The sequence below is a fragment of the Photinus pyralis genome, unplaced genomic scaffold (assembly GCF_008802855.1).
Source record: "Photinus pyralis isolate 1611_PpyrPB1 unplaced genomic scaffold, Ppyr1.3 Ppyr1.4_LG3b, whole genome shotgun sequence".
NCBI lineage: Eukaryota > Metazoa > Arthropoda > Insecta > Coleoptera > Lampyridae > Photinus > Photinus pyralis.
In genome coordinates this window covers 19,882,961-19,955,049 of record NW_022170510.1, presented here as the reverse complement: position 1 = coordinate 19,955,049, position 72,089 = coordinate 19,882,961, and the positions used below count along the sequence as shown (strand labels likewise).

The 72,089-nt window shown below is 35.9% G+C and overlaps 1 protein-coding gene and 1 long non-coding RNA gene across 2 annotated transcripts; both read right to left on the bottom strand.

The window, feature by feature from the left end:
- Positions 1 to 20,007: 20,007 nt before the first annotated feature.
- Positions 20,008 to 20,569, bottom strand: LOC116167137. Its single transcript, XR_004144450.1, has 2 exons — positions 20,276 to 20,569; positions 20,008 to 20,227 (listed from the first exon to the last, which is right to left on the bottom strand). It is a non-coding gene; the product is annotated as an uncharacterized LOC116167137 (long non-coding RNA).
- Positions 20,570 to 49,516: 28,947 nt separating this feature from the next.
- Positions 49,517 to 50,728, bottom strand: LOC116166407. Its single transcript, XM_031481360.1, has 2 exons — positions 50,294 to 50,728; positions 49,517 to 50,212 (listed from the first exon to the last, which is right to left on the bottom strand). The coding sequence occupies exons 1-2, from the start codon at positions 50,726 to 50,728 to the stop codon at positions 49,517 to 49,519; spliced, it is 1,131 nt and encodes a 376-aa protein (XP_031337220.1).
- Between the last annotated feature and the right edge of the window lie 21,361 nt (positions 50,729 to 72,089).

Genomic DNA, 72,089 nt, shown 5'->3' with positions numbered 1-72,089 from the left:
ATCTTTTTAGCTGTAAACGGGTCCAACATTCTCAATTTGATGTCTCCTTATTTATACATAGCACTGAGACAACCGAGTCGAATTTTAGAGTAATTAAATGTATTTAGAGGTATTTTAGTGTTAAAGTAAAGAAATCAAAATACCTTTGGTTTATGTTGTTTGTTTTTTTGTTTATGTGATGGTTTTGTTGCCCGTCTGTCTCCATTAGTACTTATGTCCGTCTGTTCCTCGTCTAACGAAAAGCGATAGCGATGTCAAACCGCCACTAATGGATATCTACGAGGCCAAGAATCAGTGCTATTGAATATGAGCCGGATTAAAAGTCTGGTTTCCGAATGCAAGATGAGCGGCACAAATCCCCCCCCCCCCCACTCCTTAAAAATTGTATTATTCGTATCATTCAAGTTTATTAGCAAGTAGAAATGGGAGAACCGTACCTATTTATAAAATAATTCTAGAACATTGTTAGGATACATAATTCATCGCAACCCCGTTTTTATACTGGTAATTCATCCGTATCCAAGGTGTTTGTTTATTTGTAAAAAAGATTATTTCCTAGAATTATTAAGGATAGGGAAATCTGATTTTCGTTATCAATTTGTTTTGTTAATTCATTCATGTGACAGTTCAGACTTCATTTATTGGGTATTTCGGTTATTTTTATAAAAGATTGATGTAATTAGAGATACGGGTTCCTTTTAATCAGAACGCCTTTTGCCCAATTTAGAGGCCGAGATGCTGTTCTTTGAAGCTTTAGAAGACGCGCTTTTCTGCATTAAAGTTTGTTGGTAAAGGTTTTGCGTTTCGTCTTGTAAACAATTTTGCTGATCATCAAAGAGAATTCAGTACGTGGTATTGAAGAGTCCAGCCAAGTTCGAGATAAAGTTTGAAAAAATTGTACAATTGTAACAGTTTGAGATAGCAGTTTTCAGTCCGTTAAACGGACAGCCATCGATTGATCCGTCGTGTGTTTGGGTTCAGCCAGTTAATTCAGATTTAAATACAATCAACGTATCTACAACCTGTCTGGAAAAGAATTTAAGAAGAGCAAGTTTAGTGCGTTACGTCTCGCTTAAGTGCGTTGTTTCCTTCCGCAATTAGTGTTCTTTGTGCTCGGATTTTTATTGGGATTTGTAACCGAATCTGTGAGTAGTCCAAGATTTTTTGATTCTGATTGATTTGTATTTGAACGTGTATGCGGGGTATGTTCAAACAGACGCTGTTGTAGTCCAATTTTGATAATGAAAATCATGCACGTCGTGTGTATATTCGGATCCAGATGGACGTCTCACGCTTAATTATGATTAATTTTGTTGATCCGTACCCAAAGTTCACTTCAGGAGTCTTCAAAATTGAGGTAAGTGATTCTTTCGGAAATTATGGAATTTGATCGTGGTCATTGTTTGCCTTAGAATCTGGTTTGAAGTTAAATTTAAAAAATGTTTATTGTGTCAGGATTCGGATGTGTTCTGGGAGAGATTTAATTAGAGAACTCGTTAGGTTTGATATGTGTGGTGGTATGGTTCATTTTGGTCGGGCCATTGCACTCAGCATGATTATTTGCTCGCCAAACGTGGGGCATTGCATTTATTTTTTTATGTGGCCCGAAGTTAAAGGGTCACAGCAATACTTATGGAAATCAATTGAATCCTGTTCTCCCCTCTAGAAGGATACATTTTACAAAAAGAATAAATAACCACAAAGCAAGACAGTAAAGGCACTCATTCCCAACATAAAACATTCTTTCAAGAAAATGTATTAAATTCAATAGACATAACTTTAGGTAATGAGTAGAGCGATCCAATAAATTGAATAAGCTTCTTAGACGATCAAATACTAAGCAAGCACATACAATGGCCTTTACAAGGAACCGTAGTAAATAAGAAAAAGAAAGAACAGGATCACTTCTTCTAGGATATGAACTGAGTTTTTCAGTAAGAAAATGAAAAATAAAGACACTTAGCAATTAAAGACTATATAGTAACAGAGCTGGGCAGAATACTTTCAAAAAGTATTTGAATACTAAATAGTAAATACTTTAGACAAATCAAAAGTATTTGAATACTAAATACTTTTACGTCCAGCACAACCAAATATTAAATACAAATACTTTGAAAAGTATTCAAATACTTTCAAAAATAAGTATTCAAATACTTTAGAATGTATTCGAATACTTTCCAAAGTATTCGAATACTTTCAGAAGTTATTGAAAACTTTCAAAGGTAAACGAATACTATAAAAAGTATTCGAATACTTTGAAAAGTATTTGAATACTTGTCACTCAAATACATAAAAAATTTAAAATAGTACTAGATAAAAGTCTTAATACTACTTAAAAAAGGTCAAGTTATATTTTGTATGGGGGCTACATGGAAGAATAGCGTTTTGTGCGCTGAATGTAGTCCCTTTCTCTGAAGTTAGATTTTTTTATATTTCTATTGTTATATACAAATTTAAGGGGAGTAACCGCGTATTATTATATTATATAGGATAGGGGGTACCAGGACCTTTCTTATATCAGTTATATCCTTAAGAATACGTGTACCAGTTTTCAAAGCGATCGTACGTCGTGCACATGACACCTGACATGACATGTACACCTTTCTGAAATTATTTTTTTTTATTTTGCCTTTATTGTTGAGTGGGCGGGGTTTCAGCCAAGGCTACTCTACCAACCCAACTCACTATACATTTACAAATATCCATGCCCGAACCCGGATTCGAACCAGGGACCCTTACTACCACAGTCCAGCTTTAACTGCGCCACACGAGCCGGCAAATTAATCCTAGCGATTTTGAAACAGATCCTTTTTTATCCGTCCGTCTGTCCGTGTGCATGATAACTTGTTTAGAAACGTGCGATCGCTTTGAAAATTGGTACACGCATGGTCTTAAGGATATAAGAAAAGAACCTATTGTTTTAAGTTAAGTAGCCTATCGGGTCAAAAAAGTTTCACTCCAGGATCGTTCGGTATTCAGTTGTATGGGATTTTTATATTTGATTTTGTGATAATGGAAACTTCCCCTAAACATTTCTAAATAGTTCTCAAATATTTGAATAACTTAAAAGTATTCAAATACTATGCGAAGTATTCGAATACTTTACGAAGTATTCAAATACTTTGCGAAGTATTCGAATACTAAATATTTGCGAAAGTATTTGAGTTACAAATACAAATACGGCTTCCATAAAAGTATTTAATTACAAAGTATTTGAATACTTTAAAGTATTTGAATACTAAAAAGTATTTACAAAATCGAATACTGCCCAGCTCTGTATAGTAACTGTGAAAGAAGAAATATGAAAAATAAAACAACAAGAAATTATAGTAGCTGGAGATCTAAATGTAGATGATGTCACCGTAGGACAATACGGAGAAGACACGGTGAATGATAACGGGGAGAGAATAATAGAATTATGCGAAATACAATGATAGGTGTTAGTATAATGAAAATACAAAATCTACAAAATGTTTATTTATTGTCCTGATGTAGTTTTATTTTTTTTTAATACTTTTTCAATGGCATAACTCTCTGTAACATAGCGTGGTCTATCAAATTAATTTTTTGGATAATGTTGTCCTTTAAATCTTCTAGTGTGCGGTGTTTATTTACAAACACCCTAAAGTTTCATGCAATTTCGTGCAGTATGACTAGTAGCTCCATCTTGTTGGAACCATACATTGTTATCTTCTATTCCAAGTCGTTCCAGCTCAGAAGGGGACGTCTGGGAACATTGTATTCAAGCATCTGTCTCTGCACTGCTATTACAGATTCGAGCGGAGAAGGAAAACAACAGTGAAATCCTTATTTATATACCTATATAAAAAACACAAAAGAGGGTAATAAATCAACTAATGGCCGTTTGCACCAACAAATTTAACCGGAGTTTAGCTTAAGCGTATAGCTTAAAATCAATGGCAAAGATTGTTGGGACAATGGTTGCCATGGATTTTAAGCAGGGACCCGGACCCAAATTCAATATGGGGTCCGGTTTCGGTTCTAAAAAGAAATAACGGTTCGGTTCTGCGCATTTTGTTCGGTCCATAACGGTCATTTTCGGTTCTAGTTTTTCAGAAACTATGGCATTCAAAAAATATATGAATAAAATGTCATGAATACCAAAAGGTGACGTATCGTCAGTGTACCTAATTTTCAACGACAAGGGGAATAAAGGAGAAAGAGGGAAATATGTATTTACACTTAATTTATTACTAAAGAACAGAAAATTTTATTTTCTAAAACCTCGTCCCTCTTTTTATTCTTTTTAAGTAGTGGCTAAATTAGCGCCACCGCCACCCGTAATGCCTTCAATTTCGACACCTTATTAAAAATTTATAATCCACCGATGGCAATCATAGCGTAATATTTTATCAATTTTCAGGACGTGGTTGCCGGCGCGTCCTTCAACTTCCAATAACCTGTTAAGAACCGTAAAAAACCGAAAAAAGGAATATGGGTTCCGGTTCTCAATACGTTTCCATTTTTGAAGGAATACCGGTTTCGGTTCCGTTTTCGGTTCAGAAAAAATACCGGTTTCGGTCCGGTTGTCGGTTCCTTTTCGCTCCGGTCCGGATCTCTGATTTTAAGCTACGCTTAAGCTAAGCTCGGCTTAAATTTGTCGGTGCAAACGGGCGTAAACCACAAACAGATACTACAAAAAGATCGTCGTACCAGTACCATCAGCTTTAGATGTTCATGATATTTCGTGTCGCTTATAATAAATAAAGCCATTAAATATGTCGATAATGTACTGATCCAGGACACAGAAGGGCGCGGCCGTTAGGGCACGAGACATAAGGGCGCGTGGACATAAGGGCGCGAGAACAAAAGGGCGCGGGACATAAGGGCGCGAGGACATATGGGCGCGGGATGGTGTATTCTCTAAAAAATATATATCGTAGTTAGTTTGTGTTGATATGTTATACCAACAGTCCTTACACAGGGCGTTCAAGATAGCAAAAACATATAATGTGGTATGTCAAAAGATTTGGTCACTCCTTTTGTCACTTTTACCTGTATATTTGTAGCGTCAAGTTACTTTGTCCCAAATCGCAGGCTTGCTCGATTTGTTCACGTCCAACCATTTAAAAAATAACGGCGCAATTGATTACAATGTAATTCTGCAAATAGATTCTTTATCAAATTTGTAGATAGGAGTTTGAGAATTGGCAATATCGACCAAAGAATAAACAGTGCCATTTTGACATCTTCGCTAGTTATGCATCGAATTGCACGAGTTTTCAATATGGATAGCCGGCTCGGCACCAAAATTATAGGCGCACTGCCAAAATTGGGGTTTGATAGATCCAAAATTCACAATGCCTTTTTAACTTCTCGGCTATTTATTTAAGAAAACATTTAAAAAAGAACGGATGAACCGATTACGCTGAAATTTACCTAAATACCTATATTTGTGTATCTTGAACGCCCTGTGTAATGACTGTTGATATAACATATTAACACAAACTAACTACAATATTTTTTTGTTTAGAATACTCTATCCCGCGCCCATATGTCCTTGCGCCCTTATGTCCCCGCGCCCTTAAGTCCCGCGCCCTTTCGGCGGCGCCCTAATGTCCGGCTCCGACAGAAGATATACTTGGTTACATGAATGTATTTGTTTCTATTCAAACTAATTGAAAGTTAAGTTTAACTGAGAGAAATTCGTCACTTACATTGAAATATTTCCATCAACAAAGCTATACTACGAGCACAGACAATAGAAAGTAACTATCTCGAATACCACTTGTAAAGGATAAATGTAATGGAAAAAAATAAAATCCTCTTTTATTTCATAACATGATTGGAAAAAAAGGATCCATCGGAGATCAGCTTAAGAGAAACCGGTCATCCCAAAATGTTACAGCCGTAATTGGCCAATCAAGTTAGAGGATTTGCCGATATCTATATTCCCAGAACTGTAAATACATTTTATCCCCGAACTGCAACCTTTCCTAATATTAGATTCATAGGCACCTCTTTCTATACCTGCCTACGTCGATCTAGTAATAACCTTAACTCACGTTTTCTCGTCCCTTCTAAAAATTCATTCCTATAAGAAGGGCGTAACACGTAACATCTTTCGCCGAAACGGAAAATACGTGCGTAATTTAGTAAATGGATGTTAATGAATCAATGCAATTTGCAGATGCGGCGTGGAAAATCCAAGTCGCTTGGCAGTTGGAAAGGCGAAAGCGATATAATGGGGTGGGTAAGGAACAACTACAATACCATGAAAGAATCATGATGTCTTATAATAATTGACTAAAATTTATTTATAGATATAACATTACATACTTACAACTACAAGATAAATAATAATTAACATAAACGTAAATCACGTAATTAGTGAGTACACTAACATTTATAACGCGTATAGGACACGAGCGCGGATTTTACTATTTATCATTCAGTCATCATTTTCATTTCTTTACTTTCCGCCTATTCTGTACGTCTATAATTTTTTATGTCTTACCATTGAATAATAAATCTGAATATTATTCAATGATCAAACATAATAAATTATTTTGTAAACGAATTTTGACGAAGAAAACTATTTGTAAAACATAAAATTGCGTATGTACCACGGGCATAAACTGATATCTATACTCTCGGGCGACTAAAAAGCTCTCGGGCCATAGGCCCTCGAGCTTTTTAACTCGTCGCCCTCGAGAATATAAACATCACTATTATGCCCTTAATACATAAATAACTATTGTTTAACTACTTTTTGAATTTGTTAACTACATTCCATATTATTTTGTGTTGATTTAATTTTTGGGTCGGCTTCCACCACCTGCTGCTTGGAGTTGCCGTTTCACCTATTTTCGCAGCTTTTCTCACAGTCGAAGTACTGCACCTTTGAACTAATTACATATATACTTATTTAAATAATAGTCCACAGTTCAACATTAGCACAATACAATTAAGAGTTTAGTATTAACGTAGGTATGTAATCTGAAACTCCTATGTACACTTACCTTAGAACATAGAGTAAGATTAAATTGTCATAATAAACTTTACTTGTCTGGGACTAAGTATTTATTGCAACCGGTTATTTGTATTTAGTATGCGTGTTACGAATACACCTAAGTGTAATTACATTTTTATAGGCAAGAGGTTCGAAGAAGAAATTGTAGTAAGCTTTTAATAAAACTTTTCAACAACTACAACGGCCGTACTCTCCAAAGGGTAATGTACCCTTAACGAGGTTTTAATAATTCCCAAGAACGCACTAAAGTGATGAACACAATTAGATAGCTGATCGACCCTGTGTTAGAAACTTCACTGTAAGTGGAAAAGTATCTGCAATTAAACCATGTAGAAAAACGGGAAAATATTGCCTGACTCATCTTTTTTTCTTGTTATATATACATACTTTGTCCCCTAAACTCTTCATTATTCTATACAGAGTATATATAGTAATACATACATTGTTATAGTTTAAGCATCATTGCGAATAATGTACTGTTGTTTTCAATAAATGAACTACCTATAGATACGTTGAAAGAACTAACTAATTATAAGAAAATGATTATAAGCCTGTAAGCCAATAATTGCAGAGTTACTTTTGAGAGCATTTTACGCAGTAATATATTATATTCCTATAATAATTTATATAATTGAAGTTTTGTTAAATAATGACTGTTGGTCAGCTGTTGCTGTATACTTGTTAAAAGCAGACGTAAAGCAATTGTACTGGAACCTTCACGAGATTGTGAAAAAGTAAACACTAATAATTGTAAATTGTATTTAGTGCGAATCTGTAGAAGCATTTGCCGCATCTGATAGGTGATGTATATTATAGAATTTGTATTATTCTCGGCCTAGCTACTATCGACACGAGTCATGACTTTGACTGCTAGGTGGTAGGAGGTTCGTAGGGTCTTCTAGTTTGTTATATGCCCGTGTTACAGTAAAAAAAATGGATTGCGCATGCTCAGATCCAACTTTCTTTATTTATGGACCTATGTTTCTTTTCTTAAGAGAAGGTGATCCCTATAAAATCAAACTGAGATGTGTCAACAAAATGGTGATGAGGCTTCTTATAGAAATGAATTAAAATCACGTATGGGAAAATAGACTGAGCATGCCCAGATAAAACTTATTTATTTGTGGACCAGAACGGAACCATACGTCAAAAAATGGATTTTGTATGCCAATCTTTGGATTTTCCGAAATTGTAACACAAGGTATTAATGTGGAAATTCCTCTTTTGTAAATCGATAACTATTGTAAGTTGTTATTATTTTGATTATCTATATTTATTTCATATTGTCCGCTATTTATTTATTTATTTATTATCCCCTTGTTCTGAGCCCTCAACAGGCTTGCGTCCAATTACAGAGTGACCCTCTTTTTAGAGGTGCCTCTGCAGAAGGTTATTCTACACTACTCCGGTATTTACCTTACGAATTAGGAAAACTGCAGGGAAACCTAATTCGGAGCAGCCGGCAGAATGCTCGAAACTGGTCTAAGGTAATTCCCATCTCTGCCACAGATAAAAAATTGACCTCAACCCAGGTTCGAACACCCGACCTCCGGATTTATACTCCAACGCTCTACCACTGAACCATAATCATTCATTTGAGTCCGGAAAGTGATTTATTACATGACAAGGCCGGAAAGTGTTGCGTAGCAACTGATAATTTTCTAACCAGAAAAAACGTCAAATTTATTTAAGACGATAGCTATTTACATTATCATCCGAAAGCTTAAGACTATTAATTATACAATTAGAATTCTCACTAATTTTAATAGTGGACACACCCCCATCGCTGAGGACTATGGTGGTGGAAACCTCTTGCCACCTCCTCAACCATATTCTTGGGGCGAAAAAAATTAGGTGTCATCTAACCTTTAGTAATCTTTTGTAGGCACTGTCAACTTGACATATTTGGAAATGTTCGCGTTTTCATTTATCATGGTTTTGCACATTGAATATTTGGACCACAATGTAGAACTAGAGAACTTTTTGGCCTAGAAGGTATTCTATTAGTTTAAAAAGAAGGCTTGTTAGCCCTAATTATTTACCTCGCTAGTTTGATTTTGATTGTACAATTTGACATGCTTTTGTATTTATGTTTTTGAATTTGTTTCCTTAATTGGTTTATTTATTGCATCTGTGAATGTATGTTAAGTTTTGTGTTCCTTTTTTCCTTGCTTTCGGTTTTCGCAACGGGCGTAATAAAATGTTATTATTTTTTTATCATTTCGAAAGCACGGAACTACTACTTTCCCGATTGAGTTTCGCATCTCAACATATAAAAGAACCACCAATAGAATTGCACAACTTATTGAGCGGCAGAGCAAAGCGATGCGAGCTTTATAGGGGAGTCGATGGCATCCATCTGTCCGTGAACACGATAACTGTCAAACGCTTGGACCGATTTGGTTCAAACTTTGCACAGTGTTGACCTACATGCCACAAGTAATAAGCCTATTGAAAATGGGTCAAATCCAATGACCCCGTAGGGTCAAGCCTCTCTGCCTCTGCCAAATGCTTGAACCTATTCGGTTCAAAATTTGTACAGTTAACATAAATATACCACATGTAACAAGCCAATTTTATTGAAAATGGGCCAAATTCCATAACTCCGTGGGTTCACACTGGGGTGCTCTGCCGCTTTTTTAGACACTCTTTATGGGTTTATTTGTACTGCCGCATGTTCCAGCCAACTGTTATAGAGGCTTGAATGTGCCCTAAAAATTGACTGTAGCTGCTTTTAATTTTTCCCTGGAGTTGTCCCCTGTTACTAACAGTCAAAAAATATGAACCATGCAACACGAGTTGGAAGTAAGTGCCAATAGAACCAAGAAGAGGCCACGATAAACATATCATATTAATGTGGAAATTGTGAGCAGGGACAATTAATGAGGAAACTGTCAAAGGAAACGCCAGAAGAAGCAAAAAAATGGACCCTTAAACATGAGAAGTCTATGAAAACAGCGATCAAATCAAATTAACGAAGCTATAAGAAAACTATTAGGTGAAAGCGTCAAAAAGTTAACCGAACTCTGTGAGGTTGGTCTAGGATTTCGTTAAATTACTATTACGAAATAATCAAGACCGTTAGCTACCTACGGTTTTGAAAACCTTCCATTAAGTGTCTCTACCAGTAAAAAATCTAGAAGCTGGAAAGCTTTACATCTTAGAAAAATTAGCTGTAAATTGAATTTAAGCAATTTCACAATCACGGCCATTCCTGAAAGCTTTTTCTTCTCGTATTACGCGTTCTCGTCATCATAAAAATTACGGAAGACTGTAAACGATGTCGTTAAATCTAGGCCATCATTTATCAGTTTCCGTACCTTTTTGTCAATACCGTCCCTTCACTTTGATAGGGGTAACAAACACTAGGGGATATAACTCAAAACATATTTAAAGTAGGTATGCACTATTGAATTTACCAATGTTCAGACTAAACCGTGATTAAACTTTATTCAAAGAGACATTAAAACTTAAACAATAGATTTTATTATACAAAAACTGCTACAACAAAGTTTGTGATACGTATAAATTGAACGACCTAATTAAGAAAAAGCAAAAGGATTAAGTGAAAAACACTTTTAATAAACTGTTTTGCTCCAATTCCTTATTTACTTAAGCGTGATAAAATTTACAACATTGTGACTCCAGTTCCGGATGAAGTAAGATTAAAGAGCTTTATTTACAAATATATTGTTCAAAAACGTTTAATTTCACTTTAGTTCTATCGTTGGAAAGTTAAATCGCAATTTGAAAAATAAATTGTTACTCGTAATTTCAAAGTCATTCTAAGTGCAGTTTTCTGTGTATATAAATTTTAATAATATCAAGTTAACTAGTTAAACATGGGTTCCCCCCGTGGGCAATCTACCATGTTGAAAGAGCATACTGATCATGAGTAGGCGGGTTTAATCTGTTTTGTGGCGCTTGGGTGCCCTTCGTCTGAATTACATTAAATTTACACACACCACCAACTTTCACAAGTAAAGATTTTTCTCAACGCTGCTGTGGTGGTATTGTTTAAAAAACCTATTCTCTGCTCCCCTTTCTGCAAACAGAGCTAACAAACAACTTGCAAATTGCTCCGCTTTGTTAGCGTCTCATCGTATACATTTTAGTAAATGTGAGTTCATCAAAAATTTACTTTTTTTGCAGCGTACTATTGCTATGAAGTTGTCGGAAAGCAAACAGAACACGTAGATTTTCGTAAATGTTCAGCGCCAGTAATGCCAGTAATTTGCACGAGCTAGCGAAACTTGTTACCTACCACTGCCTTGCGCCCGCCGTCGTGCTGAATTAAATGAACAGTTCGATATTGGACTACAGAGATTCGCTTAAAATCAACGCCTTTGTCAGTTCCAAATCGAACTAGAGGAATAAAGTTTAATTTAAAATGGAACTAAATTGGATATTTGCTTTTGAAGTTAATACCGTTTCTTTTTCTCTAATTCTCATTTACACATTTGAGGAGGTTTCAACTGACTGAAAATGATAATCACAAGTTGCATGCTTAATATCCAATAAAACAGGGAAATGTTGAAATCGGGAAAAGGGAGCATAAAACGCATCTGGTGAATTTTTACCGAAAATTCTGTGAAATTGTTGCATTTGTATTTATGTGTACCATGTCGAGTTTTAAAATATCGACGTTGATCAAACCAAACGACATAATCGGCAAAAACTGGTAAATGGAGCGTTATATTGATGAAAACGGTATGTACCCCTCGATCATACAGGGTGTCAAACGAAGGGCTAACTTGATTATATAATACTCCAAAAGGTCATAATATACGTTCACCTTTGATATTTATACTGACCTCTACATTTATTTTTACTAACGTAGGTCGTTATTTCCCATTTCGTTCGACATAGTCCTCATTGAATTAAAGAAGTGACTAATCAAACAATTGTAGTAATTACAATTAGATTGACGAAAGCAAAAGAAATGTGAGCTCAGAAGGACGCTTTCTGCTTTTTCTGTAACAGATAACAACACAAACAAACAAACAAGAGGGATAGTGAATATGTCTATTGTCTGACACTAGGGTAAATTGAATACTAAAATAAAACACGAACTATATTAAAATCTCCAGGTATACATTGTGAAGTAGGTCACCAAGTCATGTAGGTAGAATGTAGAACGTAGAACGTTGAACGCAGAACGTAGAACGTAGAAGATAGAATGTACAATGTAGAATGTACAAAGGCGCATCCACAGTACGGCGAATGGTGTTGTTAATCTTCTTCAATTCGATTTTTCTTTTCGTTTTATTCTATTCGTTACCTACTATTCCTCATGACGTCCACACAGCTTTGTTGTGTGGACGAGTTGAAAGTGGTCAATCAATCAATCCATACTTTACTATTTATAGTGCCGCACCTCTATTGGTTGATCATGAGTGATGACGACGATATTATTGTAGCATCAGTTGCTGCCATAATAATTGAAATTGTTGCCAAACGTCAGGGTTGATTTCGTCCTCGGAGATTTGGTATTCGCCCCGGTCTCCCTAATGGAAGAAAAAAATACGGACCGGAGGCATTTATGAACGATCTCTCAATTATTGAACTTCACAGTAACGAAAAGCTAGAAATGAAAATAACAAACGAATGACGTTGTCGCAGTTCGATTCAACACCTCCAGACGAGGCAAACCGTTTCAATTTCGTCTTTCAATGTCGCCCCCTATCCATTTCATTCGTTCTATCTAGGTGCTCTGCCGCTTTTTTAGATGCTCTTTAGAGGTTTTTTGCGCGATCCGTCATTTCTGACTATTTACCATGGGTGTTTCCATGACAGTGGTAGAATTTACCAGTTGCTATGATTACGACGACGCCAAAATTACTTACCAATCTAAAAACAGAACAGCAAAAATACTTACCGACGCCTTTTTAAAAACAATCAGTTCAAAATCAACAGTCTAACATTTAATCTTTAATTATTGTTAGGTACATTAAACGTACAATTTGTGCTGTTGGTTCCTATAGAAAGACGCTCATAAAGTCATAAAGGAAGTGCAAAGCTAGCAAACTACATCAGACACATGCACAATTTTATGAAATTATTAATTTCAATTTTGACAAATAAACTGGTTACCTAGTGATGTACACCATACCACTTCCATCATTTCGATTTATTCTGCTCGTTAATTTCTTAGTGGATATTTATATTGGTTGCATAATTTTAATTTCGATCGCACAAAAAATTTTATAAGCACGTCGAACGTTAAGAGTTACCATTCTCAGACAATAATTGGAGTCGTAGCTTCGCTCCTCCTCCAAACAATTGTCTTCGAACGGTAAAAATCCCTTACCGTTCTCCATACTTAATATACTATATTAGCTTTAGGGTATTTAAAACTTTAATAACTGATTTGTTTCAATCGATCGCATGTGCGTGATAAATTTGGAATTGGTAGGCCCTGAGTGCCCTTCTTTCTTATACCGTGATTGATTGTTGATCTGTAAATAATTAGATTTGTGTTTAATTGTGCCCAGAATTAGGTTAGGTGCTATAAAAATTTGTTAATCAGTTTTTTGGAATTGTGGGAAGTGACCAAGGCTGCTGACTTTCTCATATCAGTATTTGACCTTAATTGAGCTAGATGGGCCTATGTGGGTTGTTTAGTGATCGTTTGCCATATTGCACATAGCATATTTGAAAATAATAATTACACGGCCTCTCTTTTCCTAATTCTGGACTGGACATTTTTATTTATGGGAATTTTGTTCTTACTTTTATGCATTTTCACAAAACCAAAAGCATTGGGAAGAAGATAAGCAAACAGCCAATTAAAATGAACTGTTATGAGACCTTTGTAAGAAGGAATCTTCTCTGCTGGCTGCATTCTCGATTACTACTGCTGTCGTTGCTTGTACATTTACCCATCCTCTGTTGAGGTAGCTGGATCTGGGTAGAATTAGTTAACCCTTAGTTTCTAGCTATCCTTTTCCGATAAAATAGTTTCCTTTAGATTTTGTACGACATTAAATCTTTCACGACTTGTGTCTTATTTGCAGTGGAGATGGAAACTTAGTATTTTAGTTTGTGTACACCTGAGAGGCGACCCTTGCACGCAAACGAGAGTATAATTTTCTTCCCAAATTATTCCTGCGCGTGTGAAATGTACACCTAAACGAAGTAAAGGCGTCCGTCTAATGAAACACATTCTCAGAGTAATAAAACTTGTCATCGTGTACATGATCGTAAACATTCGGTCCCTAAATATCACACAGGATGTGTTGCCATAACTGAATAGTTGCTAAAAACAAAGTTAACTGTATAACGTAGGAATGATTAATGTTTCATTACTGTAAAACTTTATGCATCTACCTAAATTAATAGTGTACATTTCATACGAAATTAGCCTTTCTAAGTAATTTAATATATTACTACATGTTCCTTGGGTGAATTAGGTGGAAAATGTCCTGCGAACATCGATCCACAATTAACCAATGCTTCCTTATGAAGATACAATTTTTTTTTAAATTAATAGTATTAGTGGTATAGCGGAAAGTTCACCTTCGCAAGAATGTTCTTGTATATAAATGTTGATAACAACGCCATTTCAATAAGAACGGAACACACAAGATCCTAGGACTAATCAGGATTATTTTAAAAGTCATATAAACCACAATTGAAAAGCTACATTTGGAGTTGCGTTTGTCAGAGGACGCAATTTTATTTTTTAGATATCAAGGAGGGGTTAGTCTAAAGTTACATCCAAGTTTGTAGGGTCCTTTGTACCGCGGCCACCATTTTGGAAAAAAAGGGGTGCAAATGGATTTTATAGTTTATCTGAAAAACTATTGGTCTCACAAAAAATGCATTTTTTAAATAAAAATAAAATTCTATGTAACTTTGGTGCAGTTGCCAAAATAGTAGTTCTAAATGAAAATTGACCAACATTTTGTAAAAAATTTTCAATCGGCCATTATAACTTTTTTCTGACCATTTTTAAAAAAAATGACATCACAATCATAATATAAAAATCATATATAAAAATAGAGAGGTTTTCAAGGAATAATTTTCATTACAAACTTTTCCAATTTTATGCATTTATTAAAATTTTACAGCGCTGCGAAACGAATACTATTCTCCAGTATTCCAAAATATAAATTGAAATTGTATAGTTTGTCTACGTTTTTTAATTTAGTGCTTGCTCCATTTTATAGTGATTATATTATCCTAAAGTTTAGTTTTTAAAACCAGATAAGAATGGAAAGTGGGTATACGAATGCTGATAGCAGCAAATCTGCCAAACATTGATGAAATGATGTTGGGAATATTTCTTGCATCAAACAGATTTTTGTTCATCAAAAAACTGCCATAAGTCTTGTAGGTTTTTAAGTTAAGTTTAGATTTTTTACAAGAAATGTAGTTATTTAAGAGGAATGTGTAATTAAGATGCTTTGTTTTTAGGTCATCGAAGCTATCATATGGAGATAATTCAGTAAGCTATGAGTTTTCTGTTACGAACATTTTGTAGATAAAGGTCTAAACTAGGGTCTAAATTTATAAAGTAGTTCTTAAAACAATTTTTCTTGGAAAAACAGTTTTTATGGCGGGCACTCTTATGGAACCTTACATTGGGTGCAGTCGAGCAGAAGACTCTGGCAACTTATTCACAGTTAACGTACGTGAAAAATGTGCTACTCATGCCAATATAGTTTTCTATATTACGTTTAATGAGCAATCGTCGAAAACGCTTTTGGATTTCTCTACTCCATGAAGCATTTGAATGATACAGCATCCTTGGAACCAGATTTACCCGCCTGGGATACTTAGCTGTGCCACAGAAAAGGTGGCTACTGAGCCCTATACTACGACAAAGTGTACTCCATGGTAGGGCACCACTTAGGTAGTTATAATTGATCACGAAATCTTTTAAACTATTTACGCTGGGGTTACGTCGTTATAAATGTCAGGACTGTGACGTCACAGACACCGCCATGACACAAAACAGCGTTTTGGCGCTAGAATAAAAATCTACAATTTAAATTGCATAAATTTGCAGTGATATTTTGCTGAAATATCATATTTTAAAGTAACAGTTATAACTGGTTTTAAAAAATTTGTCATCTACCCTATTGCTGACTCAGATTGTACAAGGTTCGCTTGTGCTTCCTTCACTAATAAAGAGTAATAAAAAACCACTTTTTGTTAAATTAGAATGGTAGTTTCTTGTGTTGATAATGTACAACGGTTAAACCGATCCGTCTGCAGATTTATAGGAACACTTGCCAACATAATGTCACGTAGAGAAATTTCAGTTCATATTTCAGATGCAAATTTAGGTCAGAAATTATATCTGCATCCCGTGAGTCTTAAGGAAATTATGTAAAGTAGAATCAGTCTAAGATTATCACCAAAGCTTCCTTCTTTCTTGGATAATTGATGTTGTATAACGTACCACAAACAGGAGGTGTTTATACAAGGCCTCGTGAGTAACGGGAACATCAGTCATCTAGGGTGTTAACAGGAAGGAATTGACGTATGGAATCCAAAGGTATAAATGGGAGATGCTGATAGTGGTTTCCAATGTGCCCCCGTCGTTATCTGTACCGGTATTCCCAATACTTGGGGTAACAAAACGCTGAGAATTCTAAAAGGTAAAGGATTTTTGTAAATAAGCCAATATAGTTTTCTATACTGATATGTTTTATGAAAAAAAAATTTTGTTTTCTAAATATATGATTATTTACTATTTCTAAATATACAGGGTGACAATTTGAAAACTTACCACCCCCCATATCTTAGTAAATAAAGGAGATATTTAAACAAATCAAAATCCGTTTCGGTAATTCGGAGGGGGAATCACAATGACATAGTTGGCGACGCACCCCCTCCAACCCCCTCCGCCCCAGCCACCGCAACTTTTAAATCTTAAATAGTGACCCCCCATGTGTGATACGTCGTTGGAAAGCTCTGAAAAAATGCTTTCCAACCATACCAAATAGCATTACATTTAGGTTAGTAATTATCGTGCAAATCAAAAAATAAACATGGAAAACCGTATTTAACTTGAACTTCCAAAGCCGACTCGACAGCAACTCATTTTTGACCGCCAGTTATAATCTATTCTCAAACTCTTGTCGAACCTTTTTTAATGTTGGTTTTGCAATATTTCGACATTCTTGGATTATTATCTGTCTTGGTTCGTCTATGTTCGCCGGTTGCGTTTTAAATACGACAGATTTCAAATGTATCATATTAGTTTATTTTTTGATTTGCACGATAATTACTAACCTAAATGTAATGCTATTTGGTATGGTTGGAAAGCATTTTTTCAGAGCTTTCCAACGACATATCACACGTGGGGTGTCACTATTTAAGATTTAAAAGTTGGGGTGGCTGGGGCGCAGGGGGTTGGAGGGGGTGCGTCGCCAACTATGTCATTGTGATTCCCCTCCGAATTACCGAAACGGATTTTGATTTTTTTAAATATCTCGTTTATTTACTAAGATATGGGGGGTGGTAAGTTTTCAAATTGTCACCCTGTATGAATATTTACAGGAAGCAACGTGACACTAAAGCATGCAAGCGTAAATGTCTACAAATCTTCTACGCCAGAGTCCGCCTCGCTCTCTGACTCGTCCTCACTTCCACTTTCCATCCCTCCTGGGATGTACTGCACCACTACCTCTCGGTGGGGATTGCCTCTCACCACGGCGTCAAGCGCGCGACATCTTTCCGCGGCGCAGATGCAATCCTCCTGCGCCTCTCCCTTCCAGGGTATTGCTGCCTGTACCCTTCGTACGATGATGTATGGATGTAGCTCTCTCAGGAATTCGATCTTCTGATTCCCGACTACGACTACCTCTTTTTATTAGAGAAAAGTCTCGGCAATGTCTCCCGCAGTGTAAGGTAGGGCGTATAGCCCTCCTGCCAACGTAACCCATGCATGTGCTTCGTTATCCATGTATTACTCATCTTTTCTCTAAAGGACAGCGTTCTCTCCGGATAAGGGGGTTGGAGCAGCCACAGTAATTCAAAGAAGAACCACAACACCAATGAAACTGTCGACCGTAAGACCCACTAGTATGAGAGCCAGTCCAACACTAGCCAGGAGACCTCTACCTAAGCTACCAGTATCTGTTGAAACTCCATTACCTGAAACCGAAAACGAATATTATTTGCAACCCATTCTGCAGACACCACCCCCTCAACGTCAACGGGAATAACAACTTACAAGCCACACCCAACTACAGGAAGTGTTCCGTTGGGATTATCTTCTACATATGTACGAATGGACAAATTTATGGCAATTGGTAACACACGAATTCGTAAGTGAAGTGCGAACATATATGTGCGGGACATTACTTACACCAAAGAGTATGGTTACTCTTTGCTTACACACTTACCTAATTCGGCATAGGTCAAATTACTAATTGAACATTATATTATTATTCACCACTTTAATGATAACAGACTGTAATGTTATACGAACTGTAAACCACTAAATCGTGAACGCAACGAAAAATTTTGGCTTGTGTTAGATAAGACTTGCGGTATGGTATGTCCGGGCCAATCTACCGAACATTGAATTTTTTTTATCTTATACTTACCTAGGTTGTAACTGCAATTATTCTTTTTTCTCTTTCTTATGTATTATTTTATGTATTCATTTGTACTTCATTTTATTATTGGCTTTTTTAATACGATGTATTTTTAAATAATATTAAGAGCATGGTAGTAATCAGTCCTAAACATCGCAGCATTTCTTTTACATTTGGGTTCACGCCATTTCACTCCTTTAGTAGGACTTCCTTGAGGACAAGGAATTTTCAAGCGGGAGGCAAATGTCACGTAGAGAAATTTCAGTTCATATTTCAGATGCAAATTTAGGTCAGAAATTAGATCAGCATCTCGTGAGTCTTAAGGAAATTATGTAAAGTAGAATAACTCTAAGATTATCGCCAAAGCTTCCTTCTTTCTTGGATAATTGATGTTGGATAACGTACCATAAACAGGACTTTGTGTTTATATACAAGGCCTCGTGAGTAACGGCAACATAAGTCATTTAGGGTGTTAACAGGAAGGAATTGACGTATGGAATCCAAAGGTATAAATGGGAGATGCAGGGATGTGCTAGAGAGGGTGTGTATATAGAGTGTGTGAAGATAAAGTGGTATTGGTAGATCAAGAATCATGTTAGAAATGTAAATACTTTCTTTATGTAATTTGGCACTTCTTTTTACATTGCTTGACCAAATATATGTATAAAAAGTGATCGATATGTGCGTTCGTTGATACCGTAATCCTGGTTGAAAGTCACACCACCTCTCGTAAATGCGAGCTACAACCCCAGAGTGTGACAATAATAGGGGATAGGTATGCTATATACGGTCCCCTGTCAAAAACCTTCTAAAATGGATTCCACAGGACACAGAGAAACTATTTTAAAGTGAGTACCTATGCATTAGTAGTAAAAACTGCAAATCTAAATGAAACACAACAATTAAGAAATGCGCACCACTAGAAATACTTTTCTACTAATCTACTATTAGTCTTTTATTCTATTTACTGTGGTCATATGTCATGTAAAAGCATTTCAAATTTTGCAATTTGTTCGTATATATGCTTTCCACTTTACATCTATAAAAAAAAAGCAGAGCCGATCTTTTTCCTTTGAAAAAATGATGCAAACATTATGAATTTTAGCTTGTTTCCGAATGTTTAATTACTGTGATACAACATATCAGTTTAATGTTAAGTGCTAAAACAGCTTTGAATAATGTTTTCAAGCTGAACTTCGCGCATTCACTTGATCTAAATTATTATTATGTAGCGTTGGATTTATTGATTTATATAAATAATATTGTATAGTAATATATAATACATTATTTGAGTATCAGCTACTTACTTGCGACTATATTAGTACTCAGATGTAGACAGTGAAATATACATAGGTACTCATGGTTTATAGCCTACAAATCAAAAATGGAGTAGGTAAGTTTCTTCTTTTACCTATGTGGAAAAGGTGCAGGTTTACTTTCTGATGATTAAGATACCAATTCAATAAATTATTATTATTATAGACTTACTACAGGTTTTAATCTTAACTCTAACTAAAAACTGCACTTCAAAAATTAAAACAGCGTTTAAAATTCATGTCCGGATTAGAATAGCAAAAAACCAAAAATGCGTTACTTAAGCAGTATCACCTTTACTTCATCTTTGTAATTGTAAGGTTTTAGGCAGCACACTTTTATGTAATTGGGATGGCATTCGACGCTGTAATTCAAATCATTAAAAAAGGTGGTTTATTTTGGAGTTACTTACTTCGGATCTATTATTTCGCACAGATGATTGTTCATGCACACACAAGAACTTTCCGATTTATTGTAAGATACATTCCTTTCACTTCCAATGGACTTTGCCGACGTATCCATCACCACATAAATTACCAAGAGTAAGAAAACATGTACTTTCATCGTAGCTGTGTAGCAATAGCAGGATGTCAAGATACAATGACAAGGTTTGGTGATTTATTTGTAAATATATAGGTCAAAACTATCGTATTTATTATGAATCACGTCTTTTATCAACAAAATTGTGTATAGTCACTTATCATTGGACTACATATATTTTTCGAGAGGCTCTTTTGTTTACAAATGAGTGGATAATATGTGTGGAAATTCCACTTTATCATAACACCCGTCATGTTGTTGGTTACAATTCTTTTTAATTATAAATATTCAACAGTTTTTACTAGTTGGTAGTCAAAATTGTAGAATTATGAGTGAGTCTTGTTTTAATAATATTTATTAACTTTATTTCTATAGGTAGATGTCATTTAATTAACCTCTGATATGTAAACAAGATGAATTATTCCCAAATAAACCCACATTCTTTATATTAATGAAAATTGTTAATTCTTAAGAGATTTTATTTACATTATTTACTTAAAACATGTTTCACAAAGAACATGTATCATCAATACCATCAATAATCATAATTAAATTAATTTACTTGGTAGAATCTGCGATAATAACCATATTAATCATTGGGCTGTTAAAAGGTTTAGTTCTCACTTCTGGTGTACGCATCAAGCCCGTCCCCAAGTGGTCAAGGTGGGACTAAGTAATATCAAAACATGAAGAAAGGAATACTTTAAAATGGGACTTTCTCGCAGGGTAATGTTTGAAAATTGTCTCGCAGGGCCGCAGAGGCCAAGTTTCATTTCTTTGTGTGCGGTGGTGGTGGGGTATCCCTTGATACTCGTATACAGAGTGGCCCAAGAGAAGTATACAGAGGGCTTTATTAGGGTATTAAATTTAGAAATTTCGAAAAATCCTCGAACACGTCAATTTTGTATTCGAGGGGGACAACTTTTGGAATACAAATCACGAACCCAAGTCTTCACCCCTCTACGTAGGGAGCTTAACCCCTAAAATTTTAAATGGAATCCTATGGCAAATGGCACATTAGTCCGGGAATAGAGACCAGAAATGACCATTCCTGCAAAACGAGAAGTAGTTACAATTTTTTTTGCATGTCATGTAGGAATACCTGGTGGTTAAGAATCCAAGTTTTCGACCTCCCACCCCTTGTGCTTCCCCCGTACCACCCCTAAAACCAAAGAAATTTGGTTGGTTTTTTAGTTTTTCAATCATATCTTTTTATAGGTTCACTTTACACAAAAATATTGTTATTAGAAATTGTAGAACATCAAATTTTACATAAATTTGTCATATACTTTTTTTTCGTAAATTTTTTATTTCAAAAGATACAGAGTTTCAAAGTTGTTTTTATTTTGAAGATTCCGAAATTTCTATGTATGTACATATTTTAACGAAATTGTATGTTATCTCTATAATCATAAGATTTATATGAGAAAATAACTCGATTATGAAGCTATGGTGCTATAATTTCGGTACCCTGCACCCCTATCAAAGGGGATGATAGCGCTTCAACCCCTTGGTCGTAGTAGGTATTTGAATCACTGTGTGATTATGGTGCTTTCAAATACAATTATCAAATAAGAAAAGTGGTGTTACTTCATTTTAACTCCTTTCATCTCTTACAAAAAGGGATGATTACTTCAATCCCCTATAGTTGTGATTGTTCAACTATCTAAGATTATATCGCTTTCGAACACAATATACAAATCATTATTTTATATGAACATGAATAGTAAACATTTTTTATTTGCAATGTGTATTCAGAAATGTCATTATCTAAGTGTGATCGAGCAATCAACAACCGAGGATTAAACCACTCATTTCAGTTGGGGGTGGTTAAACCGGAACGAGAATANTTCAATCATATCTTTTTATAGGTTCACTTTACAAAAAAATATTGTTATTAGAAATTGTAGACCATCAAATTTTACACAAATTTGTCATATACTTCTTTTTCGTAAATTTTTTATTCCAAAAGATACAGAACTTCAAAGTTGTCTTTATTTTGAAGATTCCGAAATTTCTATGGATGCACATATTTTAATGAAATTGTAGTTATCTCTATAATCATAACATTTATATGAGAAAATACCTCGATTATGAAGCTATGGTGCTATTAATTTTGGTATCCTGCACCCCTATCAAAGGGGATGATAGCACTTCAACCCCTTGGTCGTAGTAGGTATTTGAATCACTGTGTGATTATGGCGCTTTCGAATACAATTATCAAATAAGAAAAGTGGTGGTCTTACTTCATTTTAACCCCTTTCATCTCATACAAAAAGGGATGATTACTTCAATCCCCTATAGTAGTGATTGCTCAACTATCTAAGATTATATCGCTTTCGAACACAACTTACAAATCATTATTTTATATAAACATGAATAGTAAACATTTTTATTTGCAATGTGTATTCGGAAATGTCATTACCTAAGTTTGATCGAGCAATCAACAACCGAGGATTAAACCACTCATTTCAGTTGGGGGTGGAAAGGGTTAAACCGGAACTAGAAATACAGCGTGTTTCAAAATGAATAGAGGGGTTTTAACATGTTATAATATTTAATACATCAAACTTACAGCCACAATTGTTATATCAAATGAAAGAGAAACTCAAACAGTTTTACATTATAGCCTACAAGTGTTCAATGTGAGCACCATTCGTCACTTGGCATACGTCAAGACGGTATGCTAGTTCTTCCCAAACTTTGATGAGTGTCTCATTAGTAATTGCTGCAACAGCTGTTTCAATCCTGTTTTTTTATATCGGGAAGGTCGGCTGGCAGTGGAGGCACATACACACGGTCCTTAATAAACCCCCAAAGATAAAAATCACACGGGGTTAGGTCGGGTGACCGTGGAGGCCATGCGAAACAAGCCCTGTCATTAGGCCCCTTACGGCCAATCCAGCGGTAGGGTATAGTTAGGTTAAGCCAATCGCGTACCTCATTATGCCAGTGAGGCGGCGCACCATCTTGCTGAAAGATGAAGTTTTCTGGTTCATCATGTGTCAGTTGAGGGAAGAGCCATTGCTGTAACGTATCCAGATAAGAAGTACCAGTGATAGTTGCTTCACCAAAAAAGAAAGGACCATACATTTTCTGCCGGCATATGGCACAAAAAACATTCAATTTAGGAGAGTCTCGTTGCACTTGTACCCATGTGGGGATTTTCTGAGCCCCAAATCCTAACATTATGGGTGTTAACTCGACCACTAAGCTGAAAGGTCGATTCATCACTGAAGACGACAAGATCCAGAAAATCTTCATTGTCATGGAACAACATGTCGTTAGCGAAGTTGGCACGTAAAAGATGGTCGGTAGGCTTCAGAGCCTGTAACAACTGCAAACGATAAGGACGTAGCTGTAAGCGTCGCCGTAAAACTCTCCAAACAGTCGTCACAGGAATTGCTAATTCACGACTAGCCTTCCGAACGGATTTCATAGGGCTACGCGTCAACGAATTACGCACTTGCTCAACGCTCTCTTCACTAGTTCGTGGTCGTCCCGTACTCTTGCCTTTACAAAGGCAGCCAGTGTCTTGAAACTGATGATACCATCTACGAATGTTGTTATCACCTGGAGGAGCACAACCGAACGAATCCGGAACGCACGTTGCACAGTAACAACAGATTCCGTCTTTGCAAACTGTAAAACACAAAACGCTTTCTGTTCTTTAGTCGCCATCTTTGCTATTAGCGCTTTCTAGCGGATTGCGGCGGAAACATACGCACTGATGCCAACAAACAAAAACTGTTTGAGTTTCTCTTTCATTTGATATATCACTTGTGGCTGTAAGTTTCATCTATCAAATATTATAACATGTTGAAACCCCTCTATTCATTTTGAAACACGCTGTACTTAAAAAATATAAGTAATAAGCGTTGTACTTACCCTCTGACTAACATCAATCGCCACAAGGGGTTGAAATATTCATTCCTTCCGGGGAGAGAGGGGGGGGGGGGGAGAAGCTGAACTGAAACAATGTTTTTTATTTCAAACGCATATTAGAAAGCGCTACAATGTCACAGTGATTCAAATATCCCCAATAGCAAGGGTTGAAAGTTGAATTATTATGCCTCCCCTTTGGTAAAGGTGCAGGGTAGGGAGATATTATATCACGATAAATTCAAGATATTTTCTCATAAAACTCTTAATTATAGAGATAAAAATTAAATTTTGGTTAAAACATCTACATAGAAATTTCAGAATTCTTCAAAATATAAGCAACTTTGAAGCTCTATATCTTTTTTATTAAATATTTCACAAAAAAAGTAATGTATATCAAAATATGTAGAATTTCTACAATTTATCATAACAATATTTTTTTGTAAAGTGAACCTATAAAAAGATATGATTGAAAAACTAAGAAACCATCCAAATTTCAAGGGTTTTGGGGGTGGTACGGGGGAAGCACAAGGGGTGGAAGGTCGAAAACACAGATTCTTAACCACCAGATGATTGTCAATAACATGCAAAAGAAATTGGAACTACTTCTCATTTTGCAAGTTAAAACCCTCTTTCCCTGGACTACATTTTTGAAAGCCAATTTAATCGTGATTACTAATCTGCTTTGCTTTTTAAATTCTATTGGTTCGTTTCGGAGAACTGACAGGTTCACTTAAGTTTAACAAACAAATTGAAGCGTCAAAATAAAATTTTAATACAAGATGACTTAGATCGCATTTGTTTTGGTTTACAAAAAAACATTTCAAATGCGAATTATCTCCGAAACGAATCAATAGAATTTAAAAAGCAAAGCAGATTAGTAATCACGATTAAATTGGCTTTCAAATAATGTGCCATTTGCCATAGGATTCCATTTAAAATTTTACGTAGCTCCCTACGTAGAGGGGTGAAGACTTGGGTTCGTGATTTGTATTCCAAAAGTTGTCCCCCTCGGATACAAAATTGACGTGTTCGAGGAATTGTCCCCCTCGGATACAAAATTGACGTGTTAGAAGTAATTTTCGAAATTTCTAAATTTAATATCCTAAAAGCCCTCTGTATACTTCTCGTTGGGCCACTTTGTATTTTATGTCGGGTGGTTTAGAAACTGTCCAGTACGGTGTATTTTGTTCACTTTTTCCTTTAGGTTTTGATACCGATAAGATGGATGAGGAATGCCGTTTCAAGAGACAATATTCCAACGATTTACAGGTTTATCATCAAAAGGTCACGCTACATACTCCAGCCAAGTGTCAAGTAATAAGGGGCGGACTGGGTACTTACGAGCCAGGTGGAATTGCGTATAGGTTACGGGCCAATTTTTTTGCTTCCTTTTAAAGTATTCATTTCTCGAAAATCAATTAGAAGATAGTTTTTTTTAATTGCAGCTGATAAGAGAAACGTGTTAATAATTTATTAATAGTGCAAGAAACTAAATACAGCACATACTTATAAATAGGGCTAGGATTTTAATGACGTTAAAAATCAGCGAAAATGCAAAATAAAAAAAGCAATTATGACTTAAAAATTTCGCAAAAATGACAAAAATTTGAAAAGATGACATTTTAAATAACAAATAAATTTATTGATTAAATTCTTTAGTAAAAGGCGAAAGATTTATTCGCATTTGAAGAGAAACCAGAGTTTTAATTATGTAGTATCACCCGCCATTAAAGAACGTTCAATTGGAAGAGCAAGTGGAGGACTTGTACTTTATTTAGCTGCGAAGCTATTGACATTACTCCGTGGTGGATCTTTTGCAAATTGGCCACTAGTAAATTTAGTTTTGTAATTGGCCTAATCTATTTTAAACCTTCCCTTGAAATATCCACACTACTCGAAACCCTTCAAATTACACTAGACCTAATTTCTGAAAAGTTTAGAAACATCACTTGCATTATAACGGGTGACTTTAACTCAAGAGTAGGTAATCTAAGTATAAGCGATGAAGGAATGTTTCCAAATACTAATCTGTATGAGGTTCGCTTAAGTATGGACCAAATTGTTAATCACCGAGGTCGTTTCCTTAATGAATTTATGACGGAAAATGCGCTCACTTTGCTCAATGGCAGAACTTGCAGTGATTATCCAGCGAGCTATACGTTTCTTAATAGTCGAGGCAGAAGCCTAATTGATTTAATATGGTGCAACCTTGGACCTAAATTTTTTTTTTTTTATTTTTTTGTATGAAGATGTACTAAAATTAAGTTAAAACTATGTAAAACTATACTGGTAGGTACATTACAATAGGTAGTTACTATTATTATTATTTTCCTTTGTAAGCTTGATTAGTGTTTGGTAGTGTAGGTATGTTAGTTTAACGCTAAACCCTGCAATAAGTTTTTTTGTTAAGAAAACTACTAAATGCAATAAAAATTATTATTATTATTATATTATTATTGATTAAATTGAATAAGGCCGCAAAATTATGTTAAGAAGGGTAGTGATTAGGTAAGATAAGACAGGAATTTCAGTGGTGGTTCATTTCCACCCTCTGCAGGCCAGTCGCAGAAACTAGGTATGTAAGGTACCGAGTCACTTACCACATCCCGAAGAAATTTAATCCCTTTTAGTGGGCATTCGTTTGTGGATGACTTAAGCACGTTCCAAGAAAACGCTAACTATGCATTTGGCTTACAATGGAGGTTTTAGGCTTCATTTCTAAACAGGTAAAGATACCCGGAACTACCGAGAAAAGAAAAATATTGCATTATGTTTTAGAAATATAAGACTGCATGAAAAATAAAACTTTAACAGAGGTTTATAAGTTCGCCAAGAGAAATACCGTAAAATATCAAAAAAATTAGCGCTATTCCCTCGGCTATTCCTGAAAAAGGCAAAAAATTCAAAGTAAACACACAAAAAATGCTAAAAACACCGTAAAAATTAGCAAAAAATAACCCATTGCTCAAAAATGGCAAAGAATGTAAAGAAATGCACCAACAAGTTGCTGTTATTTGATTCAATTTATCCTGAAACACGTTTATATATAACAGAGCAATGTCTCAGACTTCAGAAAAAAAGATACAAAATCATCAAAATTCTAGCCCTACTTATAAATTTCCAACGGGTCATCATGCCCTACAGGCCAGGCGGCAATCGCCACCCGCCCCTCCGGGCCAGTCCGCCCCTGCAAGTAATTATCGAGAACACCATTAGATGATATCCTCGCACAGTTCCAAGACCTGACTTGTGCATCTGGAACGCTATACATCTACATATTACACATTAACAGCCTGTTTTATCCGGCTCGACATCCACGACTTTTTTTTAATAAAAATAATAATAATCACATTTATTGTTCAAACCAGTTAAGGATTAAAGGGGGAGGGCGGTGGTGCACCTGGTATTCTACTAATTTGATCTATTCAATACATAAATGAAGAAAATAAATAACGAAAACCACTACAATAAATGTTCGTCATAGTGTCATTCTAAGCAATTGTACTCATTGTACTCATTTGAACTACTCAATAGATTGATGTGTTTTTTTAAAAATCGAACATAGGAAAATTACATTTCATGCAAACTGCCTGTATATTCTAGTTATTATTGTTAATAGCACTTATTATCAAACCAAATGGATCATTAAAGATGTGATATTTGATATGCAATTGTATGTGGAGCATATTTTATAAATAGGCGAATTGTATAATACACCTGGGTAAGTAGAAGGTAGTGGAGTGCGTAGAAGATAAACGAGGAGCAGTGTAAGACAATTGGTTATGCAAAGAGAAGCAATCAATGTGAATTAAATTATGTAGAAAAGATAAAATGATGTGCTTTCTTCTCATTGAAAGAACTCGGACATTAAATTTTTCAACTAGGGCGTCTTGGGGGATTCCTCTATCAGGATAAACTCCTTCAGAACGGAAGTGGATGTATTTTAAAAAGCGACGTTGAGTATATTCGAATTCATTAACGTACTTTTTGTAGGCGGGGTCCCAAATCAGAGCTCCATACTCCAGTTGAGACCGAACTAAGGCGAAATAAAGAAATTTAATCGTATGTAGTTAAATTGCTAAATTGAGTACATGTACGAATAATAAAACCCAAGGATTTTAAGGAACGTTTTACAATTTCATTTATGTGCACTGAAAAAGTTAATCTTTTGTCAAAAAAGGTTCCAAGATCACCAGTGATGTTGACGCTGATTGAAAGCAAGTCATCACTTTACATTTATTAATGTTCAAAAAAAGTTTATTCTATTGGCACCAGAATTGTAGGTTATTCAAATCATTCTGTAGTGTTAAGCAATCGTCCGTACGGCGTACTTCATTAAATATTTTTAAGGACTTGTTTCAACAGGTGCATGGATGTAATACCTTCATTGTAAATGACGTCAAGGTGTGTTCTCAAATATCAGTCAATCCCGAATATATACAGAAGCCAGCGGGCTGTTGTTTGAATGACCGTATATGGTATTTGATTTGGCCAATGCAGTAGGGCAGGCTTTCCATACAATTAATTGGTCTTCCACAAAACAGAAGAGTTCAACAAATGCAAGAACCCCCTCCTCCCCCTCCACAATCTAGAAGCGCCGCTTTCTGGTCACAGAAGCGTCACATCATGAATTGATGCAGCGTGTGAATGAAAATTCCTCCAATCACTATCGTTTTTTCAAACAAACTCACTCCACGGAAAAGTCGATTGCCAATTTATTATGGAAGATTATACGTGGTATATGAAGCAATACATATGCCAGAGGTGCAAAATTATATACCAGATTCAATGAACCAGGGTAAAATAGTTCAATTCTTTATCTTATGATGATGTTGCAGCCGGAATTCGAACAGAACAGACGGTACCGACAATAATAGGGTCATTTTTGAAAACGAAGTCAGACGAAGCGATTCTACGATTTTGAAAAGAAACCATCTTAGCGATATTTTCATCTTTTGGTCAAAATACACGTAGGAATTGGAAAATTATGAAATATCTTATACATCGAGCTAAATCATTTCCACGTGTTCCAAAGAAAACCAAGGCATGAAGTAAGTCAAAATTCACGTGGTCATCAAAAATGGGTCAAATTTACTTCTTGGGCATCAAATGCGTTGGATCATTCGGATTGAGCTTATTCATGATCGTAAGAAAACACATTACTTAAGGCTTTTTGTCGATCGAAAGTTCTGCTATGGCCCAAAAACTATACCTACCTATTCAAACATTTTGTTGCGGATACGGCAAAATAATTTGTGTTTTGTTGGTATCTAACCTTTTAAAAACAGAATAAAGGATAGCATTTTTCATTAATTTTTTTCAAGGGGTGATACTTCGTCAGGTATCAAACAAATCCGATTCTGATGTCTGGACAGAACTTATACGTAATTTTCACTCGGTATACTCGAAAGAATTGATTGAAAAATAAAAGTCATGTCATGTTGTTTGCGTTCAAATGAATTATGTTTTAAATTGCATCTACTCATCTTTTATAATTATATTTTCAGATTATTAGATCGGTCTACACTGTGGCTATTAGTAAGCAAAGGGCGTGATAAGTTGAAAACTTCTGTAGATATTAGCGCTAGTAGATACAGTTAATTCACTTCCATGTTAGAATATCATTACCAGAAGCGCTAAATCTTGTTGCGGGGAGAAAAACTCGAATTTCATTAAACTTTTAAATTATCTACTGGCCACATGCTTATTTGCATATTGATCACTTTATAATAGGTTACTATACAGCTTATATAAGCTGAAATGCAAATTTAGCAAAGTTGATTTAGAAAGTTTCCCTATAGAAGTATCCATATCGACATTCGTAAATGCAATAATAATACATAAAGTCCGACAAAAATGAAATTGAAAAATGCTACTAAAATTAAACAGCAATCGGTCTGTGCAGGTCGTATTTTTCAACTGAATTCTTTACGCTCGTTCTACGATTACCTTCATTTCCACTTATGACATACAATTAAACGATTCTTCAAGAACTTTAATGATATATCCCTTTAGACATTTTGTTACTTTTATTTATTTGTTCGAGAATGATATTTATTAAATTGAAGGTTTCAACTGCATTCGAAATAACTGACTACATAGATATGTACTGAATACGAGTTCTAAGCTGCTTCAGACTTAATTCGATATTACATCTGTAATTCCTACAAAATAGCTGTATTATTGAGAAAATATGACAGGCTTAGAGAAACCACAATCGACCACAGTAACAAATCTATTTGATCTGAAACATCAAAAAACAAAAAAAAGACTTTGAAAAACAGAAAATTATAAGTAGTACTATTGTATGAATAGATATAGCATTTTTTTTCTCTCCCAAATTATTAATTTAAAGTCAACAGTAAGATTTTTCTTTATGACTGACAGGAGCCGGACCTCTACGAGGAACATAATTACATTTCTAAATGTAAAGATTGTTTTTTTGAGCTATACCCGGACATGTGCTTGTATAGGTTTTCATGCTCTAATGTCGAATTAAGCGTAAAAAGAAAATATTTTTGAATTCTTTTTTTAATGGAATAGTGTGGTCATTCGATGTAGTGTCATCGACCCAAAAATTGAACAAATGAGCGAATAACGTGTCCAGAGAGACAATGTATATTCTCTGAAGAGCTGGGCATTTGTCTATTTTCAACCGTTTTTTAAATAATTACTTCGACGGCGATTCTTAAATTTGTATTCTTACACTGTTACTGTAGGTGTACTGAATTTCCACAGTATACAGCGTCAAATTAATTTCTAAATTTCAGTGACAACGACAAGCGCTCCTTACATGTCATTTAAAGTTAGCCATAATCCACACAAAAATAACTAAGGATATAACCAATCATCAAGCTTCAATTTATCTTATGACTTATAGGCAAGAATTCTTTAGGATGAATTTAATTATTATTATCAAATACAAATACGACTGATAATATAATTGAGGCTGCAAGTGTATTGCCCTCCTGGTTACATAATTAACTTGTATGTTTTTCGTTCAAACTCCTCTGTGAGGATATTGAAAGCTCGACGAGCAGCAGTACCTATTTGCTTTGTCTGTGCATTTACAAAGCAAAACGCAACCCGAAGCGTTCGCAACATTGTCAGTCAAGTCAGATAAAGACGAATGAAGTAAAGTAAATTTGAGGATTTCGGTGTAGCAAATCGTCGAAAAAGCAAAACTTAATGTACACATAAATATTTACAGAGAAAGATCTTAACATAAGCGAATATCGTAGCTGGACGTGTTGCCTGGGGAAAACATTAAGGGAAGTATATTAGAGTTTGTTACATTTTTAGGGGATTTTCTTCTTTCTCTTTCATAAGCGGTCCATTGTACTTGTCAATAGCAAATTAAATGAATTCCCGGGGGAAACCAGACCTTTACTCGAGTTTGTAGTTCGCTTGCTCTATAATGCTCTTTATACTAGAGTATATTCCTAGGAAAGTTTTATATTTCCTAACTAAATTGCGCAGGAACAAATTCTTGGGCTTGTGTTTCATTTCTGATTAGTTCGTTAGAATCTCAATTACAGTAATTATTTAGATGTTCATAAATGTCTTGTTTTAAACCTTAGATGTTGTTTTATTCCCGTTTATTTTTATTCCCGGATATTTAGTAGCAGATAGGTATAATATTTCTATTATTTATCGTGCCTTCTTTTGTTATGAAACAAAAATCGACGGACCTTGCTCCAACCTCGCAATTCGAAGTAATTCTGCTTCTGAATCGTAGATCTCAGAAAATTTAAGAAAGATGTGTTATTTTTATTTCAAGTCAGCTATAAATAAAACAATAAAGCATATTATCTGTACCACAAATAAAACACTATGCTGACAGAAAAATCAATTCATGACATTACATTTTAACGTTGAAATCTTGTGATTCATCAGGACCTACTTAATCACTATTTAAACTTTCATTAATTTTTGTTTAATGTGCAGAGTGATTCAAATTCCAGCTTAAATGGCAGCAAAGTTTCGTATTAGGGGGCCAAATCTAACGCTGCTTTAAAAGTAAAGAATAAAAAATGCAGGTCCACATTAAAAAGTAATTTTGATGATGGTCGAAAAATACCGAAACCTAGAACTAATCATATCAGTTTGTACGAAAGAAAAAGCTGCAATGAGAAGATGTCATTTGATTTCAAAAATCTCCTCAAATTAAAAGAATTTACGTTTTTTCTCCGAAAGTATTCAGAATTCCTTCGCTGGTTATGTGTCGTTAGATTGCGCAACTTTGCCTCTATTAACTGACTTCGCATCTGGGTTCCGAGATCTCGGTGGTTATGTTTTAATTGGGGACACCCTGTGCAGGGTGACTCAAACTCGATGTTATAACGTGAGGTTAGTTCGGCGCTGTAAAACTCAAACCCCGCCGCATAAACGGCCAGCTAGCTCAGATTCTTAATTAAAAGAAGGGCTCGAGATGAGAATCTTCCACAGCGGTTTGTTCGTTTGGGCATATAACATAAGTTCTGATCTTTGGTAGTTACTAGAAATGATTAGTTGAGCGCCACCCAATTTTGCACAAATTCTGACCTCTCCTGTATAGAAATTGGGAAAACACAAGAGAGCCAAATAATAAATTCACTACGAGCAATTCTGATTTATTAATCCTGGCAAAACGGTGCAGGATCGGCAAATAAAATGTATCTTCAATACGACAATAACAAATACTTTAAATGACACAAATAATCCCCAAATAAATTCATGAACACTTCCCTAATAATTACGTTACCAGACCCCTACAACAATGATCGAGCAAAAATGTAGTTAAGATTTCAATGGATTCCAAGATTGAATTAAGTTAACCCGAATAACAACTCATATAGGCAACACTGGGTACAAGTAAATTAAAAATCTTACCTTGAATAACACATACGCTGTCTTCTCCGAAAAAGAGCTCTCCTTCGAAGTTCCAGTTCTGTAACACAAAACACAAACCCCAAGCTACAACGCTCGGAACGATTATATGAGCCGGAAGGGCCAAAAATAGCTTACTCGTAGCCGGCTCGTTTACCCATACGTTAAATACAGGTGCGTTGCTCTTGAAGAGAGCCACGACCTCAAACACTAGACGCGAACAAAATACAAAGCTCCAATCATAAATCGTCGGAAGGTTACACTAGATTAACGGTATTGAAGCAAATAAAAAAAAGGTTGTGTAAAAGATCGTATCTTCCGAAAATTCCACAATCAGCTGGTCGCTCCCGGTATCGTTTAGGTGTTAGCGCTTATCTACTCGGTGGTACGCCGGATAGCTGCCGGCAATCAACAGGTGTTCGTACTCCGGAATATTCGCAAGATGCAAATTCATTTACTATCCCAAAATTATGCCAGGTCAATGTCCTCCGCACACAAGAATGTGCAAGGATATACTATAAACTATACCATACAAGGATTCGTCTGTACAAGGATTGACCGGTACAAGAATTCATCTACTACATGGACCCCCTAAAAGTAATGAAGATGTAACACTCCCTTAACGAGATTTTTAATAACATACCTGAAATCGTCAGGAGGGTAATGAAAAATACTTAAATCAATGAAATATGGAAATTATCCAACCTCAAATTGTGAATCTGAAAGAATTTTAGATAACATAACGTAAAAGAAAGCCAACGCCATTTCACTTACATGTAGGTAGGGCGATGAACTTCAACCAGATATAGCCCCGCAATGGAGAAAACGGCTTCTGAGTTACACTACTCGACAACGCCAATAAAAAGGTAAAATTGCCAGAGATTTCACGTGAATGATGGCAAATATTACCCACTGGTTTAAGAAGAATTCACAATGCCACGCTCTACAACAAGTACAACCTCGTTGGCTTTAAAACGGAAATGAAGTGAAAAACTAACGCGATTCTGCGCGAGGAAAGAAACACGCGTACAAGTGACGCCATCTCACCTATATCCTACCTAACCTAGCAAGCGGTAATTTTTGAAATTTGAATATGAATAAACTAAACTGTTACAATGTCTTAGACGTGTTAGGCGAAATTAAAAAAAGTGTAAATAAAAATATGTATATTTTTGTAAATGTACCAAATAGTTTGTTAGAAACCCCTTCTTTTTCTGAACACGTTTTGTTAGAAAAATTTTGCGATATTTGTTTTGGTTATAAAGTCAAAAAAACTACGGGAACTTATTCTATTTCATGTACCTTTCAGGAAAAATTCTTCTTCTCTAATATTCCATAATTAAAGTCCGGTCTGTAGCATACCTAGGCCAGCACCGAGGGACTGTGCCACTCCCGATTTAAAATAAAAACTTTCCCAGTCAAAATAACCGAAACTCGTGGCACATGATCGTCAAGTAACCAACCTGTCTAGTGGTAGGACCTATATACAGTGGGTTTTTTTTAATGCGAACGTAGGAGTTTGCATGCAATGTAATTTCCCTATGTTCGATTAAAAAAAAACACATCAATCTATGAGGTGTGCGCGGTTCACATTCCCACCAGCAAAACGTGCAACTTGTGTGATTATGAACAGCAACGCTAATAGTCTATGATGAAGAGCACTCGGCAATATTTTTGATAGCAACTTTAGGATAAATTTTTCTTAAACTTACGACAACTTGACCTCAAAGAGCATGCGCTGTCATCACAATTCATTGTGAACCAACGTTCAATTATTTGTTATGTGCACTTGGTATTCTACTAATTTGATCTATTCAATGCATAAATGAAGAAAATAAGAAAATAAATAACGAAAACAATTACAATAAATGTTTGAACTGTCCTCCTTGACATTCTAAGCAATAACCTAACCGATTTGGTAATTAAATTGGACGGTGGTATTTTTAAAAATGTGATAGCTGTCAATTGTATCTACTACTCATTTTAACTACTCAATAGATTGATGTGTTTTTTTTAAATCGAACATAGGGAAATTACATTGCATGCAAACTCCTATGTTCGCATTTAAAAAAAAATTCACTGTATTTCTGTTGCGAAACGCGTTGCTCGGGGATGTATGTGTCGCTCTAAGGATCGATCAACATAAATCAAACGTAAGAAATGGGGGGAGTGAAATACAAACAAGAGTTGCCTTCTCTTAATAACACGTGAGTAGCTCTAGGGGTATGCTAGGGGTTTTAGATATTTGCATAACATATAGGGTTTCGAAGCCCACCACATAGCAGTATTCCAATAATATAAATATTCAGGACACATTCGCATTTGACATTTAATGAAATAGCATAAACAAATTCAATAAATATATTACACATCCACATAAAAAAACAAAACCCCCGACTTATCGCCCAAGCCGATCACCAAAATCGTAAATGAATTTTAAAGTAATTTTCTTGCAAATGGTCGTCGAAAGTTCCATATCACTCTAACTACGTACCTACACAAAATCTCCCAGATATCCTAAATTATCTAAACGCCTTGTCTCAAATGAAAGTCATCCACAACTATAGAAAGTTCCACTTTATCTACCTTCGTATCAAAAACTATAATATGCCCTAAATTGGATTAACACCCTGTACTAATCTTCAACCTTCCCGCAACAAATGATAAATCTAACCCTGACGTCAAAAATAAAGGATACATTTACCTACGAGTATATTTGCGAATCAAACACATACCACTAAGAGCTATCTACGTTCTTGCGCCTCGAGTAAGACTTCGCTACATTTTCTTTCTCGCTCGAAGAAGAAGCATTGCGCATATACTTGCAAGTCTTCGTCCTTGTGCAATTTGAATTGTACACTTCTCGCTAAAACAATTCCAGTGGCGTAGCATGCCTTTTTCTTCCAGATATGTAATATCATAACCCCGTGGTACATGGTTGTCTAGACAAAGCTACCTAACCTGAATAACAAAAATATAAGGACCGCTTCTTAGGTTGTGTTTAAAAAGTCTCTAAAAGATATGTTCTGCTTGTTGAGAATTCTTATAAATTTTTGATGCATCACCTGAGAAAGTGGCAGGAACACCAAATGAATCATTCGGGCCATCAAAACCACTTTCACTTTTTCTTCCGAGGGGCGAAATCGTTGTTTAAAATTCAAAAATATCTTCTTCCGCCTTTGACAACTTTGATGGCAAATAAATACAGCACACCAAAATATTGACATATATTTCGACCTTAATCTACAGTCCTCCAAAAATCAGCTTAATTGAAAATTGAACTCCAGTGTCCAAAATTGTACTACGATATTATAAGAGGCTACTTTCTATTTTACTATTTTATATTTTTTAGACCGTATGTTGATCTAACAGCTGCTGACAGGCTTAGAATCGAGGGAGATGTGTGACGGGATCATCTTCAGAAAACCAGAGAGCTTCACCGCCGCGTATGAGATTGCGTAACCACTTGAAGCAACCCATAATATTGCAGACGAAGTAAAGAGTTGCAATTGGACTTCAAATATTCTGACTTGATCAATCGAATTGGTTATGAATAGGTAACTAAACCGACAGCAAAGATTTGGCTGACCAAAATTCACACAGCATCCTCAGTCGACAAATGTAGTCATCGAGTAACCAATTTACATGCGCTGGGTGTGGCGAGGACTACCGGCACCATTGCAAGTTTCTGGATAGTCAATGTCTGATGAGTGGCAAGAAAGGGCATACTGCCCAAGTCTGCAGGTCTAAACCAAAGCAACGAAGGGCGCACCAGGATACCGAAGAACAAGAAGCTCGCCGACAGTATCGAAACTGTAGCATTAACAGAGTTGAAGTCACCAAAGCAATCCAGTCTACGGGGAAGCTTTTGCAAGCAGAGGGTGAGACGAAATAAAGCAAAATTTTGTTTGGCAGCGGACCGATAGCAACTTCACCATCGTATGAAATGTATCGGTAAGGGTTTGGTCATCACTTCCAGAAAGAATCTTGACCGTTTCATCGTCAATGATGCATTCGAGACGCTTTTTGCGCGAGAGTGGATTTCAAAGTTTGTATAAGAAATTTGTCAATCCTCAGGAACTCTTTGCACAATCACGCTCGATCCACAAACGGACCTCAGAACAACGTCTGTCCCCAGACCAGCAGATAGAGCTTGGTGTCATCCTCAAACCCTACGATACTGTCTTCAGTGACACCTCAGGAAAACTTGCAGGCCCACCTGTAAAAACGCATCTGAAAGATGGTGTCGCCCCCATCTTCTCGAGAGCACGTGATGTTCCTGTAGACATATGAGCAACTCACGCTAAGCCAAAGCCAACGTCCCTAGAAGAGCTCCAGTTATTTTTGGGTAAGGCCTTCATCTGTAACCTTTCAACGAGCCACCGACTTAGAGATATATTACTCAAAGGCCCATTCGTCTGGACACCAGAAGGCGATGAAGATATAAAAAAAATGCTCTAATCTCACCACAGGTTATACTCACACGGTATGATCCAGCACTACCCCTCTTACTCGCAACAGATGCCAGCAAAACGGGGCTCAGGGCAGTGCTTTGACATCGACTCAGCAACGGACAAGAACGATCAATTCCCTATGCCAGCTGTGTATACGTTTGAAAGTATTACGTTTTAGGGCGGCTTTTATATGTGTAAACTTACGAATGCACTATAACACGAAAGTAAGGTTAACATGAAAAACCAAAATAATTGAACACGTTACATTTATGTGGCTTTATTGGAAGAATATTTAAACATTGACGTTATTAGCAGTTGGTGCGTTATGGAATTACGAACGTGGGTATATCTAATAACGGACTGACCATAGACTTAGTGCTATTCTATACCTAAAAGGTTCCATGAGTTATGTGAGACTGCTGCTGCTGTATTAAAGTTATTACCGAGGCAATTAGAACTTACAACAATGTGCGAGGGTCTCATTCAACGTAAAATTCAATTGAATTATATCGTATCTGAGGATTACTTTAGAGGAGTCGTCCACTTTCAGTTTAATGCAGTGTTCCTATACGGTTTCAACTGGGATTACGTGATTTAATATATTAGCTTATAGAGGGACCGGCATAAAATAACGTGAATGGAATTACTGGCGCAAAATGGTAAGCAATAATTGGTATGTCCACTTATTGCTTGTACCAGACTTCATCTATTATTAATATTATCGGTAGGTATTAAGTACATGTTGGTAATTCATTTTTAGTACAGAGATATAGGTAATATTGTGAATGTACATCTAATATTTGTTTTTAGTGACATATATACCGTGTGTCCTATTTTGAGCTTTCACAATCTTAATAATTGCGATCATTATTAAACAAACTTTTAACAATTTGAGTGTTCTATGTTACGTTCCTTCCCTACTGTGCTTCAGGCAAAGCGTTGTTTACAACTGACGTAAGGGGGCCCTACCTTAGATGTTTTATCACGTGCCACATTTAAAATTTAACCGGGATCTTGTTTAATTTTTATTTCAGTGTGCTTGTAGTGGGAAGTTAGCGTAGAACCTGGGGGTTAAGTACAATACAACAATAAACAAATTGCTATGTAAAAGTGAGTTTTCTTACAGAAAATTGTAATTTTTCAAACGAAAAAGGACTATAAAGTTATGTGCATTTAAAGGGCGAAATTCCACAAAGATTACATCCCTTTAATTCGAAAGTAGGTACTTAAATTCAATAATAAATTGTTTGTGGATCAACAATTTTCAAGATACAGGTATTTTGGATTATATCAGGTGGTATTTCTGTTTTTATACTCGTAAGGCTCACCTAGAAAAATGTCTGTCGCCTCTGCCATACTTCGTCCTGGTTACGAGCCTGGATTTATGTGTAATGTAAAATTGTTGTAGCTTTTATACATTACGGTAACGAATATTATAATTGTCATTATCTTTGAGAAATTGCAATCCAAACTAAAACTAATTCAGTTAGATAGATAGGGACCGCGAATTTCAGATAAAATGAATGTTAAAATAGTATCATTTTGCATAGGTCAAATAGGCGTTAATGCACTTTGAGTACACGCCGAAAGAATAGCCACCATTTCATAAATGTTTCATGGTAACGAAGTAACTATCAAAGTTTTTATAGGGTAGTTCTACTTTGGCATTAACGGTTACCATATCTCGATTTTTACAACACCGTTGGGGTTTCATCAGTGCTCCCGTTAATCATTCTAACGCCCCTTGAAACGATCGAATGGCGTTTAAAGAATCAATTACTATTCGCTCAAGTGCGAGAACGTGTGAATTAAAGTTAACGGCAATTAAAATTTAATTTACATTCTGATTAAAAACACGTTTATTAAGCAAGAGTCCTTAATATACACACTTTCATACGTTTTGCTTTACGAACGTTAAACTCCGACTAGCTCTAGTTGAGCTCGGTTTCCAGCTGAACAATGCTTCAGCTGAAAGCTTTGCCGGTTTATGCGATCATAATTCACGCTTTTACTCCCAAAATGTCGTTGCTTGTTTTATTGCTTTGTTTCAGAATGTGGTAGGTTCCGTTACATTCGACCAAATATCGTAAATTTCATATTTACAAGCTTCGTTTGTTATCACAAGTCTTATACGGTCGTCAGAATAGCTGTCATCGTCCTGATTTCTAAGGAAAACCAAAATGGATTACAAACAAGCAGATCTATTTAAAGAAAAACAGGTCGTTTACTTAGATAAGAAAAATTGGAAGACCTTCGGTGAAACATGCAGATTTACCTACCTTTCTTACCAAAAACAAAGACAGTTCGAGTGCATTGGTAGAAGTATCGATCGATGCAACCCTCTCTTTACGGTTCGAGTTTGCTTTATTCATTAAAAGCGAAGATACATTCTCTTGTGAACAGTTCGAGAAAGAAGAATTATCGAATTTCACATACCATAAAGAATTTGATCGGTCGTGATAATTAAAATTATTCGCACGAGCTTATTATCCAATATCCATAAGATTCACAAAACTTGATTTGCAAGGAAATAGGAGTACGCAGTTTGGTTTTTTAACCTGAGGGAGGATGAGGGGAGTTATAGGTAAATTACGTTAATGGTTGCTAGCAAAAACAACTGGAAATGAGATATTAGACAAGGGAACTGCTGAAATTTCACAGACTGATCATTCACAAATGGTGTATGTAATCTCAAAAAGCAGAAATTTTAATATAGCGCCTATGAAATTCGAATAATAAGATGGAATAAAACGGGCTTTGTAAGTCAACACGTTGTTAATTAACTTTATAATGTAGGTACGTAGCACCGGTCCCTATACGGTAAATTCTCGCTAGAATAGTACGAAAATAAAATCAAAGCGGCAGCGCTTAAAGGTATAGCCACTCGACAGACTTTACCTCCAAAAGCTAACAACCCCCTCGGTTTGGTACGTAGGGAATTCGGAATAAAACACTGTAGTGGCATGACGTAACGAATCGATAATGAATAAATATTCAGATTTTGACCAGTTACGGCAATCGATATGAACAATAGTGAACATAAATTTAATGAGCAAGATCAATCAATTAATTATCATTAGATTTACGGGGGTTAGAAACCCCCCTTCTAGAAAATAAATTGTATTCTCTACGGCAGTGGTAAATTTTACTGATAATTAATACCATCACGGCTAGCTCAGTAATAAATAAATTTTTAACCTATAATCTGAAAATTAAAAGCTGATGATGTGGTTTGATCACTTTGAAATAAATACTCAGATAAATTGAGTTCTTTGAATATATTTCTGAAAATAATCTCGTTCCAGCTCCATTTTTTGTGATTTAAAAATATATCGATCTACTTCATATGTAACTAACACAAAATAGATGTTAAATTCTTATATCCTGATCACGTCTCCAATCTAATTAATTACCTACATTTTTTTATTATTCAAAGGGCAAAATTTTAAAAAACAAATCTCTACGTCCTAAATAAAATATAACCCACACAAAGCAATGGTATTACTGAACTGAAAATTGAACTTCAACACAATTAATGAGAAATGTCTTTGGTTTGGGTATCGTTAATGAAAAATATATAAATTTGTGGGATAAAATCTCGTTGGTCGACCTCTTCAGGAATGTTATATTGACTTAAAGCATAAATATTTTATACAAAATCCCTACAAAATCGACTCCTATAGTCACGCAGTGCAAGAAATTCAAAATCGATAATTTTTCCAGTCGACAGGTGGTCTTCTCCTTTCGAAGTGTAGCAACAATTTGGAAAATTGGATGGTGGAACGCTTTGTCCAACACAATCGGACCTTTTGTATCGCCATGTAAAAATTTAATTACTCGTTGAAAGTAAATCTCAAAAGATGGTAAACAAATTTGAATCCGAAACCACTCGTGCTTAAGGTTTCTCGCAATTTATTAGTTGAAATTTAGTTTATCTACTAGAATAATTTAACAATGTTCCGTAGTACGGAAATGTCAAAAATTACCCTTAGGGTTTTTACTGCCAACAAAAGCACGACTTAATTGTTTTCAACCTTTTGCGGGTTTTTAACGCTGTAAATAATAAATATATTCGCAATGAACGTTTTGCACCTTAAACTCCAACGCTTTTATGGTAACAATTTATTTAAATGCGAGCACTTTAATCCAGTGGCGTAGATGGGGGGGGGGGGCAGGGAGGGACATATGTCCCCGGGCGCAACGGTTAGAGGGCGCCAAATTGAGTATTAAAAACGTGATTGACGAGTATGCGACAGTCAAATCAAGGAGGATCAATTTGTTGTAGACCAGCGATTCTCAACCTGGGGGTCGCGCGTAGATTGTTGAGGGTCGCAGTAGGTACAGGACAGGCAAGATAATTTCGATTTTAATTCCGAATTCAACAAAATGCAAAGTGCATAAGAAAGTTGTGACGGAAACGTCGTTTTGTAGTAATTAAAACTTACAGTCAGCTACAACCGCGGGGACTTCCGACTCCGAGACGCCTGGTAGTGATACCACATGAACTCGCCTGTTGTTGAGAACATCGCTTCAATTTGACAATAACTTTATGTGGATGATGTGGTTAATTTATTTAGTTTCAAAATGAGCAAGCAATCAAATCTGTTTGGATTTTTTAACGAAATCTGGAAGTGCTAAGGACAATAAGAACATAAATCGCTTAATATTAACATTTACTTTTTTTGTGTTAATTATTAAATTTTTGTTAAATTGTCTTAATGAATATTGACTTTATTGGAACCACTGGAAAGCATTTTTCAGTAGCTTTCCAACGAGTGTCACAAGTATGGGGTTGCCATTTAGGATTTTTGAAGAGGGGGCTGGGGAGTTAGGGGGGTGGGAGGGTTGTCACTTATAACGTCATTCTGGTTCACCCTCGATACCCCCGAAACGGTTTTGCGCGATTTTCAATATCTTCTTTAGTTTGGAAAATATGGCCGATTGCATAGTTTTAAAATTGACACCCCGTATAAGGGCATTACATAACTGTTGTATGTATTCAACTCGCTAACAATAAATAAAAAATATTTAGTTTAGCGTGTATTTCATTTAACTGGGTTCCTCATTGGCATTAACAATAGGATTAAGTACCTACTAGGAGGTCGCGGTCATCAGACCCACAAAATAGGGGGTCGCGATTAATTACAAAAAGGTTGAATATCGCTGTTGTAGACTATGTCTAAGCCAGTCATGTATAATTATTAGTTAGTGCAGTATTTTTTTTCAAATAAATTGTTTACAATCGTATAGAGAATTATTAGTCTGTATTCTATTTCATTACAATACCAGATGTTTCGAAAATGAACTATATGAATCGTAAAATTTCAAAATTTTGTTGGGGGTTCAGCGTGCCCCCAGACTCTGTCGGTCCGAAAAGGGGCGCAGATTTTGTGTCGTGTCCCCGGGCGCAGATGACCCTAGCTACGCCACTGCTTTAATCCGATCATGCAATGACCCGTAAATATTCACACGTATTAAGAAAGTAACGTATTCGCGCTCTATTTGTAATTAAACATAAATCCCCCGTCCATTAGTACAAATTATTTAAACATTTGCACGAAAAATGACAATGGCTTCAAGTAATAAAAATGTAGGAATATCAATTTAAATAACAAAAGCTCAAAAATGATAAATTGTAAGGTGTTATATGCCCGTTATATGCAAAACACAATTAAATTGCTAGGAAAGGTAAACATTATTACTTGCGTTAAATAATAAGAGCAACAACTATAAGATGCTCACCATACGGCTCAGACAGCTTTCACATTCTCCTAAAATCTGGAAGAAAATAAACGTTATCCATTGAAAAATGGCCGTTGCAGTTTTCAAGCCAAACTGCATTCTATGACCTGGGGAGAAAATGCCCAGGGGCCTATTAATGGTGAGTATATCCACGGATTCTTGATTAGCTGCAGAAAGGCCTGTTGTATGTCCAGTTTGGAGAATACGACACAACGTTTAAGCTTCGCTTCAACATTCTTTTGGAAGTTAGATAGACCGTGGCGCTGTATTTCCGGCAAAGTTTTACAGCTCCGTCTGTCTTAGTAATTACCAAGATCGGTGTTGGCTACCTGCTGGAACTGGCTGGAACAGATCGGACGTAAAATTCCAGTTCCTTAAAGAGCGCAGATTTCGTCTTCTGCGCGCTCATATTAGGAAAAGGAAATTTGACGGTACTTAAGAAATTTTGGAAAAATGTTGAGGTCTCGTGGGAGATGCACAAGTGGAGATCTGTATGTGTCGAGAGTGCCAGGAGTGCCAAAAGCTGTGCGTGATTGCTGCGATATGACTGAAACTGCTGCACCACAGTCAATTTCCATGATGACGGTTAACTCTATGGCTGGCGGTAGCTTGGATGCGGAAAATGAAAATGTGGTTAACCAGTTCGGTCTGGCTACCACCTGCCGCCAAAATGATTTATATGGTTTACACGCAGTCTGCTGCAAACTGGCAGGAATTGTACATACAGGGCTTCCGCAAGGGATTCCGCAACAGTAGATGAAGTCACATAAAGATAAAATTACTTCGCACAATCGCGCTTTGATTACTTTTTGATTAGGACTTTAAGGGAAAACCCTGATAGCTAGGAAACACTACTGGTGAGAAGCATTGTGAACACTCCATGAGGTTTATAGGTTCTCGTATTAAAGTGACAATAGTAAGAAAGACAACTAGATTGTTAAACTTTAGTGTCTTTCGATATTGAGAATAAAAATGTCAATAAAACTGTTGGAGTTTAATGGCTTCATACACTTTATCGTTACCTTATTTTAAATTCAATGGATACTTCTAAAGTTGTATTATGACGAAATGGCAATTTCAGTTTTATAGTAATCCATTGCTATTCTCATAATTTCAACAATAAACACACATTTCATATTACTTCATACTGTTTTCGAATGCATCTTACATTTACAGAAAGCATTCCTGTGTATATGACGGAGTATAAAGATGCAATCCCCTGAGTGATGGATTGCTATTCATTTATTCTTAATGTGAAGCAAGTGAGCGTGAGTGCAAAAGAATCTATGAAAATGGTGTATTGGTTCAACGCACAATCTTGTAAGAGAAATGAACGCAACAGGTAGGTATGTGTCCAGGCCTTGGTCCAAGCTCATTTATCATTATTCACTTTCACTTTAAAATAGCTACCAGTGTTTATTTGAAAATGAAGCCGATCCATAATTTCTGATCACAAGAAGGAGAAAACAAAATTGAGCATGGTCTAAAACTTGTGGCAACCATTCATGTGACATGTACTTATAGTAAATTTTAAATTTGGCACCTTCTCTTTTCAGTGCAGATGAGCGATATACACAATTGCGTACTTTCTTAGGCGGATGGGCGAAGAGATAAAATGCACGATGTAAAAATGGCGGGGATCCCGGGCACTTAACAGAACGCAGGGAAAACAGAAGCCGTTTTTGTCATCGTGGATACAGGTGACTACTGACTACCAACAGTAGCTCGTGAATATTTAACCTTATTTTGTGTGTGTAGATATAATTTGGAGGTGCGTACAGTGGTGAGTCTACCTACCGGATGATCCAAAAGTACTGCGGACTGCTTGAATTCCCCGCAAAACAAAAAAATTTTCAAGTTGGTAACGCCAAATGTCATTTATTTAAAAGCAGTGGCAGATCAATTTTATGGGCAATTAAAGATAATCACAATTAATTAATTAAAGAAAATTAACCGCAACGCCTTAAGTAAAGAAGCACTAAAATTTTAAGCGCCAAATTCAAACTGTCTGCAGTCATTTTTAGTTCAGTTACAGGAAACTCCTAAGTTAAGAGGCCAGCGCGTGGCTATTGTTTGTACACCTTCTAGGAGCTTCACCAACCATAGATACTCAACGGTGGTAGCAAATTCCGGTCGCGGATTATGGTTAACGTTATCAAACACAAGTATGCAATTCGTACTTGTTTTAGGTCTCCCCAAAGCAATTATAGCTTGTTTCTGAATAAGTTTGAAGACCTCTGAATACTCCACAATGTGTGACTACATTATATGCCCAAGGGACTTCAATGTTAATCTGCGTAACCGGAATTATAATAAAAACACCCAGATTTATGAAGATGCAAGCGACTTCCGGGATAGCACCGTGCCAATGTTTAAACGAAAAGTCAACATTTCCCCCACGTAAGGGGCTTCAGCAGGACAACTCGACATAAAAAGTATCACTTTAACTCCTTATAATATAATATATTATTTTGTCATTGTCAATCAATTAATTGTGTGTTTATTAGAATTCATCGTACGAGAGTTGAACTGAAAAGGGACCAATAAAATCAAAAAAGGAACATGTGCAGTTGTGGACATCTGAGGGGGGCCGAACAGAAAGTGGACCAGATTATGGGTGAAAAAATTAGAGAGTCGGTTGCGCAGACGAGTGCAGAATGAGAAATTAGATGAGGAAATGGACTCGACGAGAATGAAACGATTTGAGGAGGTGGTAAATTGGCGGAAATCAAATATGAAATACAAGAATATCGGAAACAAAAGGTATGGCACGAAAGCTGAAATAAGATAAATACTAGGTCGTCTGCGTGGAAGAAGAAAGAGAGTGAACCAGAAGTTGAACCAGGTGGAAAGTCCCATGGAAGAGAAGTGTAGAAATGTAGTAATTTAGAAGACAGTAAAAAGAGATCAATTACATGCATTAAGTTTAGTTGTGTGAATTAAATGTTATAAAAAGCATTAGTAAGAACTATGAAATCCATTAAAAGTTTTTTGTTTATGGATTCAAGAGCTTTCAGGTATGTTTCATTGTAAAACAGTGAACCAATCCAATAAACCCTCACAGTTCTCCAATATCAAAATGAATCTTTTCGTCAATTTACTGTGGAGCATAGGGCATTCAATTAAGCAATATCCACTGTGAATTAAAAGCTTCGGAAACATTAGCGCGTTTTATTGTATCGAAATTCAGTTGTCAATCAAAATTGTACGCTTTTAGCGATTTCATAATAGTAGGTACGAACCGCTCAATAAATGAAATTGAAAATAATTGTTGTGCCAACCAATTCTATTGCATTCAATAGCGTGTAACACTAATGTAGTCTTATCTGCCTGTCATAACGGATAATTCCGATTGTCTCTCATGCATTAACCTTGTGACCAATCGAGTTCTTCGACACACTAAACCCTTTAACTGGAATTGCAATAAGCTGAATTTATACTAGCATTATGCAATATGGTTGACAACGATTTGTAAATGGCCAAGGGGTGTCAACTCGTTAGGTAGTAGGTTAGGTACTTGTGAAACGATTTTATTCGAAAATGATTCATTTACGCATTTACTCTGGAGGTGACGTCAGTATTTTTGGAAGTTGGTCCGAATTTGATAATACACATACCTATAATTTAGGAATTAAACACTAATTTCTACCCGTAAAATTAGCGCTTGTACCGGCGTAGTTACCCAAGCAATACAGTTGCGTATAAAAAGCGTTTAGTACCTATACCAGCACCCTACTAGTGATGTGCAAAAAAAAACATTAATCGATAACTTATCGATTAATTTAAAAAAATTCAACTCGACTAAGAAGATAGGCAATCGAGAGAATTTTTAACGACATAAATTTGGGGGGTCCATTTTCAATGTTTGCCTATGCCAGTTTACTAGAGTTGGAATGGCACTTGTAAAATATGATCACAATTCACAATTTACTTCAGGCTGGTGGGCTTGAATTAAATACTGTTATGCTTAGTTCCTGTTAAAAACTATAATAACTTTGAGATTATTGAAGGACGTACCAAATTTTTGAAGATTATCGTCGACTTGATCACCTTTGATTTCAGAAAACTACGGAATACCTACAGTTGATTTAATATTTTTCAAAAGATACTGTTTTTATTTAAATTATCTCTCGCAATATCACTACCAAAAAAGAAAATGTTAGCGAGTGCACGCATGGATGATATAGCCGATTGAGAATTGAATAGTATAATAAGATACAAGTGTATAATCAAGTCTTTAAAGCACGCGCAACGAGTTTAAGGGCACGACGCAAAGCGGAGTGCCTTTAACGTTGCAAGTGCTTAAAGACCAATTATGCACGTGTATCTTATAGTATTTTTTATTATACCTGCAGTATAATTTAAAAATAGGAAATACAATGAAATCATATTGACGTTATACTCGAATACATGTTTCATTAAGTGGGCTGGGTGTTCGTAATTTCACGATTGCCATGGAAATGTCACTTGACGTTTGCTTCTAAAATCATCGTCTTTGTGAATTAAACGATTTCCGTTGAAAAAGATAATACACCGTCCATTAAATCGGTTGTTGTAAAATCTAAACAAACGTTGGTAGGTGTAAAATCCAACCCCAGTAAGGCCTATTATAAACAATATGAAAAGTTGTTTCCATGGATGAATAGGAAGTTACTTACGAATGCAGTCTTAAATGCATCTATAATGCTGGCATATATGAAGGAAATGTCAAAGGTATTTAAATCTTCTATATTTTGGTGCATTCATTCAAAACTTTAAAGCAATGCTGCGATTAAAAAGTGGAACAGATTTGGAAGCATACTCTAAATTACGCGCGTTTGTGAAAGCTTCAACCAAAGGATAGGTACAAAAGCCAAAGAAATGTTCTGCATTTACAGAAAGCGACCTAAGAGGATTTTTTATTTCATCCAGATGACAGTTTCAAAAGTCATACTTGAAGTATCGTTACTTAGCAACTTTAAAGCACTTGTGTTTTAAAGGCCTTTTTTCGCACGCATTTGAGTGTTTAAAACGGAGATTGTGATTCAGGTATAATAAAATAGTTATTTGTGTACCAAGGCCGTAAAAGTGATCTTTTTTGGCCGAAGCTGCTGTTTGTGGCCGAGGCGGCAGCCGAGGCCGCAATTCAGATGAGGCCTAACAAATCACTTTTGGCCAAGGTGCACACAACATTTTTTAGGCGATCACCAAAAAAGAATTCAAAAATTTGCTCATAAACATATTTTTTCTGAAAATCATAGTTATCTTAGACAATTAAAAACAAAGCATTTCCTGTCATATGTAATAATAATTAGCATCTTTGCGTGTGTTTTGTGCGTATCAAAATGGGTGATAGCGACAGTTCAGATACCCCAAATGAAATTTTGGAAGCTGCAAGCGTTGCGCTTGCGACCCTAAGCCATATATGATATAAAAACAGGCGTTTGAGAGTAAAAGTACAATCGCAACTTCCTCGGTTGCACAAGATTTTAATAATGTCAAATGCAATAGGTCCTTCGTAACTGTGGCTTCCAAGACCTTATAGTTAATGTACAATTATTAGAAACCTGATTACCTACTTTGATGGTAGGTATAGGTAGCTACTTGTGTTCTCGGTTAATTGCTGGTGATTTTTCGTATAATAATGTAAGCAACAACATCTTCCACATGTTTTGGTTCTACACTTCAAAAAGGTCTCTGCAAGCAGCAAAGATTGAAACGTCAAACTATAATTTTAAATGTGAACATTGTGATTACGCAAAATAGTGTGAAACATTCCTACAAGTCTGAAAATGAAAAAAACGCACGTGGATGGACCAATCCTTGATGGGGACAAACCAGATAGACGCTTTCTATCAAACAGCTTACTGGTTCTCACACATCAGTTTCAAATAAGTAGGTACAGTTTGACAGATGTGTACAATAAAGTAAAGTTTGACAGAAGCGTACAATAAAGTGAAACTTTATGGCCGCAAAAGCGACCACAAAATCAACGTTTTTGTGATGATAGCCTAAAAAATATATTTTTCTACGAAAGTGATGAAAGTCTTGTTTTCTGAGAAAAAAGTAGCCTTTGAAAGTAGGGTTTTGTCGCACTAGTGATTTTTCCACACTTATTTTCCACACTCTTAAGTAAAAACAAAGATACCTTTTTTTTATTTTAATGCCACAATTTACAATTACAGCTACTTCTGGCTAGTAATATTTAAATTAATGGTAAATGATGAACTGTTACTTATATTAACACCTGGAAGTAACGAATTTGACACAAAGCATTTAGAAGTTATTAATGTAGATGTGGACGCTGTCGAAGATGTGCAAGGATCATCTGGTTGACATGTCGAAGGTGTGCAAGGATCATTTGATTGACAAGCATTACCAATTATTTTGTTACATACTTCTAATTTGCCTTGAAGAGAACCATCTACGTATCCTTCCGCTACCGTCGACGACCGCCAGCCCCCATGACGTTTAAGACTCAAAAGGTCTGCTCCAGCATTAGCAAGTAGCGTTGCGGAGGTACGCCGAAAACAATGACTCGTAAAACTAGAAGCATTTGGCAATTTCAGGTAACTCGCAATTTTCTTAGGAATTGCTCCAAATGTATTAATACCCACAGGTTGTACGGTACATTTTCCCATTTTATAATTTAAAAAAAGTCGCGAAGTTTGAGCATTTTGAGGACGAAGCGCTTTATATTTCTGGTACAAGTGTATCCAATTCTCTTTTCCCTCCGTAACAGAAAAAGTTCTTGGAACATGCGTTTTGGAGTCTGGAATCGTTACGAGTAAAAACGTATCTTCGCCTTGGATATCGTTCACCGTCATTTTCGTCAACTCCTCTCGACGACAAGCCCCAGCAACTCCTAATATTAGAGCAACCTACAAATAAATTTCATTATTTGTGTGACATATAACAAATGTATAGACATGAAAAAATAGTAGGTAAGTATAGGTGCTTACTTTCATCATTAAAAATGTTTCATCGGGTGCTTCCTCTAAAAACGTACTGATTTGTTGCCTCGTAAAAGTCAGCGATTTTTTCGGCTTGTGACCAACAGATTTACGTTTCAAAAACGATTGTAACTTGGCATACTTGGAAATGTCGACGTTGTCTTGCAAAATCAACATACTTTTCAACATGGAATACATTGACCACAGTGTCGATGATTTCAATTTTCCAGATTTTTCGACAAAATAGGCAAGCAACACGGTTTCTGTATACCGCTTGACTTGTTTCATTTTACACCAATTAAAAAACCTCTCTCGTTCTTTTTCGTCCCGATTTCTCGATTTTTCAGGCAAAAGCTCAGGCATAATTGATTCCGCCATTGCAGCAACCTCAGGCGGAGTGCACATAAATTCATCGCCGCTCTCACTTTCTTCATGAACACTCATTTTCAGCTTTTAAATTCTTGTTTTACTGAAGAAATTGCTTCGTACAAAACTACATGCAAAATTACTAACCGGCTTTTTTATAAACAACTCGTTGGTAACTAAGACAACGTAGCGGCGTCACGAAGACTTGATTTTATATTTTTACAGATAAACACGAGAATCGTACTACGACTTGATTTATACAGAAATTGTTGTTTTAACATTTTGATATAAAATTTTTCTCTAAATCTTTAAATTCGAGAACTTTCGTAGAAAAAATAGTATGTAATACACTTGCGGAAAGGATTATTGAAAAACTTGTATGATTGGAACACTCGCTAACGCTCGTGCTCCAACTTTCATACGCGTTTTTCAATAAAGCCCTTTCCGCACTTGTATTACAATATACTATTATATCTCATGAAAAGGCATCCATAGTTTTCTCTCGATAATTACCCACCAAAAATCATTAGTTCACTAGATAATTATGAAATAGCCAATAACAAAACTTTTTCAATGAGAAAGAATATTTTTCACTCAGCCACAGCCCTTGCAATGATAGCCGTAATAGTGATTGACTTCAAAATTAAGTACTGAGTAACGCTTCCTTAATAAAAAATGGTTACTATTCCCTGCAGACCAATTCACAATGGCAACAATAAATTAAACCAATTGAATAAGTAATTATTTGCTTATTCAATGATTAAACTCAGCTGGAGGATTTCCATTATTTTATACTGAATTTAAAATATGGAAAACTGTACTTTTCTCTCACGCATGATCAATTATATTACACAATTTGATATACTGCTGTGTGGCAATGGTATGCGGTCAACTACAGCACCAACAAAACACTTGTCCAGCTAGCTCAAACCAATTAAAATTGAAACTTAGAATTTTTATTTTTTTTCGTCTATTTCAGGTATCTGCAAATACAAAGAAAAATCCCAATAATGACTGAACTTACTAATTTTGGAGACTCAGTGATCTCGACCAACTTCCGAAATTCTAAATAATTTATTAAGCATAATTTTATCAACACCTGAAATAAATTTTGGATACGAAGAAAACAATGGGACATAAAGTGTATACGGGTCGTAAAATGGACACAATTAATTGATTGACAATGACAAAAATTTATTCCAAAACACATTAAATGAAAATTAAAACAAAATTCCTGAAACAAAGAGAAGATTACAAAACTTGTTTTTACATGGTACCCCGTGGAAGAGGGTCGATAATTAAAAATAACAAAATATTAAAATTACTTACATTTTTTTTAAATTCCGGTCATATACAGGTCTGCGATAAACTGCCGCGCTTAACAAGAACACACAAAAACACTCTGACAGCTTTAGGTAACTTCGCATTTCTTTAATACATAAATCTTAATGATAATGAACAAGTTTGTTAATTTAAAAAATTATCGGAGGCTGTGCAATTGGTTTAAACTTTTAACTTTCATAAAAAACTTTTTCCGTAAAACCATTGAGTAATACGGAACACGCTTTAAACTTCTCACAACTTTAGTTAACTTTCTTCTGGACAGAAATATTATGAAAATGACGAACTGCGTCTTCAATCAATCTAATCGAATAAATAGCGTAATGAATCGTACACTCCTTTCCAACCGTCGCGAACCAGCACCGTATTTTCGTTGTCTGCAGTATTTAATAAAACACCACCTCGACCAAAACAAAAAACTCCTTCCTCCAGTATTTAGAAAAAATAATGTCAATAACGCCAACTTCGAAGGAGAACGCATTCCCACTTACGCCGAAAATAATGCGCACAACATTGTCTACCTGCCTCTCTTGTTATCAGCACAAAAAAACACTACAGAAATACAAACTCCAATGAAATAAACCAACTGCGCTTATTCGTAAATAATTACTCGACTCGTAACTCGACAAGAATCCTAATAACAAAAAATAAATCAAACATGCGATAAATTCCTAGTGGCTGTCTTAACTTCGTTCGCGATCCACACAAATCAAATACGCCCTTCGTAAATTGCAGCTGGGTGACCTAACTTGGCCTACTATACAACGCACATTGTCTGACGGTTCTCCCGCTACTTCCATTTTGATTGCTACCCATTCCGGGCCGCACAACTATTTCCAACTAAGTTTTGCGTCCAATCAGAAGGCTTGACACCTATACATTTACGCTACGTGGAGTGAAATTCCGCTCACGCTAGGTAGCAGGTTCGATCACAACTGCAAAATAAACAAAATCAACCTGTAATTTGAACTAACCGCGTTATGTCCCACGACTCACTGGGCCACCAGCCGCACAGAGGGAACAATTCAATGAAATGAGAATAAGTCAGAACTACCAAAGAATTGGCAGCACCACCGCGTGGCCGCCGGGCACTGCTCGATAAGGATTTGTATGCGTGGTTTTTTGATCCAGGCGACTGGGTCGCTGTCATTTCGTCTGAAAAAACTAAGTTTTTGGATCTCCATATAGGTGCGGTCATAGGCAACTTAACTTTTTTAAAGTAGGCTAAAACAAAACCCTACGCACTGTTAAAAATGGGTTGCCGTAACTACAGCTGTTTTCAGATAGGTAATCAATGTTCAAGATACCGCCTGCTTCCCCACTTTTTTTTGTTGAAAGTGAGAATAACTTCAAAACCATAGATTGTAGATATCGACATGTGGGTATCAAAAGAACTTAACTTTCACGTAGAATCCAAAAACGCAATAAAAGATAGGGGCTCCCGAAATTGCTAACTACTTCCGGTTTTCCGGAAGTACCATCATTTTGAAAATATTTTAGATCAAATCGGCCTTCAGAGTAATTCCTAAGTACAAATTTTCAAAAACGTATCTATTTCACTTTCCCAGAAACTTTTAACTAAAGCTTCCAAAAAAACACCCTGTATAGTAGTAGGAAAATTATTGGCATGCTGACTTACATATTAAAATAAAGCTTATTATGCGGTTTCATCACATTTACTCTTTCTCATTATATCAGCCTTAATTTCGAATGGAGCGAGATCATTACAAATTTCTGTTAGTTTTTAGTTAAAATCAACTGACGAAGATGGGGCAAGGATCTATCAAGAGCATTTTCAGGAATAAGAACTTCATATTTTGAACCCTCTGTATATTTTTTTACACACTGGATGTTGTCTACTCCAATTCTGGAAACAAGTAGCCCGTCTTAAGGGTGCACGAAGTTAGTACGCTAATGGAATCACTAACGAAATAATATTACGTGCCAGTCGTTAGTGCATCGGTAGTGATGGATTGTTCACGAAAAAGAAACCCAGCCCGTCCACCCCTTTTTGAGACGATTTATTTTATGAAGTAGTACATACGTTAAGCATTTCTAAAAAGTTGAGTAAATATAATTCAAATACCGTTCAGTTTAGCAAATGTATAGTAGATCGATCAAAACCAGGCAATTCCATTAAAATAACGTGTGCAAAACTGTTTGGAATACTACACTATGACCAACAATATTTGGATTTCTAATTGAATAGTGGTTCTACATTTAAAAATAATTAAAAATTAATCATATTACCTAATGTTTGTAATTTAATAATCTTGTGATAATCTGTTTCCGAAATTGACTACTACGCTTCTCAATTTAACGGTTATTAACACTTCGTGGTAGTTAGGGGATAGAAATTGCGAGGAAGCCCCTGGGCGTACTGATGCAATATTAACTAATACATTTGTTTTTTAACATATCGTATAAATAAACTTATACGCAAACATTAAAAACTTTGTACTCAGAAACTTGTATATCCAATGGAAGCTTTTCTAAAAGTTTATAGAATAATTTTGTAATTAAATTTAGTTGATTTAGTCCACCTATAATAAACTTGAGCAAATTTGCATTTTAAAGTAAGTGACTTATTTTGTTACCGACTATTCTTACAACTTCCTAACTTTATTATGAGATGAATAAAGCTTCACTGTATAGGAAGACGCGCGATGTATTTCAGACGAGGTTAGATGTGATTTATTTGGCTTTATTGTTGTTTTGGTTTCGCTTTGTTATCTGTTAACTTTAAACATCTTTACAAATAATCTTTTCTGAGTTGAAATTCTTTGCATAAAAATTATAGCTTCGTTCAGTAAATTTTATACTGTAAGTATAACTGATATATCTCCTAGCATCGGCAGCGGTATTGATCTATAAGAAATACATGTACTGATTCTGCATACCTACATAGAGTCAGGTTCTTTAGCATTAAAACTAACATTGCCGATAATATAGTACACAAACCGCGTTCAAGTGCAAGTGTTTAAAATAAGTAGGTATGGCGTTTTCTCTCGCCTTACTAATGAGTTTATGAGACCGATAAATTAAATGTTTAACGATTTCGAGTTGCCGAAAAATGTGCAAGCAAGAAACTCGCCACAGGTTCTTGTAATTTTCAGGGATGTACCCACTCCTGGGTAATCACCTCCAGCGTGCTCATTAAAAGAAATTCTCGGTGAGAAATGGTCGTGCGTTCAAATCAAAAAAATCCGTTTGCGGGAGTTTGCCTTTAATAAATCAAAATAGTTATGTATCGAGGGTAAATGACAATAATTAATTTCAACTGATTAATACGGGCCAAAATCACGCTTCCTGACTCTCCATTGAAAGTACATTTTTGATTTCTAAATTTGATATTGTAAAAACCTTGGATTGACTGACCCATAAATGAATTACTTTTCCCACCAGTTGTGGTACCCAAAACAAGTAGCTATACGTCTATATCGTGAGTGTAGATTGGTTGTAGCTGTATGGATAAGTTTTAAACCCACAGTCGCTTACTAAATGCCCTAATAACAAAATCCAGAATTACTTAATGAATTATTTTTTTGAGTTGAATTACCCTTCAGAAGAAGAGGCTTTTGCACTCCATTCGCCTTTTTTTTTTACTGTTTTTCAAAATATGTTCTTTTTAGCTTCACACATTTATCCATTCGATAATTTTTCGTTAGCGAAAGTATACAGGGTAGTTTTTATAGATAGTGAGTTTTCCAAAATTTGTTGTTCTTTAATTCAGTAATTTTGCAAAAGAAATAAGTGCATTTTGTTTCTGTACGGCGAAGGTAGTTAAAGGATAAGATAAAAAAAAGAATAAAAAAGAATAAAAAGGATAAAAAAGATAGAAGCTAGAAAAGACCAGCTACTATACACTACCACATCCAGAATGTGTTCTATGTACAACGTGAAGTATCTCTTACAGCACACACAGAACAACCTCAATAGACCACGCTGCGGCCCGTACAGCTTTCCCTTAAGTAAGTAAAGAGTTATGCGAAATAAGTACGTTTCGGCATGTGGCTCAAATTTTTTAATCAACGTAGTCCGAAAGTCACTATAATCATTATTCTTATGACTTCTACAGTGATATTCATGTAGAAGTAGGGCATATGGATTTCCTATAGGAATGTCCTATGTCTACTTTTACATAATAAAGTCTCCTGAAAGACGCCTAATTTTATGCAACCAAGGTAACTACCTACAACAAAATGAGGATCTGCTTGTCATATTAATTATTTGTATATTATCGCTTTGACTTCCCTATTCTAATTGCGGTTCGTGTGCGTCTGTGCGATGCATTCAAATAAAGAAAAAGTTAATATTTCCAATTGGTATAGTGCCGATAACAGTTAAAGAACCTTAAGAGATTTATTTTCTGTGAAGCTAAAGCAACAATATTCAAATTAATAATTAATATGACAGCCAGATCTTTATTTGTTTCAAGAAGTTATTTTGGTTGCATAAAATTAGGCGTCTTTCAGGAGACTTTTTATAATGTAAAAGTAGACATAGGAAATTCCTATAGGAAATCCCTGTGTCTAGTTCTACATGAATATCACTGTATAATGCATAATATCGCATAAATTAATAATGGTGCAATAATTCATAGAATTATCTTTTGCCGATTTTGTCCAATTATCTACCTTAAATATCTCGTCAATCTTAATCTTCTTAAGGAAGAAAGATTGCATCAGAAGAGGTGAGTGCTTTATGGTCCCTCCAATTTGTTTATTTTATTTATAGTTATGGTATTTATAATAGTTATGTGTAAAACCAAAGTTAACCAAATCCTTAAAAATGTGATGTTTCGCAATGTATACGTTTGAAAATGATACCTCCACGTTGATTGTGCCAATGATGTGACTTTTCTCACTGACTCGTTGAGTTGTAGTGGCTCCTTAGGTTATTAACTCGTACAAAACTTACTCCTCACGTTTATAAATATCTGTTATGTATTATGTGGTAATTAAATAATTTGGTATTGGTAGATCTAAAATTTAATATCGGTAGCGACAATTGTAAAATATTCCATCAAAATCAAGATCAATACCTTACCTGAATTCTTTCTTTAAATTAATAAATACTTCCAAATGCAGGTAATACACCGTCTGGTTTATTTATGATGCAAACGTTATAGGTTACAATTTAAACAATATAAACAGTTCCATGTAAAATTGGAATCTTAACTGAAAAATCTTACTGAAATTTTAATGCACAATTTGAACGGATATTTTAATGACTGAATGTACCCCAAAGTCTTACGAGAAACGATGTAAACAATTGTTTAGAGTAGCACAAACGCAATTTAGTTTAAGTATATATAAAATGTAAACAAACTAACCTTATCTTGAAACCAGCTGGTGTGTCTGTGACGTCACAATGGACATGCAAATAAACGACTCAATTTTTCACAAATTACGAAAAAGTATATCGACGATAGCAGATTATGACAACGAAGGCGTCCTTCCAATTTTACATCCTCTTCGATTCAATGGCAATTGTTTCATAAATACGCGTCCTGTTGACAGCGGATGCATTATATACAAATGGCTGCTTCTTCTGCATTAAGTGGGGTCAACTGCATTAACTCTGGTCCGTTGGCGTTGAAAATTGTTTCTATGATGTAACGGATAGTCGCTTTAGGCTTCGAAAGTTTTGGTTTTGAATTTACAATGTATGAAATTTTATACATGTACCGCTCCATAATGAAAGAAAATAAAGTGCGTTGAGATAAACGAGTGTACAACAGATAAGAGTCGAAACGCCACAGTGTTTCCAGTTCTAAAAACCGTCCTTACGAAGCATGGGGGACGTACTCTCTGCTATACCTTCACATCTATAAAAAACATACCCGAAGCCTGTTTTGCGTTGGGTCCCTTTCGGTTTGTTAATTCGGCAAAGACATATGTAAAATTTGCGTATTGTTCGAAAAACTTTCAAGGCGAATCTGTGTAAGTTGGGCGCGGCTTTTTATATCGCGTAACAAGGTTTGAAGCAAAACTATACGAGTTAAGCGCGGCATTTTGGGATCGCGTAAAGATACATGTTTCAATTAAAGGTTCGAACCAAAAGGCAGTAAGTATATGAAAATCGTCAGCCACGCAACCGTCTATGATATTTTATTACGAAAGTTGAAGTAATTACCAAATTTTAAGAGAAAATTGTGCCGCTATTTTGACAAAAATATTGCCGAGGGTGCTTTATGTGAGTTGTCAATACGAACAAACCAATAATAAACGTCATTTCTATGCACAAAGGGATCTTCATCGTGTAGTGTAGTAGTGTAGGCTGATTTATATCCAACCGTATACAAAACCGTAATACAGTGCGAATACGTTACTTTCTTATACGTACGTGGACGTTTGTATGTTATTGCAATATTGGATTAGCGTGCTCGTGTTTAAATACATTTTTACCACAATAGCGTTGTGGTCTAAGGGGCAGAACGTTCATTGCGTTTTTTAGGTAATGATGAAATAGTTAAGGCAAAGTAATGGCGCATTAAACTTCTTTTACAAGCAATAACTATAAAAGCACAATCTTCTCTGAAAGAGAACAAGTACAGCTTGTACGCAAGCCAGAAATTAAGAAGAATGGATAACATTGAAATGCAGAAAGGTACCCTCAGATGGCCTCTAGCGGCAAAATAAGAACCTATGAAAGATAAACGCTACCCACAAAATTAACTATGTACAACGAGAACTTACTGGAGAAATACACAGATAGCGTAAAGGGTTTTACTTGGAGGAATATAAATTTAAACGTTTGAAATAAAGCAATCAGATTTTTGGGTTTTCAGGTAAATAAGGTTGAAGTCCAATTACTGTCAAAGACAAGAATTGTAAGAGATCTATAATTCTATTCTATATAACCAAATTTGATGTTTTAAAAATGATTACCTTTTGAAAAGAAATCTTTGAGTCAGAAAGAGACACTATCATCATTCTTTTTTAATTAACGCACACAAAATATTTCACAAAGTTTCGAAAAACAGAGGTGGTTGGGGTGCTGAGAAAGCGGAACACGACTGCGTAGTCTTTACTCTTTTCAACTTTGCTTTGGTAACCTATACATGTTCGAAAATGTATTTCTATTAGGTATATCACTCTGTTTACTATACTTCGGAGCAATCCATTATAGAAATTTTGCTCATACTAATTATTTTCATTGCTTATAACACGATAACATTTGTGCTGCTGCTGAGTATAATTTATCCACAGCGATATTATCCCCAGCGTGGATCTGTAGGTAAGCGCTTTAAAAACGAGTCATTACCGTCCTTTAGGGGGAAACATCCACTTATGCAAATACGATCTAGTTGTAATAGGTACAGTATGGGATAATCATCCTCTCATTCAAACTATCTGCGTGCGTAAATTAGAATTTATTTGCACATGCATTACATTATCGCATGCAGTTTCTTGCATGAAGTGGTGGTTGATTTAATTACGTGCATTCGGTTGCAACAGTAACATCCTGTACCTAAGCATACTTTATAGTCTGCGAACTTTTTATCTTCGTAAAACTACAAATAGGTACCGCCCTTATTCAACTTACTATTCTGGATGGATATTATTAGATATACAAGACTCTGTTATTTTTTAAATACCAAAATACAGTGTGTCTTTCTCGCTTTCTCAAATAAGTAATTAATTTAATTAGTTAATGTTCAAGTCGAAAAACGTTAACTTCACTGTAAAAAGAAACTAACAATATCCAGGGTGACCCATTTAAAAAGTGTTATTCATATCTCCAAATTGACCTCACCATAAATTGTTTAAGAAATCAAAATGAGCGGAAGATGTTTTAAACAATGTTTATCTCGATTTTTATTTGAAATATTTTTATACAACTTTTGGTTAAACCTGCAGAACCATGATCCCATACCTCATGAACACGTATATTCTCACATTCACTTTTTGCGATGTCGATACGTTACCTTTAAATCAAGAAATATTGTTAAATGCAGGTAATACAACGTCTGCTTTATTTATGATGCAAACGTTATAGGTTACAATATAAATTACCCTAAAGTCTTACGCCCAGCAATATAAACAATTGTTCAGAGAACGCAAACCCAAACGCAATTCATGTGGGAGTGGGTGTAATATTCCTGAACTTCAATTTCTTAAGAGGTTAAAGAGGTTATGTTTTGCAGGTATTTTAATAAAAATATTAGAAAATGTTGATATAAAACCATGCATATGTTCGTAATTATACCATAACAGTAGGTAATTATTATGTACCTACTTACAAAAATAAAACTGTTACATCTTGTGATTAATTTAAAATTAAAAGCTAACTTTAGTTTATCCATAGTCCAAAAAATTATTAATCTGAACTATACTGTGTCTACATGCGTGGTTCAGAACCGTCTGTCTCAATTGTGTTCATCTAACTTCCTCTTAATTAGTTACCGCCCTTATTCAACACGAATTATGGTAAAATAATCAACCATGTTTTGTAAACGCACCAAGTGGAATTGCCATCCCCACGAAAGCACCGGAGGAAGAGGTCGCTCCTTCGCAGCGAAATTCTGCTGACTCGTCTTCTCAAGATCCAGGATAATTCGCAGTTGTAATCAAACAGTCCCAATTGAGATGACTGAATATGTATCAAATTCTCGACATCCCGTCTTCAGGGGTCTGTAACACAAGCCGTACAAGTCCTACAGTCGTTAGAATCTATTTGACACTTGTAAGTCTTTCATAACACAACTCATTTGCATATATCGAACTAAGTAGGACTTTTAGTTATTGTTACAGGCAGATTACTGGTAACTTGTAGAATTGTTACAATTGTATAGTTTGTGTCACAGGCTACAGATATCCGAAGTCGATTAATAAAACAATACTCTACGGAAATTAAAAGATGTAAACATGACAATCTGCCATTCGACCGAAAGCTTGTTCATTTATTCTTACAATTACACTACTAAATAATTAACTGGTAACCGACCTTCTAAATTTCGAGCCATATAAGGTTTCTATGTTATGCTCTACCCTTAAAAATTTCAAAACCTCTAACTTCACAACGAAATTTTGACAAAAATCTAACAATGCAAATTTAGAGCTACCGTTACCATTCTTACTGCAGATGAAACTATCACCCACTATACACTTGAAACCGGAAACAAATAAACGATAAAAAGGTATATAACGATAATCCGCTGCATACTCCCTGGCACAGGTGAGCGATAGCCAGAACTAAATTTGTTGACCGAAAATTAAAAGAAATGGGGGAAAAGTGTCACACTTCTACTAACGTGACCATAATCAAACGATACTATCGACGATAGTGCAGTGGATAATTGAGAAGTACAAAACACAATCAATAAGTCTGAACCCCTTGGAGTAGAACTACCACCAATCTACGTTTTATTCTTTTAGAAACCCAATGGTCGTACAGCAATATAAATCCTTGATGTCTGAGTAACTATTTTCGGAGTTACTAAGAAACGTCGCAGATTTCTCATAACAGACACAATATTTATGACCTACAGCCAGTTCGAATTCAATGAGAACAAAATTTTACAGGTAACTATCATTACTTGTTCCGCGAAATTACTATTGTGTAAACTTCGCTAGGTACGTAAACACAGAAAGTTTTGAATTGTTCTAGTTAGACACGGTGTTCCAAACTTTCCAAACTACGGTGTAGTGTGCTACCTATACCTACCCCTTTCAAAATGTATTAAAAACAAAATTAGTTTAAAGTAATTGATGTAACCTCACTCATAACGACATTTTGTCAAAAGTTTGATTAATTTGTTTAATAGTGGCGAACACGGATACAATTTAGCAAATAATATTAGCCCGAAAAGGACATGAGAAATTACTAAAATTTGAATTTTTGTCATATCAATCATGAAACCATTTCAAAACATGTAGAATTAATCTAAACCCAAATCGACAGGCAGTTTTCATCTTCCTATCATCTGCGCAACGTTCCAATAAGTTTTCGATTAGTGCGGTTGTTATTAAAAAGTCATCAAGCGTTTAAAAAGCTATTACTGGATTATAGAATTTTGTGTAACTAAATAGATTGAAAGAGTAATTTAAAACTTTATTGTTTAAATGGATATGTAATTCCATTGAGAAACGTATTCGATATTCTAACACAATCTTATTGAACGTGTAACACAGATTTTGAGTAGGTATAAAATGAAAATCTTCTACGACTATTTATCCGACATGTGTGCGTTCATTTAAAGGATTTTTCGGCGTTACATTTCGAACAACCAAAAAGATTATGACAGTCATTTAATAATTAATTCGAGAAGAGTTTTAAAAAAGTTTCCAATCGGGAAATACCCAAGAATAACCACGCAACTTTGTTGCTAAATAAAATCTTTCGGGGTTCGCCGAGAGAAAGTGTGTTTCGGGCATAAAAAAGAACTTAGTGGTGGTTATGGGTATTTTGGTTCTATTGGAACATAAAATTTAACAATGCGAGTTCCGTTAGTTACCGTAAATAGAGAAAAAACTTTGAAGTGACTTTTAACGTGCCAATTTTATCCACGCAGAAAAAATAGGAATTAGAGCAAATTTAAGAGGAAGTAATAAACAGCTTACGTCGAATAAAACAAGAGAGTAGAACAATCGGACGCGGTCAAGGACAAACTAATTCAACGCGCCGGAACATTTCCGTTACACTGAAAAGAGTTGCAAGAGTAAAACAAAAATACCAATATACTACAATAATATATGATTGATGAATGACTCCATCTGATAATAGGTCATTAATCACAAGGGTATTATTTAGAACTACCTTTTATTAAATAAGTTATTATATAACTTATTTAATAATAGGTAGTTCTAAATAATACCCTTCATACTACAGTAATATATTACATATTTATTGTGGATTATTGGTGTTTTTTTGACTTTTTCATGAAAACAAACTATGCGAGCTTGCGTATGAGAAGTTTGTTCTTTTAAGGCTGAATTTCAAAATTATCATAATATATACTCATGCCTGTTCTTCTTTCCTTTAGGGACCGTCTGTAAACCACACAGTCCCTCAGATTTGAGGAACGGGCAATCTGAGTTCAGCCGCTACTCCTTGTCAGTTCTGGATCACATTCCTTCTAGTTAGGATGGGATCGGATCTGACGCCTAGATCCGCGCGTGCCCCCCTCCCCCCCAATTGGTCCACTCGTTCCAATCGTTTAGCCGTATGGAAGCCTTCCGAGACTCTCTACGCCTAAGTGTAAATGCTCTAGTCCCAGAAGTGCCTCCATGACCAAAGTTGGCGTGGTTTTTGTGTTTGGGGTTGTAGTACAACAAAAGCCCTTTCACATGCCCATAGACATGCAGAGGTCTTTTTGCATATTCGCTCAATGTGCCCTTATCAGGTCAAACGGGAGTGGCTACTGCACCACCTATCTACCCTATTCAAACCAAACCTGCAATGGCCGTTTCACGGTGGTTGGAAAATTTCCAGTTATCACGATCGCGATGTCGTCTCCGTCTAATACCAGGTACAACGGCAGTGGAGACAACAGACCACCCTGCGGATATTTTCTAGTAACAGATGAACTGCGTCTTCCCGATTGAAGATATAATGACTCTATTTCCGAGCGTGGCTCGGATCCATGTTACAATTGACCTATCAATACCAAAGCTTTGAGCAGCCTGTCTCATTAAATCGAACGTGGTGTTGTTAAACGCACCCTCGATATCTAGAAATTCTTCAATTAATAAGAATGCTTAAGCTAAATATTTAAGTATATGCATATTCAGAATGAGGTGAAAGCGAGAAGAGCCGTGTTAAAATACGTCTACTTGTTACCGATGTTAAATGACAAAACATTTAAACCAGCGCGAGAAAGATGTTTTTTCACTACTAGCGTCTGATGACATGATTATTAACCTTTTTTCCACTTGTAAAGTAGGCTTTCTCGGCATTTGTTCAAAGTGGTTAATAATGTGGACATTATTAACTAGTAGTCAATAATGAGAACTGTCACGCTGTCACTTTTAGAAAACACAACCCGAAATTTCGCTCAATGAACGTTTAGACAAGTTCTCTAAAACGAATAATTGCCACCATTCGCAATTTCCAGAGAAATTACATACCTAAAATTATCACATTTTGAAAAAATTCGAACGAAATTACTCTTTGAAAAATCTCAATGACAGAACAAAATACGGCCCGTTTGACTTGTACTTCCACGTACTTGATTGACATGTTAAATTAAGAAACAAACAATTCTGTCCAACCGTTAACTCTCTTATCAATATAATATGTTAATTTAGAGGATTTCAAGTGCTAGTAGTGAAAAAAATAGTATATATACCACGGTAGAGAAGTCTATTACTTCGCACCTTACACCCCTCGGCGCAAGCGCCTCGAGATGTAATCTTGGTGCTCAGGCAATAATAGTGGACTTCTCTACCTTGATATATAATGTACTATTATATAATGCAGTGCAGTAAGATAAAGCGCTGATTAAGTAATATTTTACAGGACCGATACGTATAAATATAAGTGTAAATAGTGGGAAAGGGGCATTCGTTAATCGGCGTCACGTCGTTTTCGCGAAGAGTATCGTGAAACTTTGAGTCAATCAGTGTATTTACTGGACCATGAAGAAAGCAAGCCATCGTCTACACCAAACCACCTTCACGCTGCGGACGTCCCTTACAATATGTGATTAGTCTAATCGTCATCAGATAAATTTAGTTATATATTGATAGTGTATTATTATGCAAACTGACAGAATTTTAGAATGTGGAGTCGAGAAACGTATACACGGAGTTTCATATTGGTAGATAAGTAAATATTAGATCACAATATACGACTCATCAATTGGGCCATGTCGTCGCGCTCCACACATATGGTGACCAAAGTTAAATTCAACGGGTGGTTGCGCGATAATATTAAAATCTAACTGAATCAGTCTCATTCACAGTTACTAATCTCAAATGACGGTAAGTCCTTCCTGCGGGTAGGGATGGAGTTGGACTATTTTGAAATTTTGAATTTGAAAACGAAAGTATCGCAGGTTGAATGCAGCCGAAGAATAACTTAAAGAAAACGATAAGCCGATAGTGAAAGTTCAAATCTAAATAACCAAAACTGTAGGAGTAGATAATCTCTGGTAGCATTGTTTATTTATGTCTGTAGTTATACAAATTAATCAATCAATACAGTGAATACAAAAAAAGTCATAAATATAATACACAACGGAAAACGAAGATAAAATGGAAGAAATTATAGATTGCGCATTAGCTGCAACCGCGTTGGGCTTTATGGAAACAAATAAAATTTCTCAACACCCTAAAGTCCTAAGATAAGGATCTCCCCTTGCAAATATCTACTATATTATCCACAGCTGCATAAACTTCGATTGTAACAAGCTAAAGCACTATTGTTAAAACGTTCATAACGTAGTAATATAATAATAAATATTTAAGAACGTGAAAAAATGGCGAAATTCAACGAAAGAACGGCCTATATCAATAAAATTATTGTTAGCATGCTTATTATATGTTCACATTACACGCATTCCTAAGGTAAGCGATGTAAAAATATTAGGAGTAAAATTTAGCGTTACAAAATATACCTCCACAACCCTCAAACGTGTAATGAAAGGAACGATCCGTACAAAATCGATTTATGAAATGAAACAGGCAGTACAAGAGTACATTTACTTACCCATCTACATCTGTGCGTCTCCATTAACAACAATAAAAACACGAACGTCAAAGTTGGCAGCAACGTCTTAATTAACTTGGCCTAATATTAATTTCATAGGATACATTTGCGGGTTACTCTAATGTTACTCAAAAGCCTAATAATTCACGAAGGATTTTAATTAAAAAGCTGGAAATGCAACCTACCTACTTTATTATTAAAACTGTCATCGCGCGTCACACAAAATTGTTTTAAAATTAATTCTATTTTTAACATTATAAGAAATTTCATCACTCACGGCAGCCAACTCGTCGATAGGCGCCATAAAGATATTTGATAAATATAGATCTTTAACGCCATTTTTATAGTATTTCAGGCTTGAGGAAGATGCAGTAAAAGTTATCTTTTGAAAATATACTTTTTACATTCTTTTTATGAGCTGAAACAAATTTTAAGAAAAGCGTTTTCTCTGCTTTACTTACCTCAAAAATTTGTTGTTTTCAACAATACGATTCTCAAACTAACCGAAGAGAGTAGTGTTAATAATACAATTTCAGTGTAAAATGTTTGAGCTTGACAATGTTCAATGTAAATAGTCAATTATTAATTACTTATTGGTAATTGTTGGTAGCAAATCGGATATAATGTAAAACAGAGAACCACCAAAATAACCTCTAACAAAACTCGAATAATAATCGTATGAATATCATACGGGAAATCGTAAGCAAAATCACATAACGTAAACTCCACTTAAAAGAGATTTTCTGGCGAGCCTGTACTTCCCTTGGAGCATTGTTAAATAATGCCTGATGGAGTCTGTCGAAACAGAATATTCATTTTTATCTTGTGTAATGTCTAGAATTTTGATTTCATTTGTTGTTGCGGGGGTTAGATACACTTCGTTGTCCATCCCTATAGCGGCGTAGAAGCTAACATCTTTGTAAGGCCACCGTATTATAGATTTATCATCCATTATTTTTTTTATTTGCCTTTTGATTACATAAAGTAATATGGGATCGTCAAATATACAACAAACACATCGACAAATGTTAATAAACAACACTATAACAATAAGTACAAACAGTCACATATACAGGGTTCACGTATGTTGGTAATTCTTTTATCTTAAGGTTTTTTGCGAAAAATGAACCACGTCGAAAAGTACCTGTGTCAAAACGGCTGCATAGAAATGGCCGCGTCCAAATGTCCACACTCGTTTGAATGGCGAAGTCTAATTTTTCATTGATTAGTGTCTTTTTCGCTACCAATCCTAGACGTTTCCAAAACCCACGTAGTTTCAAAAACGTACAGGGTGGCCATTTGAAAACGAAACAGCCTATTTTGGGGACCTCAACACATTTACGAAAAAATCCCCAGACCCGTCAATTTTTGATTCAAAGGGGAACCATTTTTTTTGCTAGTTTCGCCCCCCTGACGGCAAAGCCATAGCGGGGGTGGCAAGCGCCCCCAAAATTTTAAATCGAATGGGGGGTCGAGTGATACCTTATTTGGAAGGTATTTTTATGTGGATTATAACCCTTAAGTTTTGAATCAAGTAAATGTTGAAAATGTTGGCCTTCGACTTCCATAGAATAATACAGGTTTTGTTCAAACATTTCCCGTACATTTTGAAAACTTCTGGGGTGATTTGACGACATTCGTCAATTATTTTTCGTCGCAAGTTGTCTAACGATGTTGGCTCACTAGCATAAATTTTAGTTTTTAAATGGCCCCATAAGAAAAATCTAACGCACTTAAATCCGGAGAACGAGAAGGCCATTCAAAATAGCACCTTTTCTTCCAATCCATTGTCCTGGAAACGTTTGGTCCAAATATTGACGAACCCTTGCAGCATAGTGGGGTGGCGCACCATCTTGCTGAAATACTAGACTATTTCCAAGTACTCGTTGTTATTTTCTAGTATCTCCACTAATTCTGGATGAATCGTCTTTTGTAATAACTCCAGGTACATCTCTCCTGTTAAAATTCCAGGTAAAAAGAAGGGGCCTACGATATGGTTACCAAAAATGGCAGCCCAAACATACGATGGATCTGTCGATTCTGGTGTTGTCGATTAAAGAGCTGGGCAGTTCTATTAGCATTTTCATTGTTTGCAAAAAAAGAGAAATTATTTCAGTGAATAAACCATTATCACTGTTCAATGTACCGATTTTCCAACTAAATATCTTTAAAGCGCTATTTGTCACTACTATGCTCTGACAACAGTAATTGACAATCACTATTAAACTTCAAAATGCTGCTATAGTAATGCTCTCAACAATAACCAAGATTTGCGTTGCAGAAAAGGCATATGTACTTAACGAGTATTAAAAAGGAAAAAAAAACAACAAAAAGTACGGTTCAGAATGTAGGAGAACAACATTTTTTGTATTTACTGTTGTTTTTATTTTTGTTATTTAACTAATTCATTTACAAGAATTTTTTTTCATAAGAAAATGTTGACATTTTTATAACTTTTATTAGCCACTGTATCGACTAGGCAAATTAGTAGCGATATAAAACTTAAGGGTTATAATCCACATAGAAATACCTTCAAAATCAGGTATCACTCGACCACCCATTGGATTTAAAATTTTGGGGGCGCTTGTCACCCCCGTTAGGGCTTTGCCCTCAGGGTGCGAAACTAGCGAAAAAATGGTTCCCCCTTGAATAAAAAATTGACGGGTCCGAGTATTTTTTCGTAGATGTTTTGAGTTCCCCAAAATAGGTTCTGTTTCGTTTTCAAATGGCCACCCTGTATATTCAGCACTTCCCAAGTTACATTTTACAGTATCAAAGAATATCTCGCCAATTCATAAGACGCCTTATGTACTTCAGCATTCCGCTATTGCACGTATTTGTTTGTTATCTTATTTATTTATTTTGTGACGTTCCTATACTCTTATATGTAGTCTACATGGAAAATAAAATGATTGATTGATTGATGTCCGAACGGGAATTTGCCGACACATACAATAAACCTTCCAATTAACTTTCGATATTTCTCATTATCAATTAATAGATTCGATAATGATTTTCCCTAGCTTACATCCAATGGAGTGCTAGTCGCTTTGGCGTCCACTAATCAGTAATAGGACGCAATTCGCCTAAGTAGAAATGAAAATTTTTGTCACTGTCAGAGTCATTTCAATTTCCAAATATTGCCGAATAGGAACCAGATTCTGAATTACAAATTTCATAGCAATCAGCTTTTAGATGTGTGAACATGGTTATTCGGTATCTTTATATTTATAATTATGAAACGATTACTCACAAATAACATTATAAGAAAACCAATTTACAAAAACACAGAACGAACTAATAAGAACATTGAACAGTAAGAAAGAAAAAGAACTGAATGAACAGTAACTAACATGAACTTGTGTAATGTTAATATACCTAGTAAAATTCTTACAATTTACACACTGCACTGTGTTCATTCCCAGGCGTTAGGCCTCCCGGCTGGAAATCGTCGAGGATTGTTTAACAACATGATTCGCGTAGCACCGTGACCTGCGGAGATGTAGGCGGAAGCGCCCTGCAAAATGGTGACACTAGTGTTTAAGAAGCGTGCACCTGCCTTAAGGCGTTGTTCGACGGTGGGGATGATTCTTTCGAACAGCGTGGGAGAAAACGAGTTGTTGATTTTGCTGACATCCCACTGTGGTGATTCTACTGCTAATTGTGCTATGATGCATATCAGCTACCGTATGTTCCACCACACCTTTATTTTTGTATCTTCCTTCTATTTTTGTCTTTCCACTTTGGATACTTTTCACAGTTACCCTTCATGTGATCCGATTTCTTACAGAAGAAACATTTCCTTTCTTTGGAAACTATTAAACGCTTTTTATCTTCTTTCGTATTCAGTAATTACCTTTTGTAGTACGAACGCAAATGTCAATTCATCCTCTGGGCGCGTTTGAGATGTAATCAACCGGTCATAGCCTAACAACATTGCAGCGCTCCAATTGTCTAATAATGACGATTCACCAATATCACTAAGCTTCACAAGTAAGTCTTACATTGGATTAAGATGATCAATTGTGCTACTGCTATCGTCCATTTCTAGCGAACAAATCAATCGCATCAAATGTACTTTACTGTTTACTCTTTGTGTGATTTTCTTTTAAGTTGGTCCATGCTGCTCCACCTGATAGCCCAGTCCATATCTTTGCTTGATCGTCCAGCTTCTACAGTTCTACTATGATTTAATTCAATCGACTGCTGACCATCTTTAAGAACGCTCATCCCACTTAAAACACTTTCGCAAACTTCATAGCACCTTCGCCTTAAACCGTGTTGAGCCAAACGAAAAAAACCCATTTCACAAACAATCGCGTAGCTAATCAACCAATAATCATATTTCGAATCAACAAACTGTTTTGTTATCAGCTGATCTGTACGAAGATGGTGACATCAAGCGATTTTCCCTGGAATCAACTGGGCCCGTGCAATTCAGACAGTACGCAATTTTCAAACATGCGTCGTATATGCATGATTGGTGCCTTTAATAAAAAACCCAGTTTGGCAGTAGAATGTGTTTGCGTTGTTTTGCGTGTGTCAAATAAGTTCAATAATGTTTTCCAGAAGAATGTTGTTTCGTTTCTCTGTAATTGTACAAGTTGTTGTTTTATGAGGAGTTTTCTTTGCAAGGAGCCGAGTTGCTTCCGCGCCTCGTTACCCTCGCAATAATAACGCCACGGTGAGTCATTTTGCCGTTAAGGGTATCGAAATGACTGACTAGGTAAAGAAGGTTGCATTTTATAGGTCCTTAACCGAGATGTGGAATCGGACTTGTGATGCTGGGAAAGAAGGCGCCACCACCGCTGCCCCAACCCTGGAATTCAAATCAAGAACTACATCCACTTCCGCCGGCCCAGCCCCGGAAGCGAAACCAATTATCACCACCGCCGCGACCGACTCCATTCCTTCGATCATAATGCTACCCGAGCCCAAGGACCTGCCGATATACAGTGCAGACCTCCTAGACGACCCAAAGCCATTCCTTAAGAAAATCGAGGAAGCAGTAAGAGCACAAGGGGACACGACCCTCCTACAGGCAGTTACAAAAAGTCTCACCGGGGACTTCGCTGCGGCGAACCCTTCATCACCGACTACATCCGAGCTGAAGGCCCACTTCTTGCAAAAGTTCGACGTTCGCAGGCAAACCGGCACGCGTAATTTTTCGCACGAAATAGAGGACGTAATCGTGCAATACCCTTCTGCAACGAAAAGTCCGCATCGAAAGGATGCTCTACATCTCGACGCACGACCGCCTACCCTTAGTGGAAGGAGAAAGTCATCTGGACGTCTTCCTGGTGATACCGTCGCTCGTCGCGCCAGTGATCCTCGGACAAGCTTGGTTACGTCACCAGAAAGCAGTCATCGATTACGAGCGTGGATGCGTACATTGGGGCTCGGAAAACAGACAGACGATGCACTGAAACCGAGCTACCAACGGCCAGGGACCGCCACCTCCGAGGTCAAACACGGTTTCCCACCACACCTGAAGGATCAGTGGGCCAAACTCGCGTGGAACTTTGAGACAACGCTCAGAGAGACGCTTCCGTAACCACGGCATTGTCCAGCACACATAAAATCACGCTGAAGCAAGAAACGCCTTTTCGACCACCACCGTATCGTTACTCTATGGACAAGAAGAGGGCCATCACAACTAGAGACCATGAACATAGCAGGTCAAAGTCAGCAGAACACAATCAAACATATTGCATAATTAGGTGATAATTAGGTACGAATTAAATGCCCTATTTGCGAATTAAATGGTCCTTTTTTTTTTTAAATTATATTATATTATTTACGATAATTCAACCGGTTCAACCGGGTTGGTAGATTTTGCTATGGTTACAATTATTGGCACAATTGTTTCTATGGTGATTTCTACCAATGCGGTTAAAGCGGTTGAATTATCGTAAATCCCAAGACTGTAAGTACTTCTAAAATACAGCGACACCAAACCATCGGATTCTTGACGGACTTGTTTGCTTGGCTTGACTGCAAGTATAGCCTTTGAATATTATATTCAAACGTATAGCATAATGTTATCATTTTATTTACAATTTAAGCATGATACTTTCTTTGCAATGTGTCTATCTTATTCAATATTTATAATTATGTTTTAAACTAGCTTTATATAGAACATGTATTTAGGTTTTTTTGTGCGCACGATGAACTTTTTATCTTTCTTTGTTCTATTATTGGAATTTTTTTCTGTTGAACAAATAAATACATTATTATTACACCTTTCGGGTTGCGCTTGAACGTTCTTAACTTACTTACTTAACGCGGTGCACTTTAATGTCATTGTACATTATTAAGAATAATACAAGTAATTTTTTTCTTTAAGCGCCCGACGCGACGGTGATTAAGGTGACATTATATTAATTACATTACATTACATTAAGTTAATTCATATATATATATATTATATATATATATATAT

What these genes read in the sequence shown, in the direction of transcription:
- LOC116166407 (XM_031481360.1), bottom strand. Translation starts at nt 50,728, where the DNA reads ATGAGTGTTCATGAAGAAAGTGAGAGCGGCGATGAATTTATGTGCACT. An exon ending in AAACATTTTTAATGATGAAA is followed by an intron (nt 50,213 to 50,293) that starts GTAAGCACCTAT and finishes ATTTATTTGTAG; the next exon opens with GTTGCTCTAATATTAGGAGT.